A 72,089-nucleotide genomic window follows, 5' to 3' on the forward strand; every position below is an offset into this window, starting at 1 on the left:
GCTAATAAGCATTCATCTAGAACGATTCCTAGAAACATTTTAAAAAGTCAATAATGTGGAGAGTTTTTGTAAGATGTTTCTTCCATCAACCAATGAAGAAACACATTGGTACTTTCCCATGACGAGTGAGTGCTTCAGGATCTCTTGCACTTACATGTGCAGCAGAGTACTGTAATGGAAGCATGCTGGGTCCATAACCCAGAGGTAGGCAGATTGAAATTATCCTCTGCTATATGCATTTTTTTTTGTTAATTAAATTAATCCAAAACTGGGATTGATATTTTTGCTCTTTTATTTTTACTTAAAGTACAATAACTTTTACCATTTTAATTTGTTTTAATAGTATATTGACAGTATTGTTTTCTTTCAAAAATCCAATTAATTTTCTTTACCCGATTATTAAAATGGTAATTGACAAAAACAAACTACATTGTCACCAGAAGAGCAATACAAAATGTACAAGTGATATATTAAAATCATCTTTCCAGCTTGAATTTCAATGATGCATTGGGGCAACGATTTTGTGAGAAACATCTTCACCCTTAAATAAAGATTTTCTTAATTCCTTACCTGTGTGCTAATTAGATATCACCTTGTTTTCACATTAAACAGACTTCCACATGAGAAAACAGCAAAGATGCAGTGGCGTTAATGTTTCCTGGTGTCTACCTGTATTATTTCCGTAGATATTGAAATGAGGATGCATCTTGCTGCCTTTCCAATGAAGCAAGTTTAATTTAGTAATAGGTGAAAAAACATCCCTACAAAGATGTTAATCAGATACTTGGCTTTGTGGACACTTTTCAGAGAACAAATTTGTTAGCATAAAAATAAAGCCAGAAAATGAAGAGCTGTTTAATCACTCAATTGGATTTTTCTGCCAGCATTTTTCTTTTTCTCTGCAACCCACTGCTAAATTGTGCTTCCTAGCTGTTTTTTTTATAAAATCACTTAATCAAATCTAACTCTGATTACATCAGAGAAGGCCAGGTACCCTACACCATAAGAGGGGGTTTGCAATTTTGACTTGTCTACTTAAATATCACCAAAATCTGATTACAAGGTCAATTACGTCCCTGGGTGGGATTGAACCACCAACCTTTTGATTAATAGCTGAACACACTAACCGATTGCGCCACAGAGACACTTTGTAAAAAGTACATACTGACAAAGATTAATAAGCATTCATCTAGAACGTTTCCTAGAAAAACTTTAAAAAGTCAATAATCTGGAGAGTTTTTGTAAGATGTTTCTTCCAGCAACCAATGAAGAAACACATTGGTACTTTCGCATGATGAGTGAGTGCTTCAGGATCTCTTGCACTTACATGTGCAGCAGAGTACTGCAATGGAAGTATGCTGGGCCCATAACCCAGAGGTAGGCAGATTGAAACTATCCTTTGCTATATGCATTTTTTTTTTGTTCATTAAAGTAATCCAAAACTGGGATTGATATTTTAGCTTTTATTTTTACTTAAAGTACAATAACTTTTACCATTTTAATTTGTTTTAGTGCAAAAGGCATATCAGCAGTCAGCACTAACTGGTGACATGCCATTTGTACAAGTAAGCCATGTGTGACTAATATATAAACATACTTTATTAAATAACACCTCAAACTATCATACCCTGGATTCAAACCTATAACCTGTTGAATTCTAATCAAACACCCTACCCATGGAGCTACTTGATCCTGCATCTTTTCTAACCTCCAAAAACAGATTCAGTTGCATTTTCCAGCGTGTTTTGTTTGCGCCTTTGCAAATGTCTTACATCGACAAACTTATTTAGTACTATTTTGCAAATAGGGTTACATTGTCGCAACATTGTGTTCCCTAATTGCTTGATTTTTAAAATGCAACAATTGATAAAGACACCTGATAATTGCTCTGTGGAGTCTTATTTTGTGTTTTGTGTTTAGTCTTTAGATCTGAATTTGAATGTACTTGTGAACTAACTTAATTTCCTACTTCTAAATTCATTCCTAAATTCACTACTTACATGAATCCTGTAGTTGGGCATTTTGGGACTTCGATTGTGGGCATTGTTTTGTGTCCAGACCAGCAGCAGGTGGTGTGCATTTGCTGGAAAGGCATCGAAGACCTCCGATATGCTGCATCTCCTGATGTGTGTCTCCCTCAAGTGGCTGTCAGCAAATGCCTGCTAGACACCCCATTCCAAGCTGATTGTGACATCATGGAACATGCATCATAGAACAGGCATGCTAAAACATGGGTCTTCAACCTGCGACCCTCCAGCTGCTGTGGAACTACACATCCCAGCATGCCCTGCCTCAGTTTTAGCATACCTTAATAGCAAAACTGTGGCAGGGCATGCTGGGATGTGTAGTTTCACAGCAGCTGGAGGGCCACAGGATGAAGACCCATGTGCTAGAGCCAAGCCGCAGGTACATTGAATGCTAGCAAGCTGAATATTTAAATCCTTTTTGTTCCGCAGCATTCCAATGCGGAAGATTCCATGGAACCAGAGATCATTCCATTGAGAAGGACATGCTGCCTGGATGACTACACTGTGCAAATTAAATCACGGAGCCAGTTGGCTTGTGGGTGGCTCTGGTGACTGGGTGGTTGGGTGGGTGGTGTGTCGGAAGTGGAGCGCATGCAAATGATTGTGTATCATCCAGCTAGTGAGAGAGAAAACTCATGCAGGAGTGTGCCTGCTTGTCAGTGGGTTATGCACCTTGCCAGACGTTAAATCTACATAGAGCAGCTGGAGGGGACAAGAGCAGGTTTGCAAAATATAGATAGAAGAGCATATATGCTGGCGCATTCTCCATGATTGTGTCAGCTTATGTTTTGGTGCACTGCACTTTCCTCCACTAAGTTTTAGCCATTTTTGTTAAGCTCAAGTGTAGTTGCTTCTCGGCCTTTTGGCTGTGATCTTGTATCGTGGTTGAAGGGTCTGCTGGAGGGAGGGATTGTTTTCTTCATTGGCGAAAGACCAAAGATATTCCAGGATGGAAGGCTTGGGAACACTATCTGTTTTTCAGTTGTGGAAGAGCACAGAGGTCGGATTGGACTACATTCTATAGTAAAGGATATCTTTCTATTTATTGACCCTCCCCTTATATGTGTCTGTGTTACAATAAAGCTTCGGTTTTGTGAATCCCTCACCCTCTTACACTCCACACCCATAGCCTTATTAACTGTTGTATTATTGTATAGTTTAAATGTATAGTGCAGTTCATGATTTATAGTGTAGGCTGGCCTGTGCTGTAGTTCTGGAACTGTACTATACCGTCAGCATTTGTATTGTGTTTTGGCTGTGCTGCAACACTGTACTTATGTGTGTAATGTTTATGTATGTTTTTTTAATGTCAATAAAAACTGCTTTTTCAAGCCAATATCTGAAAACAATCAATGTTTATCTTTGATGGCAATAAAAGTGGTATGATATTTGATGCTTTTGAAAGGCAATATCTGATATGTCCCCTATCTGGGAACCATATATTAAATGGCTTTTCAGAAAAGGGAGATGGGAGAAGAGCTTTCAGTACTTGTAGGACCGATGCACATAAAGAAGCAAAAAAACATACATAAACATTACACACATAAGTACCGCGTTGCGGCAATGCCAAAACACAATAGAAATGCTGACGGTATAGTACAGTTCAAGAACTACAGCACAGGCCAGCCTACACTATAAATCATGAACTGCACTATACATTTAAACTGTACAATAATACAACAGTTAATAAGGCTATGGGTGTGGAGTGTAAGAGGGTGAGGGAATCACAAGCCCGAAGCTTTATTGAAAGACTGACACATATAAGGGGAGGATTAATAAATAGAAAGACATCCTTTACTATAGAATGTAGTCCAATCCGGTCTTTCAACTCTTCCACAATTGAAAAACGGATAGTGTTCCCAAGCCTTCCATCCTGGAATATCTTTGGTCTTTCGCCAATGAAGAAAGCAATCCCTCCCTCCAGCAGACCCTTCAACCACAATACAAGATCACAGCCAAAAGGCCGAGAAGCAACTACACTTGAGCTTAACAAAAATGGCTAAAACTTAGTGGAGGAAAGTGCAGTGCACCAAAACATAAGCTGACACAATCATGGAGAATGCGCCAGCATATATGCTCTTCTATCTATATTTTGCAAACCTGCTCTTGTCCCCTCCAGCTGCTCTATGTAGATTTAACGTCTGGCAAGGTGCATAACCCACTGACAAGCAGGCACACTCCTGCATGAGTTTTCACTCTCACTAGCTGGATGATACACAATCATTTGCATGTGCTCCACCTCCGACACACCACCCACCCAACCACCCAGTCACCAGAGCCACCCACAAACCAACTGGCTCCGTGATTTAATTTGCACAGTGTAGTCATCCAGGCAGCATGTCCTTCTCAATGGAAGGATCTCTGGTTCCATGGAATCTTCCGCATTGGAATGCTGCGGAACAAAAAGGATTTAAATATTCAGCTTGCTAGCATTCAATGTACCTGCGGCTTGGCTCTAGCACATGGGTCTTCATCCTGTGGCCCTCCAGCTGCTGTGAAACTACACATCCCAGCATGCCCTGCCACAGTTTTGCTATAAGGTATGCTAAAACTGAGGCAGGGCATGCTGGGATGTGTAGTTCCACAGCAGCTGGAGGGTCGCAGGTTGAAGACCCATGTTTTAGCATGCCTGTTCTATGATGCATGTTCCGTGATGTCACAATCAGCTTGGAATGGGGTGTCTAGCAGGCATTTGCTGACAGCCACTTGAGGGAGACACACATCAGGAGATGCAGCATATCGGAGGTCTTCGATGCCTTTCCAGCAAATGCACACCACCTGCTGCTGGTCTGGACACAAAACAATGCCCACAATCGAAGTCCCAAAATGCCCAACTACAGGATTCATGTAAGTAGTGAATTTAGGAATGAATTTAGAAGTAGGAAATTAAGTTAGTTCACAAGTACATTCAAATTCAGATCTAAAGTCTAGGTAGGCCTCACGTCCTGGCAGCCGCCAGCATTTAAAAATGCCTTGATTAGAGGTACGGAATTAAATGTAGATAAGAAGTAGACACAAAATAAGACTCCGCAGAGCAGTTATCAGGTGTTTTTATCAATTGTTGCATTTAAAAAATCAAGCAATTAGGGAACACAATGTTGCAACAATGTAACCCTATTTGCAAAATAGTACTAAATAAGTTTGTCGATGTAAGACATTTGCAAAGGCGCATCCAAAACACGCTGGAAAATGCAACTGAATCTGTTTTTGGAGGCTAGAATAGGAAATGTGCATCGGTCCTACAAGTACTGAAAGCTCTTCTCCCATCTCCCTTTTCTGAAAAGCCATTTAATATATGGTTCCCAGATAGGGGACATATCAGATATTGCCTTTCAAAAGCAGCAAATATCATACCACTTCTATTGCCATCAAAGATAAACATTGATTGTTTTCAGATATTGGATTAAAAAAGCAGTCTTTATTGACATAAAGAAGCAAAAAAACATACATAAACATTACACACATAAGTACTGTGTTGCAGCACAGCCAAAACACAATACAAATGCTGTCGGTATAGTACAGTTCAAGAACTACAGCACAGGTCAGCCTACACTATAAATCATGAACTGCACTATACATTTAAACAATACAATAGTTAATAAGGCTATGGGTGTGGAGTGTAAGAGGGTGACGGAATCACAAGCCCAAAGCTTTATTGAAAGACAGACACATATAAAGGGAGGATTAATAAATACAAAGATACCCTTTACTATAGAATGTAGTCCAATCCGGTCTTTCAACTCTTCCACAACTGAAAAACGGATAGTGTTCCCAAGCCTTCCATCCTGGAATATCTTCAGTCTCTCGCCAATGAAGAAAACAATCCCTCCAGCAGACTCTTCAACCACAATACAATATCACAGCAAAAAGAGCGAGAAGCAACTACACTTGCGTTTAAACAAAATGGCTAAAACTTAGTGGAGGAAAGTGCAGTGCACCAAAACATAAGCTGACACAATCATGGAGAATGCGCCAGCATATATGCTCTTCTGTCTATATTTTCCAAACCTGCTCTTGTCCCCTCCAGTTGCTCCATGTAGATTTGACGTCTGGCAAGGTGCATAACTCACTGACAAGCAGGCACACTCCTACATGAGTTTTCTCTCTCACTAGCTGGATGATACACATTCATTTGCATGTGCTCCACCTCCGACACACCGCCTACCCAACCACCCAGTCACCAGAGCCACCCACAAGCCAACTGGCTCCGTGATTTAATTTGCACAGTGCAGTCATCCAGGCAGCATGTCCTTCTCAATGGAATAATCTCTGGTTCCATGGAATCTTCCGCATTGGAATGCTGCGGAACAAAAAGGATTTAAACATTCAGCTTGCTAGCATTCAATGTACCTGCGGTTTGGTTCTAGCACATGGGTCTTCATCCTGTGGCCCTCCAGCTGCTGTGAAACTACACATCCCAGCATGCCCTGCCACAGTTTTGCTTTTAAGGTATGCTAAAACTGAGGCAGGGCATGCTGGGATATGTAGTTCCACAGCAGCTGGAGGGTCGCAGGTTGAAGACCCATGTTCTAGCATGCCTGTTCTATGATGCATGTTCCGTGATGTCACAATCAGCTTGGAATGGGGTGTCTAGCATGCATTTGCTGACAGCCACTTGAGGCAGACACACATCAGGAGATGCAGCATATCGGAGGTCTTCGATGCCTTTCCAGCAAATGCACACCACCAGCTGCTGGTCTGGACACAAAACAATGCCCACAATTGAAGGCTCAAAATGCCCAACTACAGGATTAATGTAAGTAGTGAATTTAGGAATGAATTTAGAAGTAGGAAATTAAGTTAGTTCACAAGTACATTCAAATTCAGATCTAAAGACTAGGTAGGCCTCACGTCCTGGCAGCACCCAGCATTTAAAAATGCCTTGATTATAGGTAGGGAATTAAATGTAGATAAGAAGTAGACACAAAAGAAGACTCCACAGAGCAATTATCAGGTGTCTTTATCAATTTTTGCATTTAAAAAATCAAGCAATTAGGGAACACAATGTTGCGACAATGTAACCCTATTTGCAAAATAGTACTAAATAAGTTTGTCGATGTAAGACATTTGCAAAGGCGCAAACAAAACACGCTGGAAAATGCAACTGAATCTGTTTTTGGAGGTTAGAATAGATGCAGGATCAAGTAGCTCAATGGGTAGGGTGTTTGATTAGAATTTAACAGGTTTTAGGTTTGAATCCTGGGTATGATAGTTTGAGGTGTTATTTAATAAAGTATGTTTATATATTAGTCACACATGGCTTACTTGTACAAATGGCATGTCACCAGTTAGTGCTGACTGCTGATATGCCATTTACACAAACATGCCATGTGTGACTGTATATGCATTTAAGGAGGGCACCCCTGCAATACCACAAACCATTGAGTGTCAAGTATACTAGATATATCTTCATATCTCATGTGCTTTCTCTGAGACCAATCTTGTTATGCCCCTTCCCCACAAGGCATGCGCCTTTTGTCCATATTGCAAAAATGGGGGGGAGGGCATATAATTCTCTGTCACAGGGCACCAAAAAGTCTAGTTATGGCTCTGGTATGCATTATGTAATCTGGCAGACCATCTCTCCAACACTGGCTGGTTGGAATAGAAATCCGGTTATCTATGTGAGCAAATGACCATCAACGATTTACTCTCAAACACTAAAAAATGGACAAAAATGGTCCCCTAAACAAATTGGTTAAATTTTGGGTTTAACCAATTTGTGTAATGACCATTTTTGACCACTTTTCTAGTGTTTGGGAGCAAATGGTTAATTGACATTTGCTCCTATACATTACCAGATTTTCATTCCAACCATCCAGACTGGATAGATAGCCTGACAGATAATTGTGTAGTGTACGCCCAGGATAACTGTTAGTCATGCTTTATTTTATGGCGGCACATAAATGGGTGGACAGATCCAGGGCAAGCACTGCCCACTCATGCATAGTTGTCAACTGATGTGAAGTTCCAGGGGGCAATCTCAGTTATAAAGGGAAGTATCTGGAAATTGTCCCTAGTTAAAAAAAAAAAAAAAATTTGATCAACTCCATTTATTTAGTATGATATCCCAGGTGATAGGATGCCGGCAGTCAGAACAACATACTTTATTAAATAACACATCTCAAACTACCATACCCAGGATTCAAACCTATAACCTGTTGAATTCTAATCAAACACCCTACCTATTGAGCTATTTGATCCTGCATAAAAATTGTGAACATTATATGAAGCTATTGGTACTTTGCAAAAAAAAAGAATCAGCATTACAACGCAGCAGATCCATGCAGTTTGCAGCCACACACTACATGTATCTGCTCAGCCACAATGCTGATTATTTCTTCACAAAGTACAAGGTGAGCTCCAAACAGAATTCTCTAGCTTAGAATTATACCTTTCTTTGCCAAACCTAGAAGTCGGGCCCCCCACCCTGGGATCCCCCAGAGGGAGGCCTGCACCGTCATGCGGCAGGCTTGTCCGTTTTGGAAGCAGGCTGATGGGCAGCCCAGGATTGCTTCAGTCTGGGCTTGGCAGGTCTGGAAACATGAGCTTGCTTTGGGTATGCCTGACCTTGGGTACGCTTTACCTGGAGGATGAAAGGGCCAAGAAAAGTACTTTTAGCCTTCTGCGTGGTAGGAGTCATACTAGGTAGGCAAGCTGTTTTAGCAGTAGCCAGATCAGCTACAATCTTATTGAGGTCTTCTCCAAAAGGAGATTCAACTGAGGCAGCACAAGGGAACTCTCATCTGGGGACAACAACTGCAGGGAGAACACATATTTTCAGATGAACATGGTAGGGCAGAAGGCTGCCTAATACTGAAGCACCCCCAAACAACAAATCAAATGCAACTTACTTGACAGAGATGTGCCTGAGCAACGGCCCTCCCCAGCCCTATCCCAAATCATACTTATTTTGCATAGGAGATACCATGGTCATGAAGATTGTTCTCCCAGGGTTAGGTTCATTCATTGCATTCTGGGTATGCTGACCCCTGTGATTTCCCCAAATGTGGGAAACTCGACTGCATTATTTGTGGTAGTGGGGGACTGTATTTGTGCTTTCCTCTGGTCAGCTCTGGTAAAATTCAGATTTCTTTGTCTCAGATCTTCCTCTAGCCTTGTTCTTCTTTCGAGAGTTCCCTTGTGCTGCCTCAGTTGGATCTCCTTCACTTGACAGGGGGGTGCCCGAGCAGCGACCCTCCCCAGCTCTAGCCCAACTCCTACTTACCTGCCAGGTGAGATACTATGATCATGAAGTTGCTTCTCCCAGGGCAAGGCTCACCCATTGCACTCTGGGTGTGCTGCCCCTGCGATTTCCCCAAATGTGGGAAACTTGACTGCATAATTTGAGTTTTCCCTGGTCGGCTCTCATGTAATTCAGATCTCTTTGTCTCAGGTCTCTCTCCAGCCTAGTTTGCTGTCTGGTTCCACTTCTTTTTTCTTGAGCCCCTCCCTTCTATACCCTTGTGCACTATCCTGACTTCTCCTCCCGTCTGCTTACTTTGTGCCTCCCAATGCACAATGCAAACTACGGGTAGTGCTGCAGGGCCCACACCCTTTTACTTGCTTTACAGAGCAGCTCTGGAGCTGTTACAGTGCCCAGCTGCTGCAAGAAATCAGCTTGAATGCTTCAGGGGCTGGGGAATGGCCAACATGAGCCCCACACCGAAGGAGGGTGGGGGTGCTTAATGCGAACTAGGGGTCATCCAAGCACCACAAAAGGCCTCCATGCCCTGCACGCTCCTTTTCTCTTTTCATATGCAGACAAGGGTTGAAGCCAACTTTGACCCACTGCTTGGATGACATCACCATATTCAAATCCATCTGCTGCAGGCCATCCCCCAGGAATGCTTGCACTAGTTGTTGCATTTGGTTTGTTGTTTGGGGGTGCTTCAGTATTAGGCAGCCTTCTGCCACCCCATGTTCATCTGAAAATATGTGTTCTCCCTGCAGTTGTTGTCCCCAGATGAGAGTTCCCTTGTGCTGCCTCAGTTGAATCTTCTTTACTTGACAGAGATGTGCCTGAGCAGCGGCCCTCCCCAGCCCTATCCCAAATCATACTTATTTTGCATAGGAGATACTATTGTCATGAAGATTGTTTTCCCAGGGTGAGGTTCATTCATTGCATTCTGGGTATGCTGACCCCTGTGATTTCCCCAAATGTGGGAAACTCGACTGCATTATTTGTGGTAGTGGTGGACTGTGTTTGTGCTTTCCTCTGGTCAGCTCTGGTAAAGTCAGATTTCTTTGTCTCAGATCTTCCTCTAGCCTTGTTCTTCTTTTGAGAGTTCCCTTGTGCTGCCTCAGTTGGATCTCCTTCACTTGAAAGGTAGTGCCCGAGCAGCGACCCTCCCCAGCTCTAGCCCAACTCCTACTAACCTGCCAGGTGAGATACTATGATCATGAAGGTGCTTCTCCCAGGGCAAGGCTCACCCATTGCACTCTGGGTGTGCTGCCCCTTGCGATTTCCCCAAATGTGGGAAACTTGACTGCATAATTTGTGTTTCCCCTGGACGGCTCTCGTATAATTCAGATCTCTTTGTCTCAGGTCTCTCTCCAGCCTAGTATGCTGTCTGTTTCCACTTCTCTTTTCTTGAGCCCCTCCCTTCTATAACCTTGTGCACTATCCTGACTTCTCCTCCCGTCTGCTTACTTTGTGCCTTCCAATGCACAATGCAAACTACAGGTAGTGCTGCAGGGCCCACACCCTTTTACTTGCCTTACAGAGCAGCTCTGGAGCTGTTACAGTACCCAGGTGCTGCAAGAAATCAGCTTGAATGCTTCAGGGGCTGGGGCATGGCCAACATGAGCCCCACACCGAAGGAGGGTGGGGGTGTTTAATGCGAACTAGGGGTCATCCAAGCGTCGCAAAAGGCCGCCATGCCCTGCATATCCCTTTTCTCTTTTCATAAGCAGACGAGGGTTGAAGCCAACTTTGACCCACTGCTTGGATGACATCACTTGCTGCCTTTCCAATGAAGCAAGTTTAATTTAGTAATAGGTGAAAAACCATCCCTACAAAGGTGTTAATCAGATACTTGGCTTTGTGGACACTTTTCAGAGAACAAATTAGTTAGCATAAAAATAAAGCCAGAAAATGAAGAGCTGTTTAATCACTCAATTGGATTTTCCTGCAAGCGTATTTCTTTTTCTCTGCAACCCACTGCTAAGTTGTGCTTCCTAGCTGTTCTTTTATAAAATCACTTAATCAAATCTAACTCTGATTACATCAGAGAAGGCCAGGTACCCTACACCATAAGAGGGGGTTTGAAATTTTGACTTGTCTACTTAAAGATCACCAAAATCTGATGACAAGGTCAATAACATCCCTGGGTGGGATTGAACCACCAACCCTTTGGTTAATAACCAAACACACTAACCGATTGCACCACCGAGACACTTTGCAAAAGTACATACTGACAAAGGTTAATAAGCATTCATCTAGAACGTTTCCTAGAAAACTTTAAAAAGTCAATAATCTGGAGAGTTTTTGTAAGATGTTTCTTCCATCAACCAATGAAGAAACGCATTGGTACTTTCCCATGATGAGTGAGTGCTTCAGGATCTCTTGCACTTACATGTGCAGCAGAGTACTGCAATGGAAGCATGCTGGGTCCATAGCCCAGAGGTAGGCAGATTGAAACTATCCTCTGCTATATGCGTTTTTTTTTTTTGTTAATTAAAGTAATCCAAAACTGGGATTGATATTTTTGCTCTTTTATTTTTACTTAAAGTACAATAACTTTTACCATTTTCATTTGTTTTAATAGTATATTGACAGTATTGTTTTCTTTCAAAAATCCACTTAATTTTCTTTACCCGATTATTAAAATGGTAATTGACAAAAACAAACTACATTGTCACCAGAAGAGCAATACAAAATGTACAAGTGATATATTAAAATCATCTTTCCAGCTTGAATTTCAATGATGCATTGGGGCAACGATTTTGTGAGAAACATCTTCACCCTTAAATAAAGATTTTCTTAATTCCTTACCTGTGTGCTAATTAGATATCACCTTGTTTTCACATTAAACAGACTTCCACATGAGAAAGCACAAAGGATGCAGTGGCGTTAATGTTTCCTGGTGTCAACCTGTATTATTTCAGTAGATATTGAAATGAGGATGCATCTTGCTGCCTTTCCAATGAAGCAAGTTTAATTTAGTAATAGGTTAAAAACCATCCCTACAAATGTGTTAATCAGAAACTTGGCTTTGTGGACACTTTTCAGAGAACAAATTTGTTAGCATAAAAATAAAGCCAGAAAATGAAAAGCTGTTTAATCACTCAATTGGATTTTTTTGCCAGCATATTTCTTTTTCTCTGCAACCCACTGCTAAATTGTGCTTCCTAGCTGTTTTTATAAAATCACTGAATCAAATCTAACTCTGATTACATCAGAGAAGGCCAGGTACCCTACACCATAAGAGGGGGTTTGAAATTTTCACTTGTCTACATAAAGATCACCAAAATCTGATAACAAGGTCAATTACGTCCCTGGGTGGGATTGAACCACCAACCTTTTGGTTAATAGCCTTACACAGTAACTGATTGCGCCACAGCAACACTTTGTAAAAGTCCATACTGACAAAGGCTAATAAGCATTCATCTAGAACGATTCCTAGAAACATTTTAAAAAGTCAATAATGTGGAGAGTTTTTGTAAGATGTTTCTTCCATCAACCAATGAAGAAACACATTGGTACTTTCCCATGATGAGTGAGTGCTTCAGGATCTCTTGCACTTACATGTGCAGCAGAGTACTGTAATGGAAGCATGCTGGGTCCATAACCCAGAGGTAGGCAGATTGAAACTATCCTTTGCTATATGCATTTTTTTTTTGTTCATTAAAGTAATCCAAAACTGGGATTGATATTTTAGCTTTTATTTTTACTTAAAGTACAATAACTTTTACCATTTTAATTTGTTTTAGTGCAAATGGCATATCAGCAGTCAGCACTAACTGGTGACATGCCATTTGTACAAGTAAGCCATGTGTGACTAATATATAAACATGCTTTATTAAATAACACCTCAAACTATCATACCCAGGATTCAAACCTATAACCTGTTGAATTCTAATCAAACACCCTACCCATGGAGCTACTTGATCCTGCATCTTTTCTAACCTCCAAAAACAGATTCAGTTGCATTTTCCAGCGTGTTTTGTTTGCGCCTTTGCAAATGTCTTACATCGACAAACTTATTTAGTACTATTTTGCAAATAGGGTTACATTGTCGCAACATTGTGTTCCCTAATTGCTTGATTTTTTAAATGCAACAATTGATAAAGACACCTGATAATTGCTCTGTGGAGTCTTATTTTGTGTTTTGTGTTTAGTCTTTAGATCTGAATTTGAATGTACTTGTGAACTAACTTAATTTCCTACTTCTAAATTCATTCCTAAATTCACTACTTACATGAATCCTGTAGTTGGGCATTTTGGGACTTCGATTGTGGGCATTGTTTTGTGTCCAGACCAGCAGCAGGTGGTGTGCATTTGCTGGAAAGGCATCGAAGACCTCCGATATGCTGCATCTCCTGATGTGTGTCTCCCTCAAGTGGCTGTCAGCAAATGCCTGCTAGACACCCCATTCCAAGCTGATTGTGACATCATGGAACATGCATCATAGAACAGGCATGCTAAAACATGGGTCTTCAACCTGCGACCCTCCAGCTGCTGTGGAACTACACATCCCAGCATGCCCTGCCTCAGTTTTAGCATACCTTAATAGCAAAACTGTGGCAGGGCATGCTGGGATGTGTAGTTTCACAGCAGCTGGAGGGCCACAGGATGAAGACCCATGTGCTAGAGCCAAGCCGCAGGTACATTGAATGCTAGCAAGCTGAATATTTAAATCCTTTTTGTTCCGCAGCATTCCAATGCGGAAGATTCCATGGAACCAGAGATCCTTCCATTGAGAAGGACATGCTGCCTGGATGACTACACTGTGCAAATTAAATCACGGAGCCAGTTGGCTTGTGGGTGGCTCTGGTGACTGGGTGGTTGGGTGGGTGGTGTGTCGGAAGTGGAGCGCATGCAAATGATTGTGTATCATCCAGCTAGTGAGAGAGAAAACTCATGCAGGAGTGTTCCTGCTTGTCAGTGGGTTATGCACCTTGCCAGACGTTAAATCTACATAGAGCAGCTGGAGGGGACAAGAGCAGGTTTGCAAAATATAGATAGAAGAGCATATATGCTGGCGCATTCTCCATGATTGTGTCAGCTTATGTTTTGGTGCACTGCACTTTCCTCCACTAAGTTTTAGCCATTTTTGTTAAGCTCAAGTGTAGTTGCTTCTCGGCCTTTTGGCTGTGATCTTGTATCGTGGTTGAAGGGTCTGCTGGAGGGAGGGATTGTTTTCTTCATTGGCGAAAGACCAAAGATATTCCAGGATGGAAGGCTTGGGAACACTATCTGTTTTTCAGTTGTGGAAGAGCACAGAGGTCGGATTGGACTACATTCTATAGTAAAGGATATCTTTCTATTTATTGACCCTCCCCTTATATGTGTCTGTGTTACAATAAAGCTTCGGTTTTGTGAATCCCTCACCCTCTTACACTCCACACCCATAGCCTTATTAACTGTTGTATTATTGTATACTTTAAATGTATAGTGCAGTTCATGATTTATAGTGTAGACTGGCCTGTGCTGTAGTTCTTGAACTGTACTATACCGTCAGCATTTGTATTGTGTTTTGGCTGTGCTGCAACACTGTATTTATGTGTGCAATGTTTATGTATGGTTTTTTTTATGTCAATAAAGACTGCTTTTTCAAGCCAATATCTGAAAACAATCAATGTTTATCTTTGATGGCAATAAAAGTGGTATGATATTTGATGCTTTTGAAATCCAATATCTGATATGTCCCCTATCTGGGAACCATATATTAAATGGCTTTTCAGAAAAGGGAGATGGGAGAAGAGCTTTCATTACTTGTAGGACCGATGCACATAAAGAAGCAAAAAAACATACATAAACATTACACACATAAGTACCGCGTTGCGGCACAGCCAAAACACAATAGAAATGCTGATGGTATAGTACAGTTCAAGAACTACAGCACAGGCCAGCCTACACTATAAATCATGAACTGCACTATACATTTAAACTGTACAATAATACAACAGTTAATAAGGCTATGGGTGTGGAGTGTAAGAGGGTGAGGGAATCACAAGCCCGAAGCTTTATTGAAAGACTGACACATATAAGGGGAGGTTTAATAAATAGAAAGACATCCTTTACTATAGAATGTAGTCCAATCCGACCTCTGTGCTCTTCCACAACTGAAAAACAGATAGTGTTCCCAAGCCTTCCATCCTGGAATATCTTTGGTCTTTCGCCAATGAAGAACGCAATCCCTCCCTCCAGCAGACCCTTCAACCACAATACAAGATCACAGCCAAAAGGCCGAGAAGCAACTACACTTGAGCTTAACAAAAATGGCTAAAACTTAGTGGAGGAAAGTGCAGTGCACCAAAACATAAGCTGACACAATCATGGAGAATGCGCCAGCATATATGCTCTTCTATCTATATTTTGCAAACATGCTCTTGTCCCCTCCAGCTGCTCTATGTAGATTTAACGTCTGGCAAGGTGCATAACCCACTGACAAGCAGGCACACTCCTGCATGAGTTTTCACTCTCACTAGCTGGATGATACACAATCATTTGCATGTGCTCCACCTCCGACACACCACCCACCCAACCACCCAGTCACCAGAGCCACCCACAAACCAACTGGCTCCGTGATTTAATTTGCACAGTGTAGTCATCCAGGCAGCATGTCCTTCTCAATGGAAGGATCTCTGGTTCCATGGAATCTTCCGCATTGGAATGCTGCGGAACAAAAAGGATTTAAATATTCAGCTTGCTAGCATTCAATGTACCTGCGGCTTGGCTCTAGCACATGGGTCTTCATCCTGTGGCCCTCCAGCTGCTGTGAAACTACACATCCCAGCACGCCCTGCCACAGTTTTGCTATAAGGTATGCTAAAACTGAGGCAGGGCATGCTGGGATGTGTAGTTCCACAGCAGCTGGAGGGTCGCAGGTTGAAGACCCATGTTTTAGCATGCCTGTTCTATGATGCATGTTCCGTGATGTCACAATCAGCTTGGAATGGGGTGTCTAGCAGGCATTTGCTGACAGCCACTTGAGGGAGACACACATCAGGAGATGCAGCATATCGGAGGTCTTTGATGCCTTTCCAGCAAATGCACACCACCTGCTGCTGGTCTGGACACAAAACAATGCCCACAATCGAAGTCCCAAAATGCCCAACTACAGGATTCATGTAAGTAGTGAATTTAGGAATGAATTTAGAAGTAGGAAATTAAGTTAGTTCACAAGTACATTCAAATTCAGATCTAAAGTCTAGGTAGGCCTCACGTCCTGGCAGCCGCCAGCATTTAAAAATGCCTTGATTAGAGGTACGGAATTAAATGTAGATAAGAAGTAGACACAAAATAAGACTCCGCAGAGCAGTTATCAGGTGTTTTTATCAATTGTTGCATTTAAAAAATCAAGCAATTAGGGAACACAATGTTGCAACAATGTAACCCTATTTGCAAAATAGTACTAAATAAGTTTGTCGATGTAAGACATTTGCAAAGGTGCATCCAAAACACGCTGGAAAATGCAACTGAATCTGTTTTTGGAGGCTAGAATAGGAAATGTGCATCGGTCCTACAAGTACTGAAAGCTCTTCTCCCATCTCCCTTTTCTGAAAAGCCATTTAATATATGGTTCCCAGATAGGGGACATATCAGATATTGCCTTTCAAAAGCAGCAAATATCATACCACTTCTATTGCCATCAAAGATAAACATTGATTGTTTTCAGATATTGGATTGAAAAAGCAGTCTTTATTGACATAAAGAAGCAAAAAAACATACATAAACATTACACACATAAGTACTGTGTTGCAGCACAGCCAAAACACAATACAAATGCTGTCGGTATAGTACAGTTCAAGAACTACAGTACAGGTCAGCCTACACTATAAATCATGAACTGCACTATACATTTAAACAATACAATAGTTAATAAGGCTATGGGTGTGGAGTGTAAGAGGGTGACGGAATCACAAGCCCAAAGCTTTATTGAAAGACAGACACATATAAAGGGAGGATTAATAAATACAAAGATACCCTTTACTATAGAATGTAGTCCAATCCGGTCTTTCAATTCTTCCACAACTGAAAAACGGATAGTGTTCCCAAGCCTTCCATCCTGGAATATCTTCAGTCTCTCGCCAATGAAGAAAACAATCCCTCCAGCAGACTCTTCAACCACAATACAATATCACAGCCAAAAGAGCGAGAAGCAACTACACTTGCGTTTAAACAAAATGGCTAAAACTTAGTGGAGGAAAGTGCAGTGCACCAAAACATAAGCTGACACAATCATGGAGAATGCGCCAGCATATATGCTCTTCTGTGTATATTTTCCAAACCTGCTCTTGTCCCCTCCAGTTGCTCCATGTAGATTTGACGTCAGGCAAGGTGCATAACTCACTGACAAGCAGGCACACTCCTGCATGAGTTTTCTCTCTCACTAGCTGGATGATACACATTCATTTGCATGTGCTCCACCTCCGACACACCGCCCACCCAACCACCCAGTCACCAGAGCCACCCACAAGCCAACTGGCTCCGTGATTTAATTTGCACAGTGCAGTCATCCAGGCAGCATGTCCTTCTCAATGGAATAATCTCTGGTTCCATGGAATCTTCCGCATTGGAATGCTGCGGAACAAAAAGGATTTAAACATTCAGCTTGCTAGCATTCAATGTACCTGCGGTTTGGTTCTAGCACATGGGTCTTCATCCTGTGGCCCTCCAGCTGCTGTGAAACTACACATCCCAGCATGCCCTGCCACAGTTTTGCTATTAAGGTATGCTAAAACTGAGGCAGGGCATGCTGGGATATGTAGTTCCACAGCAGCTGGAGGGTCGCAGGTTGAAGACCCATGTTCTAGCATGCCTGTTCTATGATGCATGTTCCGTGATGTCACAATCAGCTTGGAATGGGGTGTCTAGCATGCATTTGCTGACAGCCACTTGAGGCAGACACACATCAGGAGATGCAGCATATCGGAGGTCTTCGATGCCTTTCCAGCAAATGCACACCACCAGCTGCTGGTCTGGACACAAAACAATGCCCACAATTGAAGGCTCAAAATGCCCAACTACAGGATTAATGTAAGTAGTGAATTTAGGAATGAGTTTAGAAGTAGGAAATTAAGTTAGTTCACAAGTACATTCAAATTCAGATCTAAAGACTAGGTAGGCCTCACGTCCTGGCAGCACCCAGCATTTAAAAATGCCTTGATTATAGGTAGGGAATTAAATGTAGATAAGAAGTAGACACAAAAGAAGACTCCACAGAGCAATTATCAGGTGTCTTTATCAATTTTTGCATTTAAAAAATCAAGCAATTAGGGAACACAATGTTGCGACAATGTAACCCTATTTGCAAAATAGTACTAAATAAGTTTGTCGATGTAAGACATTTGCAAAGGCGCAAACAAAACACGCTGGAAAATGCAACTGAATCTGTTTTTGGAGGTTAGAATAGATGCAGGATCAAGTAGCTCAATGGGTAGGGTGTTTGATTAGAATTTAACAGGTTATAGGTTTGAATCCTGGGTATGATAGTTTGAGGTGTTATTTAATAAAGTATGTTTATATATTAGTCACACATGGCTTACTTGTACAAATGGCATGTCACCAGTTAGTGCTGACTGCTGATATGCCATTTACACAAACATGCCATGTGTGACTGTATATGCATTTAAGGAGGGCACCCCTGCAATACCACAAACCATTGAGTGTCAAGTATACTAGATATATCTTCATATCTCATGTGCTTTCTCTGAGACCAATCTTGTTATGCCCCTTCCCCACAAGGCATGCGCCTTTTGTCCATATTGCAAAAATGGGGGGGAGGGCATATAATTCTCTGTCACAGGGCACCAAAAAGTCTAGTTATGGCTCTGGTATGCATTATGTAATCTGGCAGACCATCTCTCCAACACTGGCTGGTTGGAATAGAAATCCGGTTATCTATGTGAGCAAATGACCATCAACGATTTACTCTCAAACACTAAAAAATGGACAAAAATGGTCCCCTAAACAAATTGGTTAAATTTTGGGTTTAACCAATTTGTGTAATGACCATTTTTGACCACTTTTCTAGTGTTTGGGAGCAAATGGTTAATTGACATTTGCTCCTATACATTACCAGATTTTCATTCCATCCATCCAGACTGGATAGATAGCCTGACAGATAATTGTGTAGTGTACGCCCAGGATAACTGTTAGTCATGCTTTATTTTATGGCGGCACATAAATGGGTGGACAGATCCAGGGCAAGCACTGCCCACTCATGCATAGTTGTCAACTGATGTGAAGTTCCAGGGGGCAATCTCAGTTATAAAGAGAAGTATCTGGAAATTGTCCCTAGTTAAAAAAAAAAAAAAAAATTTTTTATCAACTCCATTTATTTAGTATGATATCCCAGGTGACAGGATGCCGGCAGTCAGAACAACATACTTTATTAAATAACACATCTCAAACTACCATACCCAGGATTCAAACCTATAACCTGTTGAATTCTAATCAAACACCCTACCTATTGAGCTATTTGATCCTGCATAAAAATTGTGAACATTATATGAAGCTATTGGTACTTTGCAAAAAAAAAGAATCAGCATTACAACGCAGCAGATCCATGCAGTTTGCAGCCACACACTACATGTATCTGCTCAGCCACAATGCTGATTATTTCTTCACAAAGTACAAGGTGAGCTCCAAACAGAATTCTCTAGCTTAGAATTATACCTTTCTTTGCCAAACCTAGAAGTCGGGCCCCCCACCCTGGGATCCCCCAGAGGGAGGCCTGCACCGTCATGCGGCAGGCTTGTCCGTTTTGGAAGCAGGCTGATGGGCAGCCCAGGATTGCTTCAGTCTGGGCTTGGCAGGTCTGGAAACATGAGCTTGCTTTGGGTATGCCTGACCTTGGGTACGCTTTACCTGGAGGATGAAAGGGCCAAGAAAAGTACTTTTAGCCTTCTGCGTGGTAGGAGTCATACTAGGTAGGCAAGCTGTTTTAGCAGTAGCCAGATCAGCTACAATCTTATTGAGGTCTTCTCCAAAAGGAGATTCAACTGAGGCAGCACAAGGGAACTCTCATCTGGGGACAACAACTGCAGGGAGAACACATATTTTCAGATGAACATGGTAGGGCAGAAGGCTGCCTAATACTGAAGCACCCCCAAACAACAAATCAAATGCAACTTACTTGACAGAGATGTGCCTGAGCAACGGCCCTCCCCAGCCCTATCCCAAATCATACTTATTTTGCATAGGAGATACCATGGTCATGAAGATTGTTCTCCCAGGGTTAGGTTCATTCATTGCATTCTGGGTATGCTGACCCCTGTGATTTCCCCAAATGTGGGAAACTCGACTGCATTATTTGTGGTAGTGGGGGACTGTGTTTGTGCTTTCCTCTGGTCAGCTCTGGTAAAAGTCAGATTTCTTTGTCTCAGATCTTCCTCTAGCCTTTGTCTTCTTTCGAGAGTTCCCTTGTGCTGCCTCAGTTGGATCTCCTTCACTTGACAGGGGGGTGCCCGAGCAGCGACCCTCCCCAGCTCTAGCCCAACTCCTACTTACCTGCCAGGTGAGATACTATGATCATGAAGTTGCTTCTCCCAGGGCAAGGCTCACCCATTGCACTCTGGGTGTGCTGCCCCTGCGATTTCCCCAAATGTGGGAAACTTGACTGCATAATTTGAGTTTTCCCTGGTCGGCTCTCATGTAATTCAGATCTCTTTGTCTCAGGTCTCTCTCCAGCCTAGTTTGCTGTCTGGTTCCACTTCTTTTTTCTTGAGCCCCTCCCTTCTATACCCTTGTGCACTATCCTGACTTCTCCTCCCGTCTGCTTACTTTGTGCCTCCCAATGCACAATGCAAACTACGGGTAGTGCTGCAGGGCCCACACCCTTTTACTTGCTTTACAGAGCAGCTCTGGAGCTGTTACAGTGCCCAGCTGCTGCAAGAAATCAGCTTGAATGCTTCAGGGGCTGGGGAATGGCCAACATGAGCCCCACACCGAAGGAGGGTGGGGGTGCTTAATGCGAACTAGGGGTCATCCAAGCACCACAAAAGGCCTCCATGCCCTGCACGCTCCTTTTCTCTTTTCATATGCAGACGAGGGTTGAAGCCAACTTTGACCCACTGCTTGGATGACATCACCATATTCAAATCCATCTGCTGCAGGCCATCCCCCAGGAATGCTTGCACTAGTTGTTGCATTTGGTTTGTTGTTTGGGGGTGCTTCAGTATTAGGCAGCCTTCTGCCACCCCATGTTCATCTGAAAATATGTGTTCTCCCTGCAGTTGTTGTCCCCAGATGAGAGTTCCCTTGTGCTGCCTCAGTTGAATCTCCTTTACTTGACAGAGATGTGCCTGAGCAACGGCCCTCCCCAGCCCTATCCCAAATCATACTTATTTTGCATAGGAGATACTATTGTCATGAAGATTGTTCTCCCAGGGTGAGGTTCATTCATTGCATTCTGGGTATGCTGACCCCTGTGATTTCCCCAAATGTGGGAAACTCGACTGCATTATTTGTGGTAGTGGTGGACTGTGTTTGTGCTTTCCTCTGGTCAGCTCTGGTAAAAGTCAGATTTCTTTGTCTCAGATCTTCCTCTAGCCTTGTTCTTCTTTTGAGAGTTCCCTTGTGCTGCCTCAGTTGGATCTCCTTCACTTGAAAGGTAGTGCCCGAGCAGCGACCCTCCCCAGCTCTAGCCCAACTCCTACTAACCTGCCAGGTGAGATACTATGATCATGAAGGTGCTTCTCCCAGGGCAAGGCTCACCCATTGCACTCTGGGTGTGCTGCCCCTTGCGATTTCCCCAAATGTGGGAAACTTGACTGCATAATTTGTGTTTCCCCTGGACGGCTCTCGTATAATTCAGATCTCTTTGTCTCAGGTCTCTCTCCAGCCTAGTATGCTGTCTGTTTCCACTTCTCTTTTCTTGAGCCCATCCCTTCTATAACCTTGTGCACTATCCTGACTTCTCCTCCCGTCTGCTTACTTTGTGCCTTCCAATGCACAATGCAAACTACAGGTAGTGCTGCAGGGCCCACACCCTTTTACTTGCCTTACAGAGCAGCTCTGGAGCTGTTACAGTACCCAGCTGCTGCAAGAAATCAGCTTGAATGCTTTAGGGGCTGGGGCATGGCCAACATGAGCCCCACACCGAAGGAGGGTGGGGGTGTTTAATGCGAACTAGGGGTCATCCAAGCGTCGCAAAAGGCCGCCATGCCCTGCATATCCCTTTTCTCTTTTCATAAGCAGACGAGGGATGAAGCCAACTTTGACCCACTGCTTGGATGACATCACTTGCTGCCTTTCCAATGAAGCAAGTTTAATTTAGTAATAGGTGAAAAACCATCCCTACAAAGGTGTTAATCAGATACTTGGCTTTGTGGACACTTTTCAGAGAACAAATTTGTTAGCATAAAAATAAAGCCAGAAAATGAAGAGCTGTTTAATCACTCAATTGGATTTTTCTGCAAGCGTATTTCTTTTTCTCTGCAACCCAGGATAGTTTCAATCTGCCTACCTCTGGGTTATGGACCCAGCATGCTTCCATTACAGTACTCTGCTGCACATGTAAGTGCAAGAGATCCTGAAGCACTCACTCATCATGGGAAAGTACCAATGTGTTTCTTCATTGGTTGATGGAAGAAACATCTTACAAAAACTCTCCAGATTATTGACTATTTAAAGTTTTTATAGGAAACGTTCTAGATGAATGCTTATTAGCCTTTGTCAGTAAGTACTTTTGCAAAGTGTCGCTGTGGCGCAATCAGTTAGTGTGTACGGCTATTAACCAAAATGTTGGTGGTTCAATCCCACCCAGGGACGTAATTGACCTTGTTATCAGATTTTGTTGATCTTTAAGTAGACAAGTCAAAATTTCGAAAACCCCTGTTATGGTGTAGGGTGCCTGGCCTTCTCTGATGTAATCAGAGTTAGATTTGATTCAGTGATTTTATAAAAACAGCTAGGAAGCACAATTTAGCAGTGGGTTGCAGAGAAAAAGAAATATGCTGGCAAAAAAATCCAATTGAGTGATTAAACAGCTCTTCATTTTCTGGCTTTATTTTTATGCTAACAAATTTGTTCTCTGAAAAGTGTCCACAAAGCCAAGTATCTGATTAACATCTTTGTAGGGATGGTTTTTCACCTATTACTAAATTAAACTTGCTTCATTGGAAAGGCAGCAAGATGCATCCTCATTTCAATATCTACTGAAATAATACAGGTTGACACCAGGAAACATTAACGCCACGGCATCCTTGCTGCTTTCTCATGTGGAAGTCTGTTTAATGTGAAAACAAGGTGATATCTAATTAGCACACAGGTAAGGAATTAAGAAAATCTTTATTTAAGGGTGAAGATGTTTCTCACAAAATCGTTGCCCCAATGCATCATTGAAATTCAAGCTGGAAAGATGATTTTAATATATCACTTGTACATTTTGTATTGCTCTTCTGGTGACAATGTAGTTTGCTTTTGTCAATTACCATTTTAATAATCGGGTAAAGAAAATTAATTGGATTTTTGAAAGAAAACAATACTGTCAATATACTATTAAAACAAATTAAAATGTTAAAGTTAATGTACTTTAAGTAAAAATAAAAGAGCAAAAATATCAATCCCAGTTTTGGATTACTTTAATTAACAAAAAAAATGCATATAGCAGAGGATAGTTTCAATCTGCCTACCTCTGGGTTATGGACCCAGCATGCTTCCATTACAGTACTCTGCTGCACATGTAAGTGCAAGAGATCCTGAAGCACTCACTCATCATGGGAAAGTACCAATGTGTTTCTTCATTGGTTGATGGAAGAAACATCTTACAAAAACTCTCCACATTATTGACTTTTTAAAATGTTTCTAGGAATCATTCTAGATGAATGCTTATTAGCCTTTGTCAGTAAGTACTTTTGCAAAGTGTCACTGTGGCGCAATCAGTTAGTGTGTAAGGCTATTAACCAAAAAGTTGGTGGTTCAATCCCACCCAGAAACTTAATTGACCTTGTTATCAGATTTTGGTGATCTTTAAGTAGACAAGTCAAAATTTCAAACCCCCTGTTATGGTGTAGGGTACCTGGCCTTCTCTGATGTAATCAGAGTTAGATTTGATTCAGTGATTTTATAAAAACAGCTAGGAAGCACAATTTAGCAGTGGGTTGCAGAGAAAAAGAAATATGCTGGCAGAAAAATCCAATTGAGTGATTAAACAGCTCTTCATTTTCTGGCTTTATTTTTATGCTAACTAATTTGTTCTCTGAAAAGTGTCCACAAAGCCAAGTATCTGATTAACATATTTGTAGGGATGGTTTTTCACCTATTACTAAATTAAACTTGCTTCATTGGAAAGGCAGCAAGATGCATCCTCATTTCAATATCTACTGAAATAATACAGGTTGACACCAGGAAACATTAACGCCACTGCATCCTTGCTGCTTTCTCATGTGGAAGTCTGTTTAATGTGAAAACAAGGTGATATCTAATTAGCACACAGGTAAGGAATTAAGAAAATCTTTATTTAAGGGTGAAGATGTTTCTCACAAAATCGTTGCCCCAATGCATCATTGAAATTCAAGCTGGAAAGATGATTTTAATATATCACTTGTACATTTTGTATTGCTCTTCTGGTGACAATGTAGTTTGTTTTTGTCAATTACCATTTGAATAATAGGGTAAAGAAAATTAAGTGGATTTTTGAAAGAAAACAATACTGTCAATATACTATTAAAACAAATTAAAATGGTAAAAGTTATTGTACTTTAAGTAAAAATAAAAGCTAAAATATCAATCCCAGTTTTGGATTACTTTAATGAACAAAAGAAAAAAATGCATATAGCAAAGGATAGTTTCAATCTGCCTACCTCTGGGTTATGGGCCCAGCATGCTTTCATTGCAGTACTCTGCTGCACATGTAAGTGCAAGAGATCCTGAAGCACTCACTCATCATGCGAAAGTACCAATGTGTTTCTTCATTGGTTGCTGGAAGAAACATCTTACAAAAACTCTCCAGATTATTGATTTTTTAAAGTTTTTCTAGGAAACGTTCTAGATGAATGCTTATTAGTCTTTGTCAGTATGTACTTTTTGCAAAGTGTCTCTGTGGCGCAATCGGTTAGTGTGTTCAGCTATTAATCAAAAGGTTGGTGGTTCAATCCCACCCAGGGACATAATTGATCTTGTGATCAGATTTTGGTGATATTTAAGTAGACAAGTCAAAATTGCAAACCCCCTCTTATGGTGTAGGGTACCTGGCCTTCTCTGATGTAATCAGAGTTAGATTTGATTAAGTGATTTTATAAAAAAACAGCTAGGAAGCACAATTTAGCAGTGGGTTGCAGAGAAAAAGAAAAATGCTGGCAGAAAAATCCAATTGAGTGATTAAACAGCTCTTCATTTTCTGGCTTTATTTTTTATGATAACAAATTTGTTCTCTGAAAAGTGTCCACAAAGCCAAGTATCTGATTCACATCTTTGTAGGGATGTTTTTTCACCTATTACTAAATTAAACTTGCTTCATTGGAAAGGCAGCAAGATGCATCCTCATTTCAATATCTACGGAAATAATACAGGTTGACACCAGGAAACATTAACGCCACTGCATCTTTGCTGTTTTCTCATGTGGAAGTCTGTTTAATGTGAAAACAAGGTGATATCTAATTAGCACACAGGTAAGGAATTAAGAAAATCTTTATTTAAGGGTGAAGATGTTTCTCACAAAATCGTTGCCCCAATGCATCATTGAAATTCAAGCTGGAAAGATGATTTTAATATATCACTTGTACATTTTGTATTGCTCTTCTGGTGACAATGTAGTTTGTTTTTGTCAATTACCATTTTAATAATCGGGTAAAGAAAATTAATTGGATTTTTGAAAGAAAACAATACTGTCAATATACTATTAAAACAAATTAAAATGGTAAAAGTTATTGTACTTTAAGTAAAAATAAAAGAGCAAAAATATCAATCCCAGTTTTGGATTACTTTAATTAACAAAAAAAAATGCATATAGCAGAGGATAGTTTCAATCTGCCTACCTCTGGGTTATGGACCCAGCATGCTTCCATTAGAGTACTCTGCTGCACATGTAAGTGCAAGAGATCCTGAAGCACTCACTCATCATGGGAAAGTACCAATGTGTTTCTTCATTGGTTGATGGAAGAAACATCTTACAAAAACTCTCCACATTATTGACTTTTTAAAATGTTTCTAGGAATCGTTCTAGATGAATGCTTATTAGCCTTTGTCAGTATGTACTTTCACAAAGTGTCGCTGTGGCGCAATCAGTTAGTGTGTAAGGCTATTAACCAAAAGGTTGGTGGTTCAATCCCACCCAGGGACTTAATGGACCTTGTTATCAGATTTTGGTGATCTTTAAGTAGACAAGTCAAAATTTCAAACCCCCTGTTATGGTGTAGGGTACCTGGCCTTCTCTGATGTAGTTAGATTTGATTCAGTGATTTTATAAAAACAGCTAGGAAGCACAATTTAGCAGTGGGTTGCAGAGAAAAAGAAATATGCTGGCAGAAAAATCCAATTGAGTGATTAAACAGCTCTTCATTTTCTGGCTTTATTTTTATGCTAACTAATTTGTTCTCTGAAAAGTGTCCACAAAGCCAAGTATCTGATTAACATATTTGTAGGGATGGTTTTTCATCTATTACTAAATTAAACTTGCTTCATTGGAAAGGCAGCAAGACGCATCCTCATTTCAATATCTACTGAAATAATACAGGTTGACACCAGGAAACATTAACGCCACTGCATCCTTGCTGCTTTCTCATGTGGAAGTCTGTTTAATGTAAAAACAAGGTGATATCTAATTAGCACACAGGTAAGGAATTAAGAAAATCTTTATTTAAGGGTGAAGATGTTTCTCACAAAATCGTTGCCCCAATGCATCATTGAAATTCAAGCTGGAAAGATGATTTTAATGTATCACTTGTACATTTTGTATTGCTCTTCTGGTGACAATGTAGTTTGTTTTTGTCAATTACCATTTTAATAATAGGGTAAAGAAAATTAAGTGGATTTTTGAAAGAAAACAATACTGTCAATATACTATTAAAACAAATTAAAATGGTAAAAGTTATTGTACTTTAAGTAAAAATAAAAGCTAAAATATCAATCCCAGTTTTGGATCATTTTAATGAACAAAAAAAAAATGCATATAGCAAAGGATAGTTTCAATCTGCTACCTCTGGGTTATGGGCCCAGCATGCTTCCATTGCAGTACTCTGCTGCACATTTAAGTGCAAGAGATCCTGAAGCACTCACTCATCATGCGAAAGTACCAATGTGTTTCTTCATTGGTTGCTGGAAGAAACATCTTACAAAAACTCTCCAGATTATTGACTTTTTAAAGTTTTTCTAGGAAACGTTCTAGATGAATGCTTATTAGTCTTTGTCAGTATGGACTTTTTGCAAAGTGTCTCTGTGGCGCAATCTGTTAGTGTGTTCAGCTATTAATCAAAAGGTTGGTGGTTCAATCCCACCCAGGGACGTAATTGACCTTGTTATCAGATTTTGGTGATATTTAAGTAGACAAGTCAAAATTGCAAACCTTCTCTTATGGTGTAGGGTACCTGGCCTTCTCTGATGTAATCAGAGTTAGATTTGATTAAGTGATTTTATAAAAAAAACAGCTAGGAAGCACAATTTAGCAGTGGGTTGCAGAGAAAAAGAAAAATGCTGGCAGAAAAATCCAATTGAGTGATTAAACAGCTCTTCATTTTCTGGCTTTATTTTTATGATAACAAATTTGTTCTCTGAAAAGTGTCCACAAAGCCAAGTATCTGATTAACATCTTTGTAGGGATGGTTTTTCACCTATTACTAAATTAAACTTGCTTCATTAAAAAGGCAGCAAGATGCATCCTCATTTCAATATCTACAGAAATAATACAGGTTGACACCAGGAAACATTAACACCACTGCATCTTTGCTGTTTTCTCATGTGGAAGTCTGTTTAATGTGAAAACAAGGTGATATCTAATTAGCACACAGGTAAGGAATTAAGAAAATCTTTATTTAAGGGTGAAGATGTTTCTCACCAAAATCGTTGCCCCAATGCATCATTGAAATTCAAGCTGGAAAGATGATTTTAATATATCACTTGTACATTTTGTATTGCTCTTCTGGTGACAATGTAGTTTGTTTTTGTCAATTACCATTTTAATAATCGGGTAAAGAAAATTAATTGGATTTTTGAAAGAAAACAATACTGTCAATATACTATTAAAACAAATTAAAATGGTAAAAGTTATTGTACTTTAAGTAAAAATAAAAGCTAAAATATCAATCCCAGTTTTGGATTACTTTAATGAACAAAAAAAAATGCATATAGCAAAGGATAGTTTCAATCTGCCTACCTCTGGGTTATGGGCCCAGCATGCTTCCAGTGCAGTACTCTGCTGCACATGTAAGTGCAAGAGATCCTGAAGCACTCACTCATCATGCGAAAGTACCAATGTGTTTCTTCATTGGTTGCTGGAAGAAACATCTTACAAAAACTCTCCAGATTATTGACTTTTTAAAGTTTTTCTAGGAAACGTTCTAGATGAATGCTTATTAGTCTTTGTCAGTATGTACTTTTTGCAAAGTGTCTCTGTGGCGCAATCGGTTAGTGTGTTCAGCTATTAATCAAAAGGTTGGTGGTTCAATCCCACCCAGGGACGTAATTGACCTTGTGATCAGATTTTGGTAATATTTAAGTAGACAAGTCAAAATTGCAAAACCCCTCTTATGGTGTAGGGTACCTGGCCTTCTCTGATGTAATCAGAGTTAGATTTGATTAAGTGATTTTATAAAAAAAACAGCTAGGAAGCACAATTTAGCAGTGGGTTGCAGAGAAAAAGAAAAATGCTGGCAGAAAAATCCAATTGAGTGATTAAACAGCTCTTCATTTTCTGGCTTTATTTTTATGATAACAAATTTGTTCTCTGAAAAGTGTCCACAAAGCCAAGTATCTGATTAACATCTTTGTAGGGATGGTTTTTCACCTATTACTAAATTAAACTTGCTTCATTGGAAAGGCAGCAAGATGCATCCTCATTTCAATATCTACGGAAATAATACAGGTTGACACCAGGAAACATTAACGCCACTGCATCCTTGCTGCTTTCTCATGTGGAAGTCTGTTTAATGTGAAAACAAGGTGATATCTAATTAGCACACAGGTAAGGAATTAAGAAAATCTTTATTTAAGGGTGAAGATGTTTCTCACAAAATCGTTGCCCCAATGCATCATTGAAATTCAAGCTGGAAAGATGATTTTAATATATCACTTGTACATTTTGTATTGCTCTTCTGGTGACAATGTAGTTTGTTTTTGTCAATTACCATTTTAATAATCGGGTAAAGAAAATTAATTGGATTTTTGAAAGAAAACAATACTGTCAATATACTATTAAAACAAATTAAAATGGTAAAAGTTATTGTACTTTAAGTAAAAATAAAAGCTAAAATATCAATCCCAGTTTTGGATTACTTTAATTAACAAAAAAAAAATGCATATAGCAGAGGATAGTTTCAATCTGCCTACCTCTGGGTTATGGACCCAGCATGCTTTCATAACAGTACTCTGCTGCACATGTAAGTGCAAGAGATCCTGAAGCACTCACTCATCATGGGAAAGTACCAATGTGTTTCTTCATTGGTTGATGGAAGAAACATCTTACAAAAACTCTCCAGATTATTGACTATTTAAAGTTTTTATAGGAAACGTTCTAGATGAATGCTTATTAGCCTTTGTCAGTATGTACTTTTGCAAAGTGTCGCTGTGGCGCAATCAGTTAGTGTGTACAGCTATTAACCAAAAGGTTGGTGGTTTAATCCCACCCAGGGACATAATTGACCTTGTTATCAGATTTTGTTGATCTTTAAGTAGACAAGTCAAAATTTCGAAAACCCCTGTTATGGTGTAGGGTACCTGGCCTTCTCTGATGTAATCAGAGTTAGATTTGATTCAGTGATTTTATAAAAACAGCTAGGAAGCACAATTTAGCAGTGGGTTGCAGAGAAAAAGAAATATGCTGGCAAAAAAATCCAATTGAGTGATTAAACAGCTCTTCATTTTCTGGCTTTATTTTTATGCTAACAAATTTGTTCTCTGAAAAGTGTCCACAAAGCCAAGTATCTGATTAACATCTTTGTAGGGATGGTTTTTCACCTATTACTAAATTAAACTTGCTTCATTGGAAAGGCAGCAAGATGCATCCTCATTTCAATATCTACGGAAATAATACAGGTTGACACCAGGAAACATTAACGCCACTGCATCTTTGCTGGTTTAATCACTCAATTGGATTTTTCTGCCAGCATATTTCTTTTTCTCTGCAACCCACTGCTAAATTGTGCTTCCTAGCTGTTTTTATAAAATCACTGAATCAAATCTAACTCTGATTACATCAGAGAAGGCCAGGTACCCTACACCATAAGAGGGGGTTTGCAATTTTGACTTGTCTACTTAAATATCACCAAAATCTGATCACAAGGTCAATTACGTCCCTGGGTGGGATTGAACCACCAACCTTTTGATTAATAGCTGAACACACTAACTGATTGCGCCACAGAGACACTTTGCAAAAAGTATATACTGATAAAGACTAATAAGCATTCATCTAGATCGTTTCCTAGAAAAACTTTAAAAAGTCAATAATCTGGAGAGTGTTTGTAAGATGTTTCTTCCAGCAACCAATGAAGAAACACATTGGCACTTTCGCATGATGAGTGAGTGCTTCAGGATCTCTTGCACTTACATGTGCAGCAGAGTACTGCAATGGAAGCATGCTGGGTCCATAACCCAGAGGTAGGCAGATTGAAACTATCCTTTGCTATATGCATTTTTTTTTGTTCATTAAAGTAATCCAAAACTGGGATTGATATTTTAGCTTTTATTTTTACTTAAAGTACAATAACTTTTACCATTTTAATTTGTTTTAATAGTATATTGACAGTATTGTTTTCTTTCAAAAATCCACTTAATTTTCTTTACCCTATTATTAAAATGGTAATTGACAAAAACAAACTACATTGTCACCAGAAGAGCAATACAAAATGTACAAGTGATATATTAAAATCATCTTTCCAGCTTGAATTTCAATGATGCATTGGGGCAACGATTTTGTGAGAAACATCTTCACCCTTAAATAAAGATTTTCTTAATTCCTTACCTGTGTGCTAATTAGATATCACCTTGTTTTCACATTAAACAGACTTCCACATGAGAAAGCAGCAAGGATGCAGTGGCGTTAATGTTTCTTGGTGTCAACCTGTATTATTTCAGTAGATATTGAAATGAGGATGCATCTTGCTGCCTTTCCAATGAAGCAAGTTTAATTTAGTAATAGGTGAAAAACCATCCCTACAAATATGTTAATCAGATACTTGGCTTTGTGGAAACTTTTCAGAGAACAAATTAGTTAGCATAAAAATAAAGCCAGAAAATGAAGAGCTGTTTAATCACTCAATTGGATTTTTCTGCCAGCATTTTTCTTTTTCTCTGCAACCTACTGCTAAATTGTGCTTCCTAGCTGTTTTTATAAAATCACTGAATCAAATCTAACTCTGATTACATCAGAGAAGGCCAGGTACCCTACACCATAACAGGGGGTTTGAAATTTTGACTTGTCTACTTAAAGATCACCAAAATCTGATAACAAGGTCAATTAAGTCCCTGGGTGGGATTGAACCACCAACCTTTTGGTTAATAGCCTTACACACTAACTGATTGCGCCACCGCGACACTTTGCAAAAGTACATACTGACAAAGGCTAATAAGCATTCATCTAGAACGATTCCTAGAAACATTTTAAAAAGTCAATAATGTGGAGAGTTTTTGTATGATGTTTCTTCCATCAACCAATGAAGAAACACATTGGTACTTTCCCATGATGAGTGAGTGCTTCAGGATCTCTTGCACTTACATGTGCAGCAGAGTACTGTAATGGAAGCATGCTGGGTCCATAACCCAGAGGTAGGCAGATTGAAACTATCCTCTGCTATATGCATTTTTTTTTTGTTAATTAAAGTAATCCAAAACTGGGATTGATATTTTTGCTCTTTTATTTTTACTTAAAGTACAATAACTTTTACCATTTTAATTTGTTTTAATAGTATATTGACAGTATTGTTTTCTTTCAAAAATCCAATTAATTTTCTTTACCCGATTATTAAAATGGTAATTGACAAAAACAAACTACATTGTCACCAGAAGAGCAATACAAAATGTACAAGTGATATATTAAAATCATCTTTCCAGCTTGAATTTCAATGATGCATTGGGGCAACGATTTTGTGAGAAACATCTTCACCCTTAAATAAAGATTTTCTTAATTCCTTACCTGTGTGCTAATTAGATATCACCTTGTTTTCACATTAAACAGACTTCCACATGAGAAAGCAGCAAGGATGCAGTGGCGTTAATGTTTCCTGGTGTCAACCTGTATTATTTCAGTAGATATTGAAATGAGGATGCATCTTGCTGCCTTTCCAATGAAGCAAGTTTAATTTAGTAATAGGTGAAAAACCATCCCTACAAAGATGTTAATCAGATACTTGGCTTTGTGGACACTTTTCAGAGAACAAATTTGTTAGCATAAAAATAAAGCCAGAAAATGAAGAGCTGTTTAATCAGTCAATTGGATTTTTTTGCCAGCATATTTCTTTTTCTCTGCAACCCACTGCTAAATTGTGCTTCCTAGCTGTTTTTATAAAATCACTGAATCAAATCTAACTCTGATTACATCAGAGAAGGCCAGGTACCCTACACCATAACAGGGGTTTTCGAAATTTTGACTTGTCTACTTAAATAATACCAAAATCTGATCACAAGGTCAATTACATCCCTGGGTGGGATTGAACCACCAACCTTTTGATTAATAGCTGAACACACTAACCGATTGCGCCACAGAGACACTTTGCAAAAAGTACATACTGACAAAGACTAATAAGCATTCATCTAGAACGTTTCCTAGAAAAAACTTTAAAAAGTCAATAATCTGGAGAGTTTTTGTAAGATGTTTCTTCCAGCAACCAATGAAGAAACACATTGGTACTTTCGCATGATGAGTGAGTGCTTCAGGATCTCTTGCACTTACATGTGCAGCAGAGTACTGCACTGGAAGCATGCTGGGCCCATAACCCAGAGGTAGGCAGATTGAAACTATCCTTTGCTATATGCATTTTTTTTTTGTTCATTAAAGTAATCCAAAACTGGGATTGATATTTTAGCTTTTATTTTTACTTAAAGTACAATAACTTTTACCATTTTAATTTGTTTTAATAGTATATTGACAGTATTGTTTTCTTTCAAAAATCCAATTAATTTTCTTTACCCGATTATTAAAATGGTAATTGACAAAAACAAACTACATTGTCACCAGAAGAGCAATACAAAATGTACAAGTGATATATTAAAATCATCTTTCCAGCTTGAATTTCAATGATGCATTGGGGCAACGATTTGTGAGAAACATCTTCACCCTTAAATAAAGATTTTCTTAATTCCTTACCTGTGTGCTAATTAGATATCACCTTGTTTCACATTAAACAGACTTCCACATGAGAAAGCAGCAAGGATGCAGTGGCGTTAATGTTTCCTGGTGTCAACCTGTATTATTTCAGTAGATATTGAAATGAGGATGCATCTTGCTGCCTTTCCAATGAAGCAAGTTTAATTTAGTAATAGGTGAAAAACCATCACTACAAATATGTTAATCAGATACTTGGCTTTGTGGACACTTTTCAGAGAACAAATTAGTTAGCATAAAAATAAAGCCAGAAAATGAAGAGCTGTTTAATCACTCAATTGGATTTTTCTGCCAGCATATTTCTTTTTCTCTGCAACCCACTGCTAAATTGTGCTTCCTAGCTGTTTTTATAAAATCACTGAATCAAATCTAACTCTGATTACATCAGAGAAGGCCAGGTACCCTACACCATAACAGGGGGTTTGAAATTTTGACTTGTCTACTTAAAGATCACCAAAATCTGATAACAAGGTCAATTAAGTCGCTGGGTGGGATTGAACCACCAACCTTTTGGTTAATAGCCTTACACACTAACTGATTGCGCCACCGCGACACTTTGCAAAAGTACATACTGACAAAGGCTAATAAGCATTCATCTAGAACGATTCCTAGAAACATTTTAAAAAGTCAATAATGTGGAGAGTTTTTGTATGATGTTTCTTCCATCAACCAATGAAGAAACACATTGGTACTTTCCCATGATGAGTGAGTGCTTCAGGATCTCTTGCACTTACATGTGCAGCAGAGTACTGTAATGGAAGCATGCTGGGTCCATAACCCAGAGGTAGGCAGATTGAAACTATCCTCTGCTATATGCATTTTTTTTTTTGTTAATTAAAGTAATCCAAAACTGGGATTGATATTTTTGCTCTTTTATTTTTACTTAAAGTACAATAACTTTTACCATTTTAATTTGTTTTAATAGTATATTGACAGTATTGTTTTCTTTCAAAAATCCAATTAATTTTCTTTACCCGATTATTAAAATGGTAATTGACAAAAACAAACTACATTGTCACCAGAAGAGCAATACAAAATGTACAAGTGATATATTAAAATCATCTTTCCAGCTTGAATTTCAATGATGCATTGGGGCAACGATTTTGTGAGAAACATCTTCACCCTTAAATAAAGATTTTCTTAATTCCTTACCTGTGTGCTAATTAGATATCACCTTGTTTTCACATTAAACAGACTTCCACATGAGAAAGCAGCAAGGATGCAGTGGCGTTAATGTTTCCTGGTGTCAACCTGTATTATTTCAGTAGATATTGAAATGAGGATGCATCTTGCTGCCTTTCCAATGAAGCAAGTTTAATTTAGTAATAGGTGAAAAACCATCCCTACAAAGATGTTAATCAGATACTTGGCTTTGTGGACACTTTTCAGAGAACAAATTTGTTAGCATAAAAATAAAGCCAGAAAATGAAGAGCTGTTTAATCAGTCAATTGGATTTTTTTGCCAGCATATTTCTTTTTCTCTGCAACCCACTGCTAAATTGTGCTTCCTAGCTGTTTTTATAAAATCACTGAATCAAATCTAACTCTGATTACATCAGAGAAGGCCAGGTACCCTACACCATAACAGGGGTTTTCGAAATTTTGACTTGTCTACTTAAATATCACCAAAATCTGATCACAAGGTCAATTACGTCCCTGGGTGGGATTGAACCACCAACCTTTTGATTAACAGCTGAACACACTAACCGATTGCGCCACAGAGACACTTTGCAAAAAGTACATACTGACAAAGACTAATAAGCATTCATCTAGAACGTTTCCTAGAAAAACTTTAAAAAGTCAATAATCTGGAGAGTTTTTGTAAGATGTTTCTTCCAGCAACCAATGAAGAAACACATTGGTACTTTCGCATGATGAGTGAGTGCTTCAGGATCTCTTGCACTTACATGTGCAGCAGAGTACTGCACTGGAAGCATGCTGGGCCCATAACCCAGAGGTAGGCAGATTGAAACTATCCTTTGCTATATGCATTTTTTTTTTTGTTCATTAAAGTAATCCAAAACTGGGATTGATATTTTAGCTTTTATTTTTACTTAAAGTACAATAACTTTTATTATTTTAATTTGTTTTAATAGTATATTGACAGTATTGTTTTCTTTCAAAAATCCAATTAATTTTCTTTACCCGATTATTAAAATGGTAATTGACAAAAACAAACTACATTGTCACCAGAAGAGCAATACAAAATGTACAAGTGATATATTAAAATCATCTTTCCAGCTTGAATTTCAATGACGCATTGGGGCAACGATTTTGTGAGAAACATCTTCACCCTTAAATAAAGATTTTCTTAATTCCTTACCTGTGTGCTAATTAGATATCACCTTGTTTTCACATTAAACAGACTTCCACATGAGAAAGCAGCAAGGATGCAGTGGCGTTAATGTTTCCTGGTGTCAACCTGTATTATTTCAGTAGATATTGAAATGAGGATGCATCTTGCTGCCTTTCCAATGAAGCAAGTTTAATTTAGTAATAGGTGAAAAACCATCACTACAAATATGTTAATCAGATACTTGGCTTTGTGGACACTTTTCAGAGAACAAATTAGTTAGCATAAAAATAAAGCCAGAAAATGAAGAGCTGTTTAATCACTCAATTGGATTTTTCTGCCAGCATATTTCTTTTTCTCTGCAACCCACTGCTAAATTGTGCTTCCTAGCTGTTTTTATAAAATCACTGAATCAAATCTAACTCTGATTACATCAGAGAAGGCCAGGTACCCTACACCATAACAGGGGGTTTGAAATTTTGACTTGTCTACTTAAAGATCACCAAAATCTGATAACAAGGTCAATTAAGCCCCTGGGTGGGATTGAACCACCAACCTTTTGGTTAATAGCCTTACACACTAACTGATTGCGCCACAGCGACACTTTGCAAAACTATATACTGACAAAGGCTAATAAGCATTCATCTAGAACGATTCCTAGAAACATTTAAAAAGTCAATAATGTGGAGAGTTTTTGTAAGATGTTTCTTCCATCAACCAATGAAGAAACACATTGGTACTTTCCCATGATGAGTGAGTGCTTCAGGATCTCTTGCACTTACATGTGCAGCAGAGTACTGTAATGGAAGCATGCTGGGTCCATAACCCAGAGGTAGGCAGATTGAAACTATCCTCTGCTATATGCATTTTTTTTGTTAATTAAAGTAATCCAAAACTGGGATTGATATTTTTGCTCTTTTATTTTTACTTAAAGTACAATAACTTTTACCATTTTAATTTGTTTTAATAGTATATTGACAGTATTGTTTTCTTTCAAAAATCCAATTAATTTTCTTTACCCGATTATTAAAATGGTAATTGACAAAAACAAACTACATTGTCACCAGAAGAGCAATACAAAATGTACAAGTGATATATTAAAATCATCTTTCCAGCTTGAATTTCAATGATGCATTGGGGCAACGATTTTGTGAGAAACATCTTCACCCTTAAATAAAGATTTTCTTAATTCCTTACCTGTGTGCTAATTAGATATCACCTTGTTTTCACATTAAACAGACTTCCACATGAGAAAGCAGCAAGGATGCAGTGGCGTTAATGTTTTACTTGCCTTACAGAGCAGCTCTGGAGCTGTTACAGTACCCAGCTGCTGCAAGAAATCAGCTTGAATGCTTTAGGGGCTGGGGCATGGCCAACATGAGCCCCACACCGAAGGAGGGTGGGGGTGTTTAATGCGAACTAGGGGTCATCCAAGCGTCGCAAAAGGCCGCCATGCCCTGCATATCCCTTTTCTCTTTTCATAAGCAGACGAGGGATGAAGCCAACTTTGACCCACTGCTTGGATGACATCACTTGCTGCCTTTCCAATGAAGCAAGTTTAATTTAGTAATAGGTGAAAAACCATCCCTACAAAGGTGTTAATCAGATACTTGGCTTTGTGGACACTTTTCAGAGAACAAATTTGTTAGCATAAAAATAAAGCCAGAAAATGAAGAGCTGTTTAATCACTCAATTGGATTTTTCTGCAAGCGTATTTCTTTTTCTCTGCAACCCATTTCTAAGTTGTGCTTCCTAGCTGTTCTTTTATAAAATCACTTAATCAAATCTAACTCTGATTACATCAGAGAAGGCCAGGTACCCTACACCATAAGAGGGGGTTTGAAATTTTGACTTGTCTACTTAAAGATCACCAAAATCTGATGACAAGGTCAATAACATCCCTGGGTGGGATTGAACCACCAACCCTTTGGTTAATAACCAAACACACTAACCGATTACACCACAGAGACACTTTGCAAAAGTACATACTGACAAAGGCTAATAAGCATTCATCTAGAACGTTTCCTAGAAAACTTTAAAAAGTCAATAATCTGGAGAGTTTTTGTAAGATGTTTCTTCCATCAACCAATGAAGAAACGCATTGGTACTTTCCCATGATGAGTGAGTGCTTCAGGATCTCTTGCACTTACATGTGCAGCAGAGTACTGCAATGGAAGCATGCTGGGCCCCTTAACCCAGAGGTAGGCAGATTGAAACTATCCTCTGCTATATGCATTTTTTTTTTGTTAATTAAAGTAATCCAAAACTGGGATTGATATTTTTGCTCTTTTATTTTTACTTAAAGTACAATAACTTTTACCATTTTAATTTGTTTTAATAGTATATTGACAGTATTGTTTTCTTTCAAAAATCCACTTAATTTTCTTTACCCTATTATTAAAATGGTAATTGACAAAAACAAACTACATTGTCACCAGAAGAGCAATACAAAATGTACAAGTGATATATTAAAATCATCTTTCCAGCTTGAATTTCAATGATGCATTGGGGCAACAATTTTGTGAGAAACATCTTCACCCTTAAATAAAGATTTTCTTAATTCCTTACCTGTGTGCTAATTAGATATCACCTTGTTTTCACATTAAACAGACTTCCACATGAGAAAGCAGCAAGGATGCAGTGGCGTTAATGTTTCCTGGTGTCAACCTGTATTATTTCAGTAGATATTGAAATGAGGATGCATCTTGCTGCCTTTCCAATGAAGCAAGTTTAATTTAGTAATAGGTGAAAAACCATCCCTACAAAGATGTTAATCAGACACTTGGCTTTGTGGACACTTTTCAGAGAACAAATTTGTTAGCATAAAAATAAAGCCAGAAAATGAAGAGCTGTTTAATCACTCAATTGGATTTTTTTGCCAGCATATTTCTTTTTCTCTGCAAACCACTGCTAAATTGTGCTTCCTAGCTGTTTTTATAAAATCACTGAATCAAATCTAACTCTGATTACATCAGAGAAGGCCAGGTACCCTACACCATAACAGGGGTTTTTGAAATTTTGACTTGTCTACTTAAAGATCACCAAAATCTGATAACAAGGTCAATTACATCCCTGGGTGGGATTGAACCACCAACCTTTTGGTTAATAGCCGTACACACTAACTGATTGCGCCACAGCGACACTTTGCAAAAGTACATACTGACAAAGGCTAATAAGCATTCATCTAGAACGTTTCCTAGAAAAACTTTAAATAGTCAATAATCTGGAGAGTTTTTGTAAGATGTTTCTTCCATCAACCAATGAAGAAACACATTGGTACTTTCCCATGATGAGTGAGTACTTCAGGATCTCTTGCAATTACATGTGCAGCAGAGTACTGTAATGGAAGCATGCTGGGTCCATAGCCCAGAGGTAGGCAGATTGAAACTATCCTCTGCTATATGCGTTTTTTTTTGTTAATTAAAGTAATCCAAAACTGGGATTGATATTTTTGCTCTTTTATTTTTACTTAAAGTACAATAACTTTTACCATTTTCATTTGTTTTAATAGTATATTGACAGTATTGTTTTCTTTCAAAAATCCACTTAATTTTCTTTACCCGATTATTAAAATGGTAATTGACAAAAACAAACTACATTGTCACCAGAAGAGCAATACAAAATGTACAAGTGATATATTAAAATCATCTTTCCAGCTTGAATTTCAATGATGCATTGGGGCAACGATTTTGTGAGAAACATCTTCACCCTTAAATAAAGATTTTCTTAATTCCTTACCTGTGTGCTAATTAGATATCACCTTGTTTTCACATTAAACAGACTTCCACATGAGAAAGCAGCAAGGATGCAGTGGCGTTAATGTTTCCTGGTGTCAACCTGTATTATTTCAGTAGATATTCAAATGAGGATGCATCTTGCTGCCTTTCCAATGAAGCAAGTTTAATTTAGTAATAGGTGAAAAACCATCCCTACAAAGGTGTTAATCAGAAACTTGGCTTTGTGGACACTTTTCAGAGAACAAATTTGTTAGCATAAAAATAAAGCCAGAAAATGAAGAGCTGTTTAATCACTCAATTGGATTTTTTTGCCAGCATATTTCTTTTTCTCTGCAACCCACTGCTAAATTGTGCTTCCTAGCTGTTTTTATAAAATCACTGAATCAAATCTAACTCTGATTACATCAGAGAAGGTCAGGTACCCTACACCATAAGAGGGGGTTTGAAATTTTGACTTGTCTACATAAAGATCACCAAAATCTGATAACAAGGTCAATTACGTCCCTGGGTGGGATTGAACCACCAACCTTTTGGTTAATAGCCTTACACAGTAACTGATTGCGCCACAGCAACACTTTGCAAAAGTCCTTACTGACAAAGGCTAATAAGCATTCATCTAGAACGATTCCTAGAAACATTTTAAAAAGTCAATAATGTGGAGAGTTTTTGTAAGATGTTTCTTCCATCAACCAATGAAGAAACACATTGGTACTTTCCCATGATGAGTGAGTGCTTCAGGATCTCTTGCACTTACATGTGCAGCAGAGTACTGTAATGGAAGCATGCTGGGTCCATAACCCAGAGGTAGGCAGATTGAAACTATCCTCTGCTATATGCATTTTTTTTTTGTTAATTAAAGTAATCCAAAACTGGGATTGATATTTTTGCTCTTTTATTTTTACTTAAAGTACAATAACTTTTACCATTTTAATTTGTTTTAATAGTATATTGACAGTATTGTTTTCTTTCAAAAATCCAATTAATTTTCTTTACCCGATTATTAAAATGGTAATTGACAAAAACAAACTACATTGTCACCAGAAGAGCAATACAAAATGTACAAATGATATATTAAAATCATCTTTCCAGCTTGAATTTCAATGATGCATTGGGGCAACGATTTTGTGAGAAACATCTTCACCCTTAAATAAAGATTTTCTTAATTCCTTACCTGTGTGCTAATTAGATATCACCTTGTTTTCACATTAAACAGACTTCCACATGAGAAAGCAGCAAGGATGCAGTGGCGTTAATGTTTCCTGGTGTCAACCTGTATTATTTCAGTAGATATTGAAATGAGGATGCATCTTGCTGCCTTTCCAATGAAGCAAGTTTAATTTAGTAATAGGTGAAAAACCATCCCTACAAAGATGTTAATCAGATACTTGGCTTTGTGGACACTTTTCAGAGAACAAATTTGTTAGCATAAAAATAAAGCCAGAAAATGAAGAGCTATTTAATCACTCAATTGGATTTTTTTGCCAGCATATTTCTTTTTCTCTGCAACCCACTGCTAAATTGTGCTTCCTAGCTGTTTTTATAAAATCACTGAATCAAATCTAACTCTGATTACATCAGAGAAGGCCAGGTACCCTACACCATAACAGGGGTTTTCGAAATTTTGACTTGTCTACATAAAGATCACCAAAATCGGATAACAAGGTCAATTACATCCCTGGGTGGGATTGAACCACCAACCTTTTGGTTAATAGCCTTACACAGTAACTGATTGCGCCACAGCAACACTGCAAAAGTCCATACTGACAAAGGCTAATAAGCATTCATCTAGAATGATTCCTAGAAACATTTTAAAAAGTCAATAATGTGGAGAGTTTTTGTAAGATGTTTCTTCCATCAACCAATGAAGAAACACATTGGTACTTTCCCATGATGAGTGAGTGCTTCAGGATCTCTTGCACTTACATGTGCAGCAGAGGACTGTAATGGAAGCATGCTGGGTCCATAACCCAGAGGTAGGCAGATTGAAACTATCCTCTGCTATATGCATTTTTTTTTGTTAATTAAAGTAATCCAAAACTGGTATTGATATTTTTGCTCTTTTATTTTTACTTAAAGTACAATAACTTTTACCATTTTAATTTGTTTTAATAGTATATTGACAGTATTGTTTTCTTTCAAAAATCCACTTAATTTTCTTTACCCGATTATTAAAATGGTAATTGACAAAAACAAACTACATTGTCACCAGAAGAGCAATACAAAATGTACAAGTGATATATTAAAATCATCTTTCCAGCTTGAATTTCAATGATGCATTGGGGCAACGATTTTGTGAGAAACATCTTACCCTTAAATAAAGATTTTCTTAATTCCTTACCTGTGTGCTAATTAGATATCACCTTGTTTTCACATTAAACAGACTTCCACATGAGAAAGCAGCAAGGATGCAGTGGCGTTAATGTTTCCTGGTGTCAACCTGTATTATTTCAGTAGATATTGAAATGAGGATGCATCTTGCTGCCTTTCCAATGAAGCAAGTTTAATTTAGTAATAGGTGAAAAACCATCCCTACAAAGGTGTTAATCAGAAACTTGGCTTTGTGGACACTTTTCAGAGAACAAATTTGTTAGCATAAAAATAAAGCCAGAAAATGAAGAGCTGTTTAATCACTCAATTGGATTTTTTTGCCAGCATATTTCTTTTTCTCTGCAACCCACTGCTAAATTGTGCTTCCTAGCTGTTTTTATAAAATCACTGAATCAAATCTAACTCTGATTACATCAGAGAAGGCCAGGTACCCTACACCATAAGAGGGGGTTTGAAATTTTGACTTGTCTACATAAAGATCACCAAAATCTGATAACAAGGTCAATTACGTCCCTGGGTAGGATTGAACCACCAACCTTTTGGTTAATAGTCTTACACAGTAACTGATTGCGCCACAGCAACACTTTGCGAAAGTCCATACTAACAAAGGCTAATAAGCATTCATCTAGAACGATTCCTAGAAACATTTTAAAAAGTCAATAATGTGGAGAGTTTTTGTAAGATGTTTCTTCCATCAACCAATGAAGAAACACATTGGTACTTTCCCATGATGAGTGAGTGCTTCAGGATCTCTTGCACTTACATGTGCAGCAGAGTACTGTAATGGAAGCATGCTGGGTCCATAACCCAGAGGTAGGCAGATTGAAACTATCCTCTGCTATATGCATTTTTTTTGTTAATTAAAGTAATCCAAAACTGGGATTGATATTTTTGCTCTTTTATTTTTACTTAAAGTACAATAACTTTTACCATTTTAATTTGTTTTAATAGTATATTGACAGTATTGTTTTCTTTCAAAAATCCAATTAATTTTCTTTACCCGATTATTAAAATGGTAATTGACAAAAACAAACTACATTGTCACCAGAAGAGCAATACAAAATGTACAAATGATATATTAAAATCATCTTTCCAGCTTGAATTTCAATGATGCATTGGGGCAACGATTTTGTGAGAAACATCTTCACCCTTAAATAAAGATTTTCTTAATTCCTTACCTGTGTGCTAATTAGATATCACCTTGTTTTCACATTAAACAGACTTCCACATGAGAAAGCAGCAAGGATGCAGTGGCGTTAATGTTTCCTGGTGTCAACCTGTATTATTTCAGTAGATATTGAAATGAGGATGCATCTTGCTGCCTTTCCAATGAAGCAAGTTTAATTTAGTAATAGGTGAAAAACCATCCCTACAAAGATGTTAATCAGATACTTGGCTTTGTGGACACTTTTCAGAGAACAAATTTGTTAGCATAAAAATAAAGCCAGAAAATGAAGAGCTGTTTAATCACTCAATTGGATTTTTTTGCCAGCATATTTCTTTTTCTCTGCAAACCACTGCTAAATTGTGCTTCCTAGCTGTTTTTATAAAATCACTGAATCAAATCTAACTCTGATTACATCAGAGAAGGCCAGGTACCCTAAACCATAACAGGGGTTTTTGAAATTTTGACTTGTCTACTTAAAGATCACCAAAATCTGATAACAAGGTCAATTACATCCCTGGGTGGGATTGAACCACCAACCTTTTGGTTAATAGCCGTACACACTAACTGATTGCGCCACAGCGACACTTTGCAAAAGTACATACTGACAAAGGCTAATAAGCATTCATCTAGAACGTTTCCTAGAAAAACTTTAAATAGTCAATAATCTGGAGAGTTTTTGTAAGATGTTTCTTCCATCAACCAATGAAGAAACACATTGGTACTTTCCCATGATGAGTAAGTACTTCAGGATCTCTTGCAATTACATGTGCAGCAGAGTACTGTAATGGAAGCATGCTGGGTCCATAGCCCAGAGGTAGGCAGATTGAAACTATCCTCTGCTATATGCGTTTTTTTTTGTTAATTAAAGTAATCCAAAACTGGGATTGATATTTTTGCTCTTTTATTTTTACTTAAAGTACAATAACTTTTACCATTTTCATTTGTTTTAATAGTATATTGACAGTATTGTTTTCTTTCAAAAATCCACTTAATTTTCTTTACCCGATTATTAAAATGGTAATTGACAAAAACAAACTACATTGTCACCAGAAGAGCAATACAAAATGTACAAGTGTTATATTAAAATCATCTTTCCAGCTTGAATTTCAATGATGCATTGGGGCAACGATTTTGTGAGAAACATCTTCACCCTTAAATAAAGATTTTCTTAATTCCTTACCTGTGTGCTAATTAGATATCACCTTGTTTTCACATTAAACAGACTTCCACATGAGAAAGCAGCAAGGATGCAGTGGCGTTAATGTTTCCTGGTGTCAACCTGTATTATTTCAGTAGATATTCAAATGAGGATGCATCTTGCTGCCTTTCCAATGAAGCAAGTTTAATTTAGTAATAGGTGAAAAACCATCCCTACAAAGGTGTTAATCAGAAACTTGGCTTTGTGGACACTTTTCAGAGAACAAATTTGTTAGCATAAAAATAAAGCCAGAAAATGAAGAGCTATTTAATCACTCAATTGGATTTTTTTGCCAGCATATTTCTTTTTCTCTGCAACCCACTGCTAAATTGTGCTTCCTAGCTGTTTTTATAAAATCACTGAATCAAATCTAACTCTGATTACATCAGAGAAGGCCAGGTACCCTACACCATAAGAGGGGGTTTGAAATTTTGACTTGTCTACATAAAGATCACCAAAATCTGATAACAAGGTCAATTACGTCCCTGGGTGGGATTGAACCACCAACCTTTTGGTTAATAGTCTTACACAGTAACTGATTGCGCCACAGCAACACTTTGCGAAAGTCCATACTGACAAAGGCTAATAAGCATTCATCTAGAACGATTCCTAGAAACATTTTAAAAAGTCAATAATGTGGAGAGTTTTTGTAAGATGTTTCTTCCATCAACCAATGAAGAAACACATTGGTACTTTCCCATGATGAGTGAGTGCTTCAGGATCTCTTGCACTTACATGTGCAGCAGAGTACTGTAATGGAAGCATGCTGGGTCCATAACCCAGAGGTAGGCAGATTGAAACTATCCTCTGCTATATGCATTTTTTTTGTTAATTAAAGTAATCCAAAACTGGGATTGATATTTTTGCTCTTTTATTTTTACTTAAAGTACAATAACTTTTACCATTTTAATTTGTTTTAATAGTATATTGACAGTATTGTTTTCTTTCAAAAATCCAATTAATTTTCTTTACCCGATTATTAAAATGGTAATTGACAAAAACAAACTACATTGTCACCAGAAGAGCAATACAAAATGTACAAATGATATATTAAAATCATCTTTCCAGCTTGAATTTCAATGATGCATTGGGGCAACGATTTTGTGAGAAACATCTTCACCCTTAAATAAAGATTTTCTTAATTCCTTACCTGTGTGCTAATTAGATATCACCTTGTTTTCACATTAAACAGACTTCCACATGAGAAAGCAGCAAGGATGCAGTGGCGTTAATGTTTCCTGGTGTCAACCTGTATTATTTCAGTAGATATTGAAATGAGGATGCATCTTGCTGCCTTTCCAATGAAGCAAGTTTAATTTAGTAATAGGTGAAAAACCATCCCTACAAAGATGTTAATCAGATACTTGGCTTTGTGGACACTTTTCAGAGAACAAATTTGTTAGCATAAAAATAAAGCCAGAAAATGAAGAGCTATTTAATCACTCAATTGGATTTTTTTGCCAGCATATTTCTTTTTCTCTGCAACCCACTGCTAAATTGTGCTTCCTAGCTGTTTTTATAAAATCACTGAATCAAATCTAACTCTGATTACATCAGAGAAGGCCAGGTACCCTACACCATAACAGGGGTTTTCGAAATTTTGACTTGTCTACATAAAGATCACCAAAATCTGATAACAAGGTCAATTACATCCCTGGGTGGGATTGAACCACCAACCTTTTGGTTAATAGCCTTACACAGTAACTGATTGCGCCACAGCAACACTTTGCAAAAGTCCATACTGACAAAGGCTAATAAGCATTCATCTAGAACGATTCCTAGAAACATTTTAAAAAGTCAATAATGTGGAGAGTTTTTGTAAGATGTTTCTTCCATCAACCAATGAAGAAACACATTGGTACTTTCCCATGATGAGTGAGTGCTTCAGGATCTCTTGCACTTACATGTGCAGCAGAGGACTGTAATGGAAGCATGCTGGGTCCATAACCCAGAGGTAGGCAGATTGAAACTATCCTCTGCTATATGCATTTTTTTTTTGTTAATTAAAGTAATCCAAAACTGGTATTGATATTTTTGCTCTTTTATTTTTACTTAAAGTACAATAACTTTTACCATTTTAATTTGTTTTAATAGTATATTGACAGTATTGTTTTCTTTCAAAAATCCACTTAATTTTCTTTACCCGATTATTAAAATGGTAATTGACAAAAACAAACTACATTGTCACCAGAAGAGCAATACAAAATGTACAAGTGATATATTAAAATCATCTTTCCAGCTTGAATTTCAATGATGCATTGGGGCAACGATTTTGTGAGAAACATCTTACCCTTAAATAAAGATTTTCTTAATTCCTTACCTGTGTGCTAATTAGATATCACCTTGTTTTCACATTAAACAGACTTCCACATGAGAAAGCAGCAAGGATGCAGTGGCGTTAATGTTTCCTGGTGTCAACCTGTATTATTTCAGTAGATATTGAAATGAGGATGCATCTTGCTGCCTTTCCAATGAAGCAAGTTTAATTTAGTAATAGGTGAAAAACCATCCCTACAAAGATGTTAATCCGATACTTGGCTTTGTGGACACTTTTTAGAGAACAAATTAGTTAGCATAAAAATAAAGCCAGAAAATGAAGAGCTGTTTAATCACTCAATTGGATTTTTCTGCCAGCATATTTCATTTTCTCTGCAAACCACTGCTAAATTGTGCTTCCTAGCTGTTTTTTGATAAAATCACTTAATCAAATCTAACTCTGATTACATCAGAGTAGGCCAGGTACCCTACACCATAAGAGGGGGTTTGAAATTTTGACTTGTCTACTTAAAGATCACCAAAATCTGATGACAAGGTCAATAACATCCCTGGGTGGGATTGAACCACCAACCCTTTGGTTAATAACCAAACACACTAACCGATTGCACCACAGAGACACTTTGCAAAAGTACATACTGACAAAGGCTAATAAGCATTCATCTAGAACGTTTCCTAGAAAACTTTAAAAAGTCAATAATCTGGAGAGTTTTTGTAAGATGTTTCTTCCATCAACCAATGAAGAAACGCATTGGTACTTTCCCATGATGAGTGAGTGCTTCAGGATCTCTTGCACTTACATGTGCAGCAGAGTACTGCAATGGAAGCATGCTGGGCCCCTTAACCCAGAGGTAGGCAGATTGAAACTATCCTCTGCTATATGCATTTTTTTTTTGTTAATTAAAGTAATCCAAAACTGGGATTGATATTTTTGCTCTTTTATTTTTACTTAAAGTACAATAACTTTTACCATTTTAATTTGTTTTAATAGTATATTGACAGTATTGTTTTCTTTCAAAAATCCACTTAATTTTCTTTACCCTATTATTAAAATGGTAATTGACAAAAACAAACTACATTGTCACCAGAAGAGCAATACAAAATGTACAAGTGATATATTAAAATCATCTTTCCAGCTTGAATTTCAATGATGCATTGGGGCAACGATTTTGTGAGAAACATCTTCACCCTTAAATAAAGATTTTCTTAATTCCTTACCTGTGTGCTAATTAGATATCACCTTGTTTTCACATTAAACAGACTTCCACATGAGAAAGCAGCAAGGATGCAGTGGCGTTAATGTTTCCTGGTGTCAACCTGTATTATTTCAGTAGATATTGAAATGAGGATGCATCTTGCTGCCTTTCCAATGAAGCAAGTTTAATTTAGTAATAGGTGAAAAACCATCCCTACAAAGATGTTAATCAGATACTTGGCTTTGTGGACACTTTTCAGAGAACAAATTTGTTAGCATAAAAATAAAGCCAGAAAATGAAGAGCTGTTTAATCACTCAATTGGATTTTTTTGCCAGCATATTTCTTTTTCTCTGCAAACCACTGCTAAATTGTGCTTCCTAGCTGTTTTTATAAAATCACTGAATCAAATCTAACTCTGATTACATCAGAGAAGGCCAGGTACCCTACACCATAACAGGGGTTTTTGAAATTTTGACTTGTCTACTTAAAGATCACCAAAATCTGATAACAAGGTCAATTACATCCCTGGGTGGGATTGAACCACCAACCTTTTGGTTAATAGCCGTACACACTAACTGATTGCGCCACAGCGACACTTTGCAAAACTACATACTGACAAAGGCTAATAAGCATTCATCTAGAACGTTTCCTAGAAAAACTTTAAGTAGTCAATAATCTGGAGAGTTTTTGTAAGATGTTTCTTCCATCAACCAATGAAGAAACACATTGGTACTTTCCCATGATGAGTGAGTACTTCAGGATCTCTTGCAATTACATGTGCAGCAGAGTACTGTAATGGAAGCATGCTGGGTCCATAGCCCAGAGGTAGGCAGATTGAAACTATCCTCTGCTATATGCGTTTTTTTTTGTTAATTAAAGTAATCCAAAACTGGGATTGATATTTTTGCTCTTTTATTTTTACTTAAAGTACAATAACTTTTACCATTTTCATTTGTTTTAATAGTATATTGACAGTATTGTTTTCTTTCAAAAATCCACTTAATTTTCTTTACCCGATTATTAAAATGGTAATTGACAAAAACAAACTACATTGTCACCAGAAGAGCAATACAAAATGTACAAGTGATATATTAAAATCATCTTTCCAGCTTGAATTTCAATGATGCATTGGGGCAACGATTTTGTGAGAAACATCTTCACCCTTAAATAAAGATTTTCTTAATTCCTTACCTGTGTGCTAATTAGATATCACCTTGTTTTCACATTAAACAGACTTCCACATGAGAAAGCAGCAAGGATGCAGTGGCGTTAATGTTTCCTGGTGTCAACCTGTATTATTTCAGTAGATATTCAAATGAGGATGCATCTTGCTGCCTTTCCAATGAAGCAAGTTTAATTTAGTAATAGGTGAAAAACCATCCCTACAAAGGTGTTAATCAGAAACTTGGCTTTGTGGACACTTTTCAGAGAACAAATTTGTTAGCATAAAAATAAAGCCAGAAAATGAAGAGCTGTTTAATCACTCAATTGGATTTTTTTGCCAGCATATTTCTTTTTCTCTGCAACCCACTGCTAAATTGTGCTTCCTAGCTGTTTTTATAAAATCACTGAATCAAATCTAACTCTGATTACATCAGAGAAGGCCAGGTACCCTACACCATAAGAGGGGGTTTGAAATTTTGACTTGTCTACATAAAGATCACCAAAATCTGCTAACAAGGTCAATTACGTCCCTGGGTGGGATTGAACCACCAACCTTTTGGTTAATAGCCTTACACAGTAACTGATTGCGCCACAGCAACACTTTGCAAAAGTACATACTGACAAAGGCTAATAAGCATTCATCTAGAACGTTTCCTAGAAAACTTTAAAAAGTCAATAATCTGGAGAGTTTTTGTAAGATGTTTCTTCCATCAACCAATGAAGAAACGCATTGGTACTTTCCCATGATGAGTGAGTGCTTCAGGTTCTCTTGCACTTACATGTGCAGCAGAGTACTGCAATGGAAGCATGCTGGGCCCCTTAACCCAGAGGTAGGCAGATTGAAACTATCCTCTGCTATATGCATTTTTTTTTGTTAATTAAAGTAATCCAAAACTGGGATTGATATTTTTGCTCTTTTATTTTTACTTAAAGTACAATAACTTTTACCATTTTAATTTGTTTTAATAGTATATTGACAGTATTGTTTTCTTTCAAAAATCCACTTAATTTTCTTTACCCTATTATTAAAATGGTAATTGACAAAAACAAACTACATTGTCACCAGAAGAGCAATACAAAATGTACAAGTGATATATTAAAATCATCTTTCCAGCTTGAATTTCAATGATGCATTGGGGCAACGATTTTGTGAGAAACATCTTCACCCTTAAATAAAGATTTTCTTAATTCCTTACCTGTGTGCTAATTAGATATCACCTTGTTTTCACATTAAACAGACTTCCACATGAGAAAGCAGCAAGGATGCAGTGGCGTTAATGTTTCCTGGTGTCAACCTGTATTATTTCAGTAGATATTGAAATGAGGATGCATCTTGCTGCCTTTCCAATGAAGCAAGTTTAATTTAGTAATAGGTGAAAAACCATCCCTACAAAGATGTTAATCAGATACTTGGCTTTGTGGACACTTTTCAGAGAACAAATTTGTTAGCATAAAAATAAAGCCAGAAAATGAAGAGCTGTTTAATCACTCAATTGGATTTTTTTGCCAGCATATTTCTTTTTCTCTGCAAACCACTGCTAAATTGTGCTTCCTAGCTGTTTTTATAAAATCACTGAATCAAATCTAACTCTGATTACATCAGAGAAGGCCAGGTACCCAACACCATAACAGGGGTTTTTGAAATTTTGACTTGTCTACTTAAAGATCACCAAAATCTGATAACAAGGTCAATTACATCCCTGCGTGGGATTGAACCACCAACCTTTTGGTTAATAGCCGTACACACTAACTGATTGCGCCACAGCGACACTTTGCAAAAGTATATACTGACAAAGGCTAATAAGCATTCATCTAGAACGTTTCCTAGAAAAACTTTAAGTAGTCAATAATCTGTAGAGTTTTTGTAAGATGTTTCTTCCATCAACCAATGAAGAAACACATTGGTACTTTCCCATGATGAGTGAGTTCTTCAGGATCTCTTGCAATTACATGTGCAGCAGAGTACTGTAATGGAAGCATGCTGGGTCCATAGCCCAGAGGTAGGCAGATTGAAACTATCCTCTGCTATATGCGTTTTTTTTTGTTAATTAAAGTAATCCAAAACTGGGATTGATATTTTTGCTCTTTTATTTTTACTTAAAGTACAATAACTTTTACCATTTTCATTTGTTTTAATAGTATATTGACAGTATTGTTTTCTTTCAAAAATCCACTTAATTTTCTTTACCCGATTATTAAAATGGTAATTGACAAAAACAAACTACATTGTCACCAGAAGAGCAATACAAAATGTACAAGTGATATATTAAAATAATCTTTCCAGCTTGAATTTCAATGATGCATTGGGGCAACGATTTTGTGAGAAACATCTTCACCCTTAAATAAAGATTTTCTTAATTCCTTACCTGTGTGCTAATTAGATATCACCTTGTTTTCACATTAAACAGACTTCCACATGAGAAAGCAGCAAGGATGCAGTGGCGTTAATGTTTCCTGGTGTCAACCTGTATTATTTCAGTAGATATTCAAATGAGGATGCATCTTGCAGCCTTTCCAATGAAGCAAGTTTAATTTAGTAATAGGTGAAAAACCATCCCTACAAAGGTGTTAATCAGAAACTTGGCTTTGTGGACACTTTTCAGAGAACAAATTGGTTAGCATAAAAATAAAGCCAGAAAATGAAGAGCTGTTTAATCACTCAATTGGATTTTTTTGCCAGCATATTTCTTTTTCTCTGCAACCCACTGCTAAATTGTGCTTCCTAGCTGTTTTTATAAAATCACTGAATCAAATCTAACTCTGATTACATCAGAGAAGGCCAGGTACCCTACACCATAAGAGGGGGTTTGAAATTTTGACTTGTCTACATAAAGATCACCAAAATCTGATAACAAGGTCAATTACGTCCCTGGGTGGGATTGAACCACCAACCTTTTGGTTATTAGCCTTACACAGTAACTGATTGCGCCACAGCAACACTTTGCAAAAGTCCATACTGACAAAGGCTAATAAGCATTCATCTAGAACGATTCCTAGAAACATTTTAAAAAGTCAATAATGTGGAGAGTTTTTGTAAGATGTTTCTTCCATCAACCAATGAAGAAACACATTGGTACTTTCCCATGATGAGTGAGTGCTTCAGGATCTCTTGCACTTACATGTGCAGCAGAGTACTGTAATGGAAGCATGCTGGGTCCATAACCCAGAGGTAGGCAGATTGAAACTATCCTCTGCTATATGCATTTTTTTTTGTTAATTAAAGTAATCCAAAACTGGGATTGATATTTTTGCTCTTTTATTTTTACTTAAAGTACAATAACTTTTACCATTTTAATTTGTTTTAATAGTATATTGACAGTATTGTTTTCTTTCAAAAATCCAATTAATTTTCTTTACCCGATTATTAAAATGGTAATTGACAAAAACAAACTACATTGTCACCAGAAGAGCAATACAAAATGTACAAATTATATATTAAAATCATCTTTCCAGCTTGAATTTCAATGATGCATTGGGGCAACGATTTTGTGAGAAACATCTTCACCCTTAAATAAAGATTTTCTTAATTCCTTACCTGTGTGCTAATTAGATATCACCTTGTTTTCACATTAAACAGACTTCCACATGAGAAAGCAGCAAGGATGCAGTGGCGTTAATGTTTCCTGGTGTCAACCTGTATTATTTCAGTAGATATTGAAATGAGGATGCACCTTGCTGCCTTTCCAATGAAGCAAGTTTAATTTAGTAATAGGTGAAAAACCATCCCTACAAAGATGTTAATCAGATACTTGGCTTTGTGGACACTTTTCAGAGAACAAATTTGTTAGCATAAAAATAAAGCCAGAAAATGAAGAGCTATTTAATCACTCAATTGGATTTTTTTGCCAGCATATTTCTTTTTCTCTGCAACCCACTGCTAAATTGTGCTTCCTAGCTGTTTTTATAAAATCACTGAATCAAATCTAACTCTGATTACATCAGAGAAGGCCAGGTACCCTACACCATAACAGGGGTTTTCGAAATTTTGACTTGTCTACATAAAGATCACCAAAATCTGATAACAAGGTCAATTACGTCCCTGGGTGGGATTGAACCACCAACCTTTTGGTTAATAGCCTTACGCAGTAACTGATTGCACCACAGCAACACTTTGCAAAAGCCCATACTGACAAAGGCTAATAAGCATTCATCTAGAACGATTCCTAGAAACATTTTAAAAAGTCAATAATGTGGAGAGTTTTTGTAAGATGTTTCTTCCATCAACCAATGAAGAAACACATTGGTACTTTCCCATGATGAGTGAGTGCTTCAGGATCTCTTGCACTTACATGTGCAGCAGAGTACTGTAATGGAAGCATGCTGGGTCCATAACCCAGAGGTAGGCAGATTGAAACTATCCTCTGCTATATGCATTTTTTTTTTGTTAATTAAAGTAATCCAAAACTGGGATTGATATTTTTGCTCTTTTATTTTTACTTAAAGTACAATAACTTTTACCATTTTAATTTGTTTTAATAGTATATTGACAGTATTGTTTTCTTTCAAAAATCCACTTAATTTTCTTTACCCGATTATTAAAATGGTAATTGACAAAAACAAACTACATTATCACCAGAAGAGCAATATAAAATGTTCAAGTAATATATTAAAATCATCTTTCCAGCTTGGATTTCAATGATGCATTGGGGCAACGATTTTGTGAGAAACATCTTCACCCTTAAATAAAGATTTTCTTAATTCCTTACCTGTGTGCTAATTAGAGATCACCTTGTTTTCACATTAAACAGACTTCCACATGAGAAAACAGCAAAGATGCAGTGGCGTTAATGTTTCATGGTGTCAACCTGTATTATTTCCGTAGATATTGAAATGAGGATACATCTTGCTGCCTTTCCAATGAAGCAAGTTTAATTTAGTAATAGGTGAAAAACCATCCCTACAAAGATGTTAATCAGATACTTGGCTTTGTGGACACTTTTCAGAGAACAAATTTGTTATCATAAAAATAAAGCCAGAAAATGAAGAGCTGTTTAATCACTCAATTGGATTTTTCTGCCAGCATTTTTCTTTTTCTCTGCAACCCACTGCTAAATTGTGCTTCCTAGCTGTTTTTTTTATAAAATCACTTAATTAAATCTAACTCTGATTACATCAGAGAAGGCCAGGTACCCTACACCATAAGAGGGGGTTTGCAATTTTGACTTGTCTACTTAAATATCACCAAAATCTGATCACAAGGTCAATCACGTCCCTGGGTGGGATTGAACCACCAACCTTTTGATTAATAGCTGAACACACTAACCGATTGCGCCACAGAGACACTTTGCAAAAAGTAAATACTGACAAAGACTAATAAGCATTCATCTAGAACGTTTCCTAGAAAAACTTTAAAAAGTCAATAATCTGGAGAGTTTTTGTAAGATGTTTCTTCCAGCAACCAATGAAGAAACACATTGGTACTTTCGCATGATGAGTGAGTGCTTCAGGATCTCTTGCACTTACATGTGCAGCAGAGTACTGTAATGGTAGCATGCTGGGTCCATAACCCAGAGGTAGGCAGATTGAAACTATCCTTTGCTATATGCATTTTTTTTTGTTCATTAAAGTAATCCAAAACTGGGATTGATATTTTAGCTTTTATTTTTACTTAAAGTACAATAACTTTTACCATTTTAATTTGTTTTAATAGTATATTGACAGTATTGTTTTCTTTCAAAAATCCACTTAATTTTCTTTACCCGATTATTAAAATGGTAATTGACAAAAACAAACTACATTGTCACCAGAAGAGCAATACAAAATGTACAAGTGATGTATTAAAATCATCTTTCCAGCTTGAATTTCAATGATGCATTGGGGCAACGATTTTGTGAGAAACATCTTCACCCTTAAATAAAGATTTTCTTAATTCCTTACCTGTGTGCTAATTAGATATCACCTTGTTTTCACATTAAACAGACTTCCACATGAGAAAGCAGCAAGGATGCAGTGGCGTTAATGTTTCCTGGTGTCAACCTGTATTATTTCAGTAGATATTCAAATGAGGATGCATCTTGCAGCCTTTCCAATGAAGCAAGTTTAATTTAGTAATAGGTGAAAAACCATCCCTACAAAGGTGTTAATCAGAAACTTGGCTTTGTGGACACTTTTCAGAGAACAAATTTGTTATCATAAAAATAAAGCCAGAAAATGAAGAGCTGTTTAATCACTCAATTGGATTTTTCTGCCAGCATTTTTCTTTTTCTCTGCAACCCACTGCTAAATTGTGCTTCCTAGCTGTTTTTTTTATAAAATCACTTAATTAAATCTAACTCTGATTACATCAGAGAAGGCCAGGTACCCTACACCATAAGAGGGGGTTTGCAATTTTGACTTGTCTACTTAAATATCACCAAAATCTGATCACAAGGTCAATCACGTCCCTGGGTGGGATTGAACCACCAACCTTTTGATTAATAGCTGAACACACTAACCGATTGCGCCACAGAGACACTTTGCAAAAAGTAAATACTGACAAAGACTAATAAGCATTCATCTAGAACGTTTCCTAGAAAAACTTTAAAAAGTCAATAATCTGGAGAGTTTTTGTAAGATGTTTCTTCCAGCAACCAATGAAGAAACACATTGGTACTTTCGCATGATGAGTGAGTGCTTCAGGATCTCTTGCACTTACATGTGCAGCAGAGTACTGTAATGGAAGCATGCTGGGTCCATAACCCAGAGGTAGGCAGATTGAAACTATCCTTTGCTATATGCATTTTTTTTTGTTCATTAAAGTAATCCAAAACTGGGATTGATATTTTAGCTTTTATTTTTACTTAAAGTACAATAACTTTTACCATTTTAATTTGTTTTAATAGTATATTGACAGTATTGTTTTCTTTCAAAAATCCACTTAATTTTCTTTACCCGATTATTAAAATGGTAATTGACAAAAACAAACTACATTGTCACCAGAAGAGCAATACAAAATGTACAAGTGATATATTAAAATAATCTTTCCAGCTTGAATTTCAATGATGCATTGGGGCAACGATTTTGTGAGAAACATCTTCACCCTTAAATAAAGATTTTCTTAATTCCTTACCTGTGTGCTAATTAGATATCACCTTGTTTTCACATTAAACAGACTTCCACATGAGAAAGCAGCAAGGATGCAGTGGCGTTAATGTTTCCTGGTGTCAACCTGTATTATTTCAGTAGATATTCAAATGAGGATGCATCTTGCAGCCTTTCCAATGAAGCAAGTTTAATTTAGTAATAGGTGAAAAACCATCCCTACAAAGGTGTTAATCAGAAACTTGGCTTTGTGGACACTTTTCAGAGAACAAATTGGTTAGCATAAAAATAAAGCCAGAAAATGAAGAGCTGTTTAATCACTCAATTGGATTTTTTTGCCAGCATATTTCTTTTTCTCTGCAACCCACTGCTAAATTGTGCTTCCTAGCTGTTTTTATAAAATCACTGAATCAAATCTAACTCTGATTACATCAGAGAAGGCCAGGTACCCTACACCATAAGAGGGGGTTTGAAATTTTGACTTGTCTACATAAAGATCACCAAAATCTGATAACAAGGTCAATTACGTCCCTGGGTGGGATTGAACCACCAACCTTTTGGTTATTAGCCTTACACAGTAACTGATTGCGCCACAGCAACACTTTGCAAAAGTCCATACTGACAAAGGCTAATAAGCATTCATCTAGAACGATTCCTAGAAACATTTTAAAAAGTCAATAATGTGGAGAGTTTTTGTAAGATGTTTCTTCCATCAACCAATGAAGAAACACATTGGTACTTTCCCATGATGAGTGAGTGCTTCAGGATCTCTTGCACTTACATGTGCAGCAGAGTACTGTAATGGAAGCATGCTGGGTCTATAACCCAGAGGTAGGCAGATTGAAACTATCCTCTGCTATATGCATTTTTTTTTGTTAATTAAAGTAATCCAAAACTGGGATTGATATTTTTGCTCTTTTATTTTTACTTAAAGTACAATAACTTTTACCATTTTAATTTGTTTTAATAGTATATTGACAGTATTGTTTTCTTTCAAAAATCCAATTAATTTTCTTTACCCGATTATTAAAATGGTAATTGACAAAAACAAACTACATTGTCACCAGAAGAGCAATACAAAATGTACAAATGATATATTAAAATCATCTTTCCAGCTTGAATTTCAATGATGCATTGGGGCAACGATTTTGTGAGAAACATCTTCACCCTTAAATAAAGATTTTCTTAATTCCTTACCTGTGTGCTAATTAGATATCACCTTGTTTTCACATTAAACAGACTTCCACATGAGAAAGCAGCAAGGATGCAGTGGCGTTAATGTTTCCTGGTGTCAACCTGTATTATTTCAGTAGATATTGAAATGAGGATGCATCTTGCTGCCTTTCCAATGAAGCAAGTTTAATTTAGTAATAGGTGAAAAACCATCCCTACAAAGATGTTAATCCGATACTTGGCTTTGTGGACACTTTTTAGAGAACAAATTAGTTAGCATAAAAATAAAGCCAGAAAATGAAGAGCTGTTTAATCACTCAATTGGATTTTTCTGCCAGCATATTTCATTTTCTCTGCAAACCACTGCTAAATTGTGCTTCCTAGCTGTTTTTTGATAAAATCACTTAATCAAATCTAACTCTGATTACATCAGAGTAGGCCAGGTACCCTACACCATAAGAGGGGGTTTGAAATTTTGACTTGTCTACTTAAAGATCACCAAAATCTGATGACAAGGTCAATAACATCCCTGGGTGGGATTGAACCACCAACCCTTTGGTTAATAACCAAACACACTAACCGATTGCACCACAGAGACACTTTGCAAAAGTACATACTGACAAAGGCTAATAAGCATTCATCTAGAACGTTTCCTAGAAAACTTTAAAAAGTCAATAATCTGGAGAGTTTTTGTAAGATGTTTCTTCCATCAACCAATGAAGAAACGCATTGGTACTTTCCCATGATGAGTGAGTGCTTCAGGATCTCTTGCACTTACATGTGCAGCAGAGTACTGCAATGGAAGCATGCTGGGCCCCTTAACCCAGAGGTAGGCAGATTGAAACTATCCTCTGCTATATGCATTTTTTTTTTGTTAATTAAAGTAATCCAAAACTGGGATTGATATTTTTGCTCTTTTATTTTTACTTAAAGTACAATAACTTTTACCATTTTAATTTGTTTTAATAGTATATTGACAGTATTGTTTTCTTTCAAAAATCCACTTAATTTTCTTTACCCTATTATTAAAATGGTAATTGACAAAAACAAACTACATTGTCACCAGAAGAGCAATACAAAATGTACAAGTGATATATTAAAATCATCTTTCCAGCTTGAATTTCAATGATGCATTGGGGCAACGATTTTGTGAGAAACATCTTCACCCTTAAATAAAGATTTTCTTAATTCCTTACCTGTGTGCTAATTAGATATCACCTTGTTTTCACATTAAACAGACTTCCACATGAGAAAGCAGCAAGGATGCAGTGGCGTTAATGTTTCCTGGTGTCAACCTGTATTATTTCAGTAGATATTGAAATGAGGATGCATCTTGCTGCCTTTCCAATGAAGCAAGTTTAATTTAGTAATAGGTGAAAAACCATCCCTACAAAGATGTTAATCAGATACTTGGCTTTGTGGACACTTTTCAGAGAACAAATTTGTTAGCATAAAAATAAAGCCAGAAAATGAAGAGCTGTTTAATCACTCAATTGGATTTTTTTGCCAGCATATTTCTTTTTCTCTGCAAACCACTGCTAAATTGTGCTTCCTAGCTGTTTTTATAAAATCACTGAATCAAATCTAACTCTGATTACATCAGAGAAGGCCAGGTACCCTACACCATAACAGGGGTTTTTGAAATTTTGACTTGTCTACTTAAAGATCACCAAAATCTGATAACAAGGTCAATTACATCCCTGGGTGGGATTGAACCACCAACCTTTTGGTTAATAGCCGTACACACTAACTGATTGCGCCACAGCGACACTTTGCAAAACTACATACTGACAAAGGCTAATAAGCATTCATCTAGAACGTTTCCTAGAAAAACTTTAAGTAGTCAATAATCTGGAGAGTTTTTGTAAGATGTTTCTTCCATCAACCAATGAAGAAACACATTGGTACTTTCCCATGATGAGTGAGTACTTCAGGATCTCTTGCAATTACATGTGCAGCAGAGTACTGTAATGGAAGCATGCTGGGTCCATAGCCCAGAGGTAGGCAGATTGAAACTATCCTCTGCTATATGCGTTTTTTTTTTGTTAATTAAAGTAATCCAAAACTGGGATTGATATTTTTGCTCTTTTATTTTTACTTAAAGTACAATAACTTTTACCATTTTCATTTGTTTTAATAGTATATTGACAGTATTGTTTTCTTTCAAAAATCCACTTAATTTTCTTTACCCGATTATTAAAATGGTAATTGACAAAAACAAACTACATTGTCACCAGAAGAGCAATACAAAATGTACAAGTGATATATTAAAATCATCTTTCCAGCTTGAATTTCAATGATGCATTGGGGCAACGATTTTGTGAGAAACATCTTCACCCTTAAATAAAGATTTTCTTAATTCCTTACCTGTGTGCTAATTAGATATCACCTTGTTTTCACATTAAACAGACTTCCACATGAGAAAGCAGCAAGGATGCAGTGGCGTTAATGTTTCCTGGTGTCAACCTGTATTATTTCAGTAGATATTCAAATGAGGATGCATCTTGCTGCCTTTCCAATGAAGCAAGTTTAATTTAGTAATAGGTGAAAAACCATCCCTACAAAGGTGTTAATCAGAAACTTGGCTTTGTGGACACTTTTCAGAGAACAAATTTGTTAGCATAAAAATAAAGCCAGAAAATGAAGAGCTGTTTAATCACTCAATTGGATTTTTTTGCCAGCATATTTCTTTTTCTCTGCAACCCACTGCTAAATTGTGCTTCCTAGCTGTTTTTATAAAATCACTGAATCAAATCTAACTCTGATTACATCAGAGAAGGCCAGGTACCCTACACCATAAGAGGGGGTTTGAAATTTTGACTTGTCTACATAAAGATCACCAAAATCTGCTAACAAGGTCAATTACGTCCCTGGGTGGGATTGAACCACCAACCTTTTGGTTAATAGCCTTACACAGTAACTGATTGCGCCACAGCAACACTTTGCAAAAGTACATACTGACAAAGGCTAATAAGCATTCATCTAGAACGTTTCCTAGAAAACTTTAAAAAGTCAATAATCTGGAGAGTTTTTGTAAGATGTTTCTTCCATCAACCAATGAAGAAACGCATTGGTACTTTCCCATGATGAGTGAGTGCTTCAGGTTCTCTTGCACTTACATGTGCAGCAGAGTACTGCAATGGAAGCATGCTGGGCCCCTTAACCCAGAGGTAGGCAGATTGAAACTATCCTCTGCTATATGCATTTTTTTTTGTTAATTAAAGTAATCCAAAACTGGGATTGATATTTTTGCTCTTTTATTTTTACTTAAAGTACAATAACTTTTACCATTTTAATTTGTTTTAATAGTATATTGACAGTATTGTTTTCTTTCAAAAATCCACTTAATTTTCTTTACCCTATTATTAAAATGGTAATTGACAAAAACAAACTACATTGTCACCAGAAGAGCAATACAAAATGTACAAGTGATATATTAAAATCATCTTTCCAGCTTGAATTTCAATGATGCATTGGGGCAACGATTTTGTGAGAAACATCTTCACCCTTAAATAAAGATTTTCTTAATTCCTTACCTGTGTGCTAATTAGATATCACCTTGTTTTCACATTAAACAGACTTCCACATGAGAAAGCAGCAAGGATGCAGTGGCGTTAATGTTTCCTGGTGTCAACCTGTATTATTTCAGTAGATATTGAAATGAGGATGCATCTTGCTGCCTTTCCAATGAAGCAAGTTTAATTTAGTAATAGGTGAAAAACCATCCCTACAAAGATGTTAATCAGATACTTGGCTTTGTGGACACTTTTCAGAGAACAAATTTGTTAGCATAAAAATAAAGCCAGAAAATGAAGAGCTGTTTAATCACTCAATTGGATTTTTTTGCCAGCATATTTCTTTTTCTCTGCAAACCACTGCTAAATTGTGCTTCCTAGCTGTTTTTATAAAATCACTGAATCAAATCTAACTCTGATTACATCAGAGAAGGCCAGGTACCCAACACCATAACAGGGGTTTTTGAAATTTTGACTTGTCTACTTAAAGATCACCAAAATCTGATAACAAGGTCAATTACATCCCTGCGTGGGATTGAACCACCAACCTTTTGGTTAATAGCCGTACACACTAACTGATTGCGCCACAGCGACACTTTGCAAAAGTATATACTGACAAAGGCTAATAAGCATTCATCTAGAACGTTTCCTAGAAAAACTTTAAGTAGTCAATAATCTGTAGAGTTTTTGTAAGATGTTTCTTCCATCAACCAATGAAGAAACACATTGGTACTTTCCCATGATGAGTGAGTTCTTCAGGATCTCTTGCAATTACATGTGCAGCAGAGTACTGTAATGGAAGCATGCTGGGTCCATAGCCCAGAGGTAGGCAGATTGAAACTATCCTCTGCTATATGCGTTTTTTTTTGTTAATTAAAGTAATCCAAAACTGGGATTGATATTTTTGCTCTTTTATTTTTACTTAAAGTACAATAACTTTTACCATTTTCATTTGTTTTAATAGTATATTGACAGTATTGTTTTCTTTCAAAAATCCACTTAATTTTCTTTACCCGATTATTAAAATGGTAATTGACAAAAACAAACTACATTGTCACCAGAAGAGCAATACAAAATGTACAAGTGATATATTAAAATAATCTTTCCAGCTTGAATTTCAATGATGCATTGGGGCAACGATTTTGTGAGAAACATCTTCACCCTTAAATAAAGATTTTCTTAATTCCTTACCTGTGTGCTAATTAGATATCACCTTGTTTTCACATTAAACAGACTTCCACATGAGAAAGCAGCAAGGATGCAGTGGCGTTAATGTTTCCTGGTGTCAACCTGTATTATTTCAGTAGATATTCAAATGAGGATGCATCTTGCAGCCTTTCCAATGAAGCAAGTTTAATTTAGTAATAGGTGAAAAACCATCCCTACAAAGGTGTTAATCAGAAACTTGGCTTTGTGGACACTTTTCAGAGAACAAATTGGTTAGCATAAAAATAAAGCCAGAAAATGAAGAGCTGTTTAATCACTCAATTGGATTTTTTTGCCAGCATATTTCTTTTTCTCTGCAACCCACTGCTAAATTGTGCTTCCTAGCTGTTTTTATAAAATCACTGAATCAAATCTAACTCTGATTACATCAGAGAAGGCCAGGTACCCTACACCATAAGAGGGGGTTTGAAATTTTGACTTGTCTACATAAAGATCACCAAAATCTGATAACAAGGTCAATTACGTCCCTGGGTGGGATTGAACCACCAACCTTTTGGTTATTAGCCTTACACAGTAACTGATTGCGCCACAGCAACACTTTGCAAAAGTCCATACTGACAAAGGCTAATAAGCATTCATCTAGAACGATTCCTAGAAACATTTTAAAAAGTCAATAATGTGGAGAGTTTTTGTAAGATGTTTCTTCCATCAACCAATGAAGAAACACATTGGTACTTTCCCATGATGAGTGAGTGCTTCAGGATCTCTTGCACTTACATGTGCAGCAGAGTACTGTAATGGAAGCATGCTGGGTCCATAACCCAGAGGTAGGCAGATTGAAACTATCCTCTGCTATATGCATTTTTTTTTGTTAATTAAAGTAATCCAAAACTGGGATTGATATTTTTGCTCTTTTATTTTTACTTAAAGTACAATAACTTTTACCATTTTAATTTGTTTTAATAGTATATTGACAGTATTGTTTTCTTTCAAAAATCCAATTAATTTTCTTTACCCGATTATTAAAATGGTAATTGACAAAAACAAACTACATTGTCACCAGAAGAGCAATACAAAATGTACAAATTATATATTAAAATCATCTTTCCAGCTTGAATTTCAATGATGCATTGGGGCAACGATTTTGTGAGAAACATCTTCACCCTTAAATAAAGATTTTCTTAATTCCTTACCTGTGTGCTAATTAGATATCACCTTGTTTTCACATTAAACAGACTTCCACATGAGAAAGCAGCAAGGATGCAGTGGCGTTAATGTTTCCTGGTGTCAACCTGTATTATTTCAGTAGATATTGAAATGAGGATGCACCTTGCTGCCTTTCCAATGAAGCAAGTTTAATTTAGTAATAGGTGAAAAACCATCCCTACAAAGATGTTAATCAGATACTTGGCTTTGTGGACACTTTTCAGAGAACAAATTTGTTAGCATAAAAATAAAGCCAGAAAATGAAGAGCTATTTAATCACTCAATTGGATTTTTTTGCCAGCATATTTCTTTTTCTCTGCAACCCACTGCTAAATTGTGCTTCCTAGCTGTTTTTATAAAATCACTGAATCAAATCTAACTCTGATTACATCAGAGAAGGCCAGGTACCCTACACCATAACAGGGGTTTTCGAAATTTTGACTTGTCTACATAAAGATCACCAAAATCTGATAACAAGGTCAATTACGTCCCTGGGTGGGATTGAACCACCAACCTTTTGGTTAATAGCCTTACGCAGTAACTGATTGCACCACAGCAACACTTTGCAAAAGTCCATACTGACAAAGGCTAATAAGCATTCATCTAGAACGATTCCTAGAAACATTTTAAAAAGTCAATAATGTGGAGAGTTTTTGTAAGATGTTTCTTCCATCAACCAATGAAGAAACACATTGGTACTTTCCCATGATGAGTGAGTGCTTCAGGATCTCTTGCACTTACATGTGCAGCAGAGTACTGTAATGGAAGCATGCTGGGTCCATAACCCAGAGGTAGGCAGATTGAAACTATCCTCTGCTATATGCATTTTTTTTTTGTTAATTAAAGTAATCCAAAACTGGGATTGATATTTTTGCTCTTTTATTTTTACTTAAAGTACAATAACTTTTACCATTTTAATTTGTTTTAATAGTATATTGACAGTATTGTTTTCTTTCAAAAATCCACTTAATTTTCTTTACCCGATTATTAAAATGGTAATTGACAAAAACAAACTACATTATCACCAGAAGAGCAATATAAAATGTTCAAGTAATATATTAAAATCATCTTTCCAGCTTGGATTTCAATGATGCATTGGGGCAACGATTTTGTGAGAAACATCTTCACCCTTAAATAAAGATTTTCTTAATTCCTTACCTGTGTGCTAATTAGAGATCACCTTGTTTTCACATTAAACAGACTTCCACATGAGAAAACAGCAAAGATGCAGTGGCGTTAATGTTTCATGGTGTCAACCTGTATTATTTCCGTAGATATTGAAATGAGGATACATCTTGCTGCCTTTCCAATGAAGCAAGTTTAATTTAGTAATAGGTGAAAAACCATCCCTACAAAGATGTTAATCAGATACTTGGCTTTGTGGACACTTTTCAGAGAACAAATTTGTTATCATAAAAATAAAGCCAGAAAATGAAGAGCTGTTTAATCACTCAATTGGATTTTTCTGCCAGCATTTTTCTTTTTCTCTGCAACCCACTGCTAAATTGTGCTTCCTAGCTGTTTTTTTTATAAAATCACTTAATTAAATCTAACTCTGATTACATCAGAGAAGGCCAGGTACCCTACACCATAAGAGGGGGTTTGCAATTTTGACTTGTCTACTTAAATATCACCAAAATCTGATCACAAGGTCAATCACGTCCCTGGGTGGGATTGAACCACCAACCTTTTGATTAATAGCTGAACACACTAACCGATTGCGCCACAGAGACACTTTGCAAAAAGTAAATACTGACAAAGACTAATAAGCATTCATCTAGAACGTTTCCTAGAAAAACTTTAAAAAGTCAATAATCTGGAGAGTTTTTGTAAGATGTTTCTTCCAGCAACCAATGAAGAAACACATTGGTACTTTCGCATGATGAGTGAGTGCTTCAGGATCTCTTGCACTTACATGTGCAGCAGAGTACTGTAATGGTAGCATGCTGGGTCCATAACCCAGAGGTAGGCAGATTGAAACTATCCTTTGCTATATGCATTTTTTTTTGTTCATTAAAGTAATCCAAAACTGGGATTGATATTTTAGCTTTTATTTTTACTTAAAGTACAATAACTTTTACCATTTTAATTTGTTTTAATAGTATATTGACAGTATTGTTTTCTTTCAAAAATCCACTTAATTTTCTTTACCCGATTATTAAAATGGTAATTGACAAAAACAAACTACATTGTCACCAGAAGAGCAATACAAAATGTACAAGTGATGTATTAAAATCATCTTTCCAGCTTGAATTTCAATGATGCATTGGGGCAACGATTTTGTGAGAAACATCTTCACCCTTAAATAAAGATTTTCTTAATTCCTTACCTGTGTGCTAATTAGATATCACCTTGTTTTCACATTAAACAGACTTCCACATGAGAAAGCAGCAAGGATGCAGTGGCGTTAATGTTTCCTGGTGTCAACCTGTATTATTTCAGTAGATATTCAAATGAGGATGCATCTTGCAGCCTTTCCAATGAAGCAAGTTTAATTTAGTAATAGGTGAAAAACCATCCCTACAAAGGTGTTAATCAGAAACTTGGCTTTGTGGACACTTTTCAGAGAACAAATTTGTTATCATAAAAATAAAGCCAGAAAATGAAGAGCTGTTTAATCACTCAATTGGATTTTTCTGCCAGCATTTTTCTTTTTCTCTGCAACCCACTGCTAAATTGTGCTTCCTAGCTGTTTTTTTTATAAAATCACTTAATTAAATCTAACTCTGATTACATCAGAGAAGGCCAGGTACCCTACACCATAAGAGGGGGTTTGCAATTTTGACTTGTCTACTTAAATATCACCAAAATCTGATCACAAGGTCAATCACGTCCCTGGGTGGGATTGAACCACCAACCTTTTGATTAATAGCTGAACACACTAACCGATTGCGCCACAGAGACACTTTGCAAAAAGTAAATACTGACAAAGACTAATAAGCATTCATCTAGAACGTTTCCTAGAAAAACTTTAAAAAGTCAATAATCTGGAGAGTTTTTGTAAGATGTTTCTTCCAGCAACCAATGAAGAAACACATTGGTACTTTCGCATGATGAGTGAGTGCTTCAGGATCTCTTGCACTTACATGTGCAGCAGAGTACTGTAATGGAAGCATGCTGGGTCCATAACCCAGAGGTAGGCAGATTGAAACTATCCTTTGCTATATGCATTTTTTTTTGTTCATTAAAGTAATCCAAAACTGGGATTGATATTTTAGCTTTTATTTTTACTTAAAGTACAATAACTTTTACCATTTTAATTTGTTTTAATAGTATATTGACAGTATTGTTTTCTTTCAAAAATCCACTTAATTTTCTTTACCCGATTATTAAAATGGTAATTGACAAAAACAAACTACATTGTCACCAGAAGAGCAATACAAAATGTACAAGTGATATATTAAAATAATCTTTCCAGCTTGAATTTCAATGATGCATTGGGGCAACGATTTTGTGAGAAACATCTTCACCCTTAAATAAAGATTTTCTTAATTCCTTACCTGTGTGCTAATTAGATATCACCTTGTTTTCACATTAAACAGACTTCCACATGAGAAAGCAGCAAGGATGCAGTGGCGTTAATGTTTCCTGGTGTCAACCTGTATTATTTCAGTAGATATTCAAATGAGGATGCATCTTGCAGCCTTTCCAATGAAGCAAGTTTAATTTAGTAATAGGTGAAAAACCATCCCTACAAAGGTGTTAATCAGAAACTTGGCTTTGTGGACACTTTTCAGAGAACAAATTGGTTAGCATAAAAATAAAGCCAGAAAATGAAGAGCTGTTTAATCACTCAATTGGATTTTTTTGCCAGCATATTTCTTTTTCTCTGCAACCCACTGCTAAATTGTGCTTCCTAGCTGTTTTTATAAAATCACTGAATCAAATCTAACTCTGATTACATCAGAGAAGGCCAGGTACCCTACACCATAAGAGGGGGTTTGAAATTTTGACTTGTCTACATAAAGATCACCAAAATCTGATAACAAGGTCAATTACGTCCCTGGGTGGGATTGAACCACCAACCTTTTGGTTATTAGCCTTACACAGTAACTGATTGCGCCACAGCAACACTTTGCAAAAGTTTATACTGACAAAGGCTAATAAGCATTCATCTAGAACGATTCCTAGAAACATTTTAAAAAGTCAATAATGTGGAGAGTTTTTGTAAGATGTTTCTTCCATCAACCAATGAAGAAACACATTGGTACTTTCCCATGATGAGTGAGTGCTTCAGGATCTCTTGCACTTACATGTGCAGCAGAGTACTGTAATGGAAGCATGCTGGGTCTATAACCCAGAGGTAGGCAGATTGAAACTATCCTCTGCTATATGCATTTTTTTTTGTTAATTAAAGTAATCCAAAACTGGGATTGATATTTTTGCTCTTTTATTTTTACTTAAAGTACAATAACTTTTACCATTTTAATTTGTTTTAATAGTATATTGACAGTATTGTTTTCTTTCAAAAATCCAATTAATTTTCTTTACCCGATTATTAAAATGGTAATTGACAAAAACAAACTACATTGTCACCAGAAGAGCAATACAAAATGTACAAATGATATATTAAAATCATCTTTCCAGCTTGAATTTCAATGATGCATTGGGGCAACGATTTTGTGAGAAACATCTTCACCCTTAAATAAAGATTTTCTTAATTCCTTACCTGTGTGCTAATTAGATATCACCTTGTTTTCACATTAAACAGACTTCCACATGAGAAAGCAGCAAGGATGCAGTGGCGTTAATGTTTCCTGGTGTCAACCTGTATTATTTCAGTAGATATTGAAATGAGGATGCACCTTGCTGCCTTTCCAATGAAGCAAGTTTAATTTAGTAATAGGTGAAAAACCATCCCTACAAAGATGTTAATCAGATACTTGGCTTTGTGGACACTTTTCAGAGAACAAATTTGTTAGCATAAAAATAAAGCCAGAAAATGAAGAGCTATTTAATCACTCAATTGGATTTTTTTGCCAGCATATTTCTTTTTCTCTGCAACCCACTGCTAAATTGTGCTTCCTAGCTGTTTTTATAAAATCACTGAATCAAATCTAACTCTGATTACATCAGAGAAGGCCAGGTACCCTACACCATAACAGGGGTTTTCGAAATTTTGACTTGTCTACATAAAGATCACCAAAATCTGATAACAAGGTCAATTACGTCCCTGGGTGGGATTGAACCACCAACCTTTTGGTTAATAGCCTTACGCAGTAACTGATTGCACCACAGCAACACTTTGCAAAAGTCCATACTGACAAAGGCTAATAAGCATTCATCTAGAACGATTCCTAGAAACATTTTAAAAAGTCAATAATGTGGAGAGTTTTTGTAAGATGTTTCTTCCATCAACCAATGAAGAAACACATTGGTACTTTCCCATGATGAGTGAGTGCTTCAGGATCTCTTGCACTTACATGTGCAGCAGAGTACTGTAATGGAAGCATGCTGGGTCCATAACCCAGAGGTAGGCAGATTGAAACTATCCTCTGCTATATGCATTTTTTTTTTGTTAATTAAAGTAATCCAAAACTGGGATTGATATTTTTGCTCTTTTATTTTTACTTAAAGTACAATAACTTTTACCATTTTAATTTGTTTTAATAGTATATTGACAGTATTGTTTTCTTTCAAAAATCCACTTAATTTTCTTTACCCGATTATTAAAATGGTAATTGACAAAAACAAACTACATTATCACCAGAAGAGCAATATAAAATGTTCAAGTAATATATTAAAATCATCTTTCCAGCTTGGATTTCAATGATGCATTGGGGCAACGATTTTGTGAGAAACATCTTCACCCTTAAATAAAGATTTTCTTAATTCCTTACCTGTGTGCTAATTAGAGATCACCTTGTTTTCACATTAAACAGACTTCCACATGAGAAAACAGCAAAGATGCAGTGGCGTTAATGTTTCATGGTGTCAACCTGTATTATTTCCGTAGATATTGAAATGAGGATACATCTTGCTGCCTTTCCAATGAAGCAAGTTTAATTTAGTAATAGGTGAAAAACCATCCCTACAAAGATGTTAATCAGATACTTGGCTTTGTGGACACTTTTCAGAGAACAAATTTGTTATCATAAAAATAAAGCCAGAAAATGAAGAGCTGTTTAATCACTCAATTGGATTTTTCTGCCAGCATTTTTCTTTTTCTCTGCAACCCACTGCTAAATTGTGCTTCCTAGCTGTTTTTTTTATAAAATCACTTAATTAAATCTAACTCTGATTACATCAGAGAAGGCCAGGTACCCTACACCATAAGAGGGGGTTTGCAATTTTGACTTGTCTACTTAAATATCACCAAAATCTGATCACAAGGTCAATCACGTCCCTGGGTGGGATTGAACCACCAACCTTTTGATTAATAGCTGAACACACTAACCGATTGCGCCACAGAGACACTTTGCAAAAAGTAAATACTGACAAAGACTAATAAGCATTCATCTAGAACGTTTCCTAGAAAAACTTTAAAAAGTCAATAATCTGGAGAGTTTTTGTAAGATGTTTCTTCCAGCAACCAATGAAGAAACACATTGGTACTTTCGCATGATGAGTGAGTGCTTCAGGATCTCTTGCACTTACATGTGCAGCAGAGTACTGTAATGGAAGCATGCTGGGTCCATAACCCAGAGGTAGGCAGATTGAAACTATCCTTTGCTATATGCATTTTTTTTTGTTCATTAAAGTAATCCAAAACTGGGATTGATATTTTAGCTTTTATTTTTACTTAAAGTACAATAACTTTTACCATTTTAATTTGTTTTAATAGTATATTGACAGTATTGTTTTCTTTCAAAAATCCACTTAATTTTCTTTACCCGATTATTAAAATGGTAATTGACAAAAACAAACTACATTGTCACCAGAAGAGCAATACAAAATGTACAAGTGATGTATTAAAATCATCTTTCCAGCTTGAATTTCAATGATGCATTGGGGCAACGATTTTGTGAGAAACATCTTCACCCTTAAATAAAGAAAGATTTTCTTAATTCCTTACCTGTGTGCTAATTAGATATCACCTTGTTTTCACATTAAACAGACTTCCACATGAGAAAGCAGCAAGGATGCAGTGGCGTTAATGTTTCCTGGTGTCAACCTGTATTATTTCAGTAGATATTGAAATGAGGATGCATCTTGCTGCCTTTCCAATGAAGCAAGTTTAATTTAGTAATAGGTGAAAAACCATTCCTACAAAGATGTTAATCAGATATTTGGCTTTGTGGACACTTTTCAGAGTACAAATTTGTTAGCATAAAAGTAAAGCCAGAAAATGAAGAGCTGTTTAATCACTCAATTGGATTTTTTTGCCAGCATATTTCTTTTTCTCTGCAAACCACTGCTAAATTGTGCTTCCTAGCTGTTTTTATAAAATCACTGAATCAAATCTAACTCTGATTACATCAGAGAAGGCCAGGTACCCTACACCATAACAGAGGTTTTTGAAATTTTGACTTGTCTACTTAAAGATCACCAAAATCTGATAACAAGGTCAATTACGTCCCTGGGTGGGATTGAACCACCAACCTTTTGGTTAATAGCCGTACACACTAACTGATTGCGCCACAGCGACACTTTGCAAAAGTCCATACTGACAAAGGCTGATAAGCATTCATCTAGAACGTTTCCAAGAAAAACTTTAAATAGTCAATAATCTGGAGAGTTTTTGTAAGATGTTTCTTCCATCAACCAATGAAGAAACACATTGGTACTTTCCCATGATGAGTGAGTGCTTCAGGATCTCTTGCAATTACATGTGCAGCAGAGTACTGTAATGGAAGCATGCTGGGTCCATAGCCCAGAGGTAGGCAGATTGAAACTATCCTCTGCTATATGCATTTTTTTTTTGTTAATTAAAGTAATCCAAAACTGGGATTGATATTTTTGCTCTTTTATTTTTACTTAAAGTACAATAACTTTTACCATTTTAATTTGTTTTAATAGTATATTGACAGTATTGTTTTCTTTCAAAAATCCACTTAATTTTCTTTACCCGATTATTAAAATGGTAATTGACAAAAATAAACTGATGAGGATACTACTGCAGTCTTTGTTTCGTCTGTACCCGCTGAAAGAGCAGCAAAAGGTGGAGATCTTGATGGGACAGTTGAAAGGGCTTGCACTTAGAGAGGTTACTTCCTGGCCTACTGAAGAGAAGAAGACTGTGGACCAGATCCTCAACAGGCTTGCTACCACATTTGACACAAGGACAGTGTCAGAACTTAAAATGCACTTCTTTGCTCGAAAGCAACAACCAGGAGAGTCACTACGGGGCTATGCCCTCAGCTTGCAGGAAGCACTCAGAGATGTTCAGCAAGCAGACCCTGAGCAAGTGCATGACAAAGAGAAAATGTTATTGGACCAGTTCACTGAAGGTGCAAGGGGCGAATTTGTAAAACTCAGCTGCGACTATTGAGATTGCAGAAGCCTGGAAGCACATTCCTGGATTTTAAAGAGGCTGCGATTAAAGTTCTAGGCTCCAGTCTTACTTCAGGGGCTGTTCCACAAGAGTCTATTCCAGAGATGCCACGGTATCAAGAGAATTCTGATGCCCAGGAGTCAAGTTTTAAAGGAGCTACTTACCCACCTACAGTAAAAGGAGTGACAGTGCCATGTTCAAAGACATGCATATTTGACTCTTCTAGTGAGTTACGAAGTCTGCTGGCTGAACTGACACGTGGTGTGACAGAGATGCGCAGAGACCTGCAGATTCTGAAGAGACAGCAGGCACTGCTCCATGAAGAAATGGAATGGTGCCAGGAGAGGAGACCACTGAACAGTTCCCAATGGGACCTACATAGAAACAGGGAGACACTTTTTTCCAACCACTTTGCCTCCCAAAGGCGACCCATTTTTCAAAGCTGTGAAGGAAGCGGACAAATTAAGAGAGAATTTGAGCAGCCAGATCATTTAAACTCCAAATTCATGTGGTTAACCCGTTATGTTAGCCAAAGCCCGGTGGTT

The 72,089-nt window shown here is 37.2% G+C and overlaps 8 non-coding genes across 8 annotated transcripts; all 8 read left to right on the top strand.

Moving 5' to 3' along the window:
- Positions 1–8,931: 8,931 nt before the first annotated feature.
- LOC135047976 (U1 spliceosomal RNA) lies at positions 8,932–9,095 on the top strand. Its single transcript, XR_010239936.1, has one exon. It is a non-coding gene; the product is annotated as a U1 spliceosomal RNA (small nuclear RNA).
- A 152-nt stretch (positions 9,096–9,247) lies between these two features.
- On the top strand, positions 9,248–9,410 carry LOC135047961 (U1 spliceosomal RNA). Its single transcript, XR_010239923.1, has one exon. It is a non-coding gene; the product is annotated as a U1 spliceosomal RNA (small nuclear RNA).
- Positions 9,411–10,084: 674 nt separating this feature from the next.
- On the top strand, positions 10,085–10,248 carry LOC135048021 (U1 spliceosomal RNA). The gene has a single exon (XR_010239975.1). It is a non-coding gene; the product is annotated as a U1 spliceosomal RNA (small nuclear RNA).
- A 150-nt stretch (positions 10,249–10,398) lies between these two features.
- LOC135048047 (U1 spliceosomal RNA) lies at positions 10,399–10,562 on the top strand. The gene has a single exon (XR_010240001.1). It is a non-coding gene; the product is annotated as a U1 spliceosomal RNA (small nuclear RNA).
- Positions 10,563–20,385: 9,823 nt separating this feature from the next.
- LOC135048012 (U1 spliceosomal RNA) lies at positions 20,386–20,549 on the top strand. Its single transcript, XR_010239966.1, has one exon. It is a non-coding gene; the product is annotated as a U1 spliceosomal RNA (small nuclear RNA).
- A 152-nt stretch (positions 20,550–20,701) lies between these two features.
- LOC135047962 (U1 spliceosomal RNA) lies at positions 20,702–20,864 on the top strand. The gene has a single exon (XR_010239924.1). It is a non-coding gene; the product is annotated as a U1 spliceosomal RNA (small nuclear RNA).
- A 674-nt stretch (positions 20,865–21,538) lies between these two features.
- On the top strand, positions 21,539–21,702 carry LOC135048020 (U1 spliceosomal RNA). Its single transcript, XR_010239974.1, has one exon. It is a non-coding gene; the product is annotated as a U1 spliceosomal RNA (small nuclear RNA).
- A 151-nt stretch (positions 21,703–21,853) lies between these two features.
- Positions 21,854–22,017, top strand: LOC135048048 (U1 spliceosomal RNA). Its single transcript, XR_010240002.1, has one exon. It is a non-coding gene; the product is annotated as a U1 spliceosomal RNA (small nuclear RNA).
- The last annotated feature ends 50,072 nt before the right edge of the window (positions 22,018–72,089 follow it).

This window comes from Pseudophryne corroboree, unplaced genomic scaffold (genome assembly GCF_028390025.1).
Source record: "Pseudophryne corroboree isolate aPseCor3 unplaced genomic scaffold, aPseCor3.hap2 scaffold_944, whole genome shotgun sequence".
Lineage (NCBI taxonomy): Eukaryota > Metazoa > Chordata > Amphibia > Anura > Myobatrachidae > Pseudophryne > Pseudophryne corroboree.